This window comes from Neoarius graeffei, chromosome 25 (genome assembly GCF_027579695.1).
Source record: "Neoarius graeffei isolate fNeoGra1 chromosome 25, fNeoGra1.pri, whole genome shotgun sequence".
Classification (NCBI taxonomy): domain Eukaryota; kingdom Metazoa; phylum Chordata; class Actinopteri; order Siluriformes; family Ariidae; genus Neoarius; species Neoarius graeffei.
This window is the reverse complement of record NC_083593.1, coordinates 53102427-53174515: the sequence shown is the minus strand read 5'-3', so window position 1 is coordinate 53174515 and position 72089 is coordinate 53102427. Positions and strand designations below refer to the sequence as shown.

At 42.5% G+C, this 72089-nt stretch overlaps 2 protein-coding genes across 3 annotated transcripts; both read right to left on the bottom strand.

Moving 5' to 3' along the window:
- Positions 1-34413: 34413 nt before the first annotated feature.
- LOC132873851 (phospholipase A2, minor isoenzyme-like) lies at positions 34414-37420 on the bottom strand. Its single transcript, XM_060909660.1, has 4 exons — positions 37375-37420; positions 36822-36969; positions 34666-34799; positions 34414-34587 (listed from the first exon to the last, which is right to left on the bottom strand). Exons 1-4 carry the CDS (start codon positions 37418-37420, stop codon positions 34469-34471), a joined length of 447 nt encoding a protein of 148 aa, XP_060765643.1. The 3' UTR covers positions 34414-34468.
- A 3605-nt stretch (positions 37421-41025) lies between these two features.
- prkab1a (protein kinase, AMP-activated, beta 1 non-catalytic subunit, a) lies at positions 41026-69208 on the bottom strand. Of its 2 annotated transcripts, XM_060908522.1 has the most exons (9): positions 69062-69208; positions 66517-66671; positions 65050-65250; positions 63070-63236; positions 59094-59187; positions 58880-58994; positions 49310-49443; positions 46528-46596; positions 41026-42855 (listed from the first exon to the last, which is right to left on the bottom strand). In XM_060908522.1, the coding sequence occupies exons 3-9, from the start codon at positions 65197-65199 to the stop codon at positions 42778-42780; spliced, it is 807 nt and encodes a 268-aa protein (XP_060764505.1). In that variant the 5' UTR covers positions 65200-65250; positions 66517-66671; positions 69062-69208; the 3' UTR covers positions 41026-42777. The 2 variants fall into 2 exon arrangements, with proteins under 2 accessions (XP_060764505.1, XP_060764504.1); XM_060908521.1 differs by lacking the exon at positions 66517-66671.
- Positions 69209-72089: the final 2881 nt, after the last annotated feature.

The window sequence follows — 72089 nt, the reverse complement described above, 5'->3', positions numbered from 1 at the left end:
GACAGATGAGACCAAAATAGAACTTTTTGGTTTAAATGAGAAGCGTTATGTTTGGACAAATGAAAACACCACATTCCAGCATAATCTGTGAAACATGGTGGTGGTAGTATCATAGTTTGGGCCTGTTTTGCTGCATCTGAGCCAGGACGGCTTGCCATCATTGATGGAACAATGAATTCTGAATTATACCAGCAAATTCTAAAGGAAAATGTCAGGACATCTGTCCATAAACTGAATCTCAAGAGAAGGTGGGTCACACAGCAAGACAATGACCCTAAGCACACAAGCCATTCTACCAAAGAATGGTTAAAGAAGAATAAAGTTAATGTTCTGGAATGGCCAAGTCAAAGTCCTGACCTTAATCCAATCGAAATGTTGTGGAAGGACCTGAAGCGAGCAGTTCATGTGAGGAAACCCACCAACATCCCAGAGTTGAAGCTGTTCTGTACGGAGGAACGGGCTAAAATTCCTCCAAGCCGGTGTGCAGGACTGATCAACAGTTACCGCAAACGTTTAGTTGCAGTTATTGCTGCACAAGGGGGTCACACCAGATACTGAAAGCACAGGGTCACATACTTTTGCCACTCACAGATATGTAATATTGGATCATTTTCCTCAATAAATAAATGACCAAGTATAATATTTTTGTCTCATTTGTTTAACTGGATTCTCTTTATCTACTTTTAGGACTTGTGTGAAAATCTGATGATGTTTTAGGTCATATTTATGCAGAAATATAGAACATTCTAAAGGATTCACATACTTTCAAGCACCACTGTATATAGCTTTTCAGCTGCCTCACTCACTCACTCCCACACACATGCGCGCGCGCACACACATGCATTCTGGTCGGGAGTCAGCTCTTCTCTGCTTTCCCCCTCCTTTTATGCTCCATCCCTGTAACACACACACACACACATTAATTGACACCAGGTGTAATGACTTAGCCACTTACCTTCCCTGACCCCACCCTCCATTCACAAACTGCTGCTTGGCCATGCCCCCATTGCCACATACCCCCACCACCCGACTCAGGCTGGGGAGCCGTCCGGCCTGAAGCAGACCCCCCCCCCGGACGGGACAGGAAGTCCGCCACCATCTGCGCCTCCGGCCTGTGGACCACCTTGAACTTAAATGGCTGGAGGGCGAGATACCAAAGGGTGATCCGCGCATTGGCATCATTCATGCGGTGGAGCCACTGGAGGGGGGCATCGTCCGAACAGAGAGTGAAAGGGTGCCCCAGCAGGTAGTATCGGTGGGCGAGGACCGCCCACTTCATGGCAAGACACTCTTTCTCAATGGTGCTGTACTTGCTTTCATGCATTGTGAGTTTACAGCTGATGTACAGCACGGGGCGCTCCTCACCCTCCACCTTCTGGGACAAAACGGCCCCCAGCCCTCTGTCCGATGCGTCAGTCTGCAAAATAAAGGGGAGAGAGAAGTCAGGGGAGTGCAAAAGTGGCCCCCCACACAGTGCAGCTTTTACCTCAGAGAAAGCCTGTTGGCACTGCTCTGTCCACTGGACTGGATCTGGAGCCCCCTTTTTAGTAAGGTTGGTTAACGGGCTGGTGACATCCGAATAATTAGGTATAAACCTACGATAATAGCCAGCCAGCCCCAGAAACCGTCTCAGTCTTTTTGGTCTTGGGCCTCGGGCAGGCCACAATCGCTGCAGTCTTGTTAATTTGGGGACACACCTGCCCATGACCCAAGTGGAACCCCAGATACCGTACTTCCACCCACCCAATTGCACACTTTTTCGGGTTAGCTGTGAGGCCTGCATGCCTCAGTGACTTTAGAACGGCCCTCAGATGTTCCAGGTGCTGCAGCCAATCATGGCTGTAGATTATTATATCATCTACGTAGATATGCGGCTGCGTAGGCAGCGTGAGGGTGGAGAACCCTGTCCATAAGCCACTGGAACGTAGCGGGCGCCCCAAACAACCCAAAAGGGAGCGTGACAAATTGGCATAATCCAAATGGTGTGGAAAAGCCTGTTTTCTCTCAGGATAGCGGAGTCAAGGGGATCTGCCAATATCCCTTTGTTAGATCCAGTGTCGAATAAAAGCGAGCAGCGCCTAACCGATCAAGCAACTCATCAATGCGAGGCACTGGGTATGCGTCAAATTTAGACACCACATTGACCTTTCTATAGTCCACACAGAACCGCATTGTCTACCCTATTCACACACTGTAAGCTCCCAGATTGGCTCATGATGCTGTTTTCAAAGAGAGAGTACAGTACATCTCATTGTCTGAGAACATGGCAGGTTTTACTCTCTATACTCCTTGCCACAGATGGCTGTAGGTGGCATCATTTGAATTTGATTCAAACTGTTTTTATTTTATTTCATCCAGCCGTAGGTGAGGCCGGATGAGCTTATGTGATCACGTGTCATCTGTCCGTCGTCCGTCCACAATTTACAAAAATCGCTACTCATCCTATGGGAGTGATCAGATTTTGATCAAACTCACAATGTTCCCCAGGTGGGTGTGCATAAAAGTTGTCAAGATGGTGGTGCTAACTGTCATATTTACAATTTTATGAGTGTCTGAAATTTTTGGGTGAGTCGTCACATTAAACGCTACTCTTTATAAACTGCTGGGACGTTTTCACTGAAACTCACCCAGAAGACTCTAAAGACAGATTCCAACAAGAGTTGTTCACCAGGTGGCGCCATCTATCATGGATGAGGCTACAGAGGAGTCACGTGCAATTTCATGAAAATCGTTACTCCTCCTACAGGAGTGATCAGATTTTGATCAAACTTGTACGGAATGTTCCCCAGGTTGGTATGTATAAAAGATGTCAAGATAGTGGCACCATCTGCCATATTTAACATTTTATGGGTGTTTGAAATTTTTGAAAATTTGGGTGACTCGTCACACCAAACACTACTGTTCGTAAACTGCCAGGACGTTTTCACTGAAATTCACCCAGAAGTCTCTAAAGACATTCCAATAAGAATTATTCACCAGGTGGCACCACCTACCATGGATGAGGCGACACTGGGGTCATGTGCAATTTCACAAAAATCACTACTCCTCTCACAGGAGTGATCAGAGTTTGATTAAACTAATACGGAATGTTCCCCAGGTTGTTATATATAAAAGTTGTCAAGATGGTGGTGCCACTTGTCATATTTAAGATTTTATAGGCATTTGAAATTTTTGAAAGTTGGGGTGACTTGTCACACCAAACACTACTGTTCGTAAACTGCTGGGACGTTTTCACTTAAACTCACCCAGAAGACTCTAAAGACATAGTCCAACAAGAATTGTTTACCAGGTTGCACCACCTGCCATGGATGCGGCTACACAGGGGTCATATACAATTTCATGAAAATCTCTACAGGATTGATCGGCTTTCAAATTCACATACAACAACAGTGGCCAGTATCAGCTACAGAGTCATTGAGGATATTTTTACATTTATAATTTATGTTTTTGTGGTTTAGGAGTCATATTATCTGATGCTGGAGATTTCCAGTCCTGCAGAGTTGAGTCCCGCCGAAGCAGAGATTTTTTTAATGATGTATATCTCCAACCCTGCAGAGTATAGATGCACCATCCCTGCTCAAATATTCACAAGTGACTAATGAACTTGATTAAGTAGATTAGGAACAACAAAATGTGATTCATCTTGTCCTGCCCTGGGTAAAAACACCCTGGGCAAAATTCATATGTGGCTTGATGACTAATTGATGAACGTGTTCAACAGTGCAAAGCTATAAACTTTTGTAGTTTTCTATAACTGAAATTTTAGATTATAAAATCCTAAATGGCAAGAATAGCAATCAACTGACTGAAATGGTCTTCATCTTTATTTCGATCCATGATTGGTTCATCTTTTATGTGATATGGCACAGTTCTAAAGACCAGAGTTAATTCATATTGATTGATAACTTCTCGATGAGATCATTCCCAACCCTAGATCCTTCTTGGACTTCATGAAAGGGATCCAAACATCTGGTCCGATACAGATGAATTGACTGATGCTCATCCTTGTTCACCCTGAAATATTTAACAGTTATTCCACAAAATCGAGTCGTACATGAGTTGATAGCCAACGAGGCACGTAGCACTGAGGTGGCTATAAGCCATGTACGACTCGATTTCATGGAATAATTGTTTTATTCTATCCACATTCACTGGATTTTGAGAAACAGAGCATTTTTAATTTTTTTTTTTTTTTGCAAATTCAATAAATAAAAACTTGATACAAAACGCCTGACAAAATCATTTCCGCTTAGAATGTAAACGAACCGGAAAAATGATCGGAACAATTTGTGGAAAATGCGAAAATAGTAATTCTTGAAAAATAAAATAAAAAAAGATACGTTCTTACCAGCAAATGCTTTTATTCCATATTTTGTTGCTTTTTTTGTGTGTATTTTTTGGGGTTTTCTTCTTCTTTAGGGTTTTTTGGTGGTTGGCAAACCAACTTAAAGGTGCCACTGACTGGGCTGGAGTGTGGAACAGGAGATACTGGGGGGGAACTATATTCTTTTAGCTCTTTCTGTTTCTTTTAAATACTTGATAACAATTTTTGGGGTTTTGTTTTCGAGTAGAGTTTTTATTTCGTCCTCGGTTGGTTCAGTAACACGCTCCACCATTTTGTTTTTCTCTACTCATGGTATATAAGCTGATAGCATAGTAGTAGATTAGCCAACCAAAGCGCATGATTGCTCATATCCAGTGAATGTAGATCGAATAAAAGAAGTACAGAGCCAGGCCAATGCTCTGAGAAAACCAGCTTCCTTAAAGGTAGGTGTCTTGAGTAAATAATGTTACTTAGCTTTCTCAATGAGGTATATTTGAATGACTCTTGGATAGTGAAACACTTATAGATCTCTACATGAATCAAGAAACTTTTTTTTTTTCACCCAAGAGTGTAACTTGACGTACCTGGCTTTAGTATGTTTAGATCAGGAATTATTTGAATTGCACATTCAGGTGGTTTGATGGTTCAGGATTTTAGCTTTGTAAAGCAGTTCTACTTGGATGCTCTATTCTCGGTTTTTACAAAGAACCTTTTAGGAACCAGCCGAAGAATCTTTTTGGTGGCTAGCCTGTAGGGTTGGGTTGAAAAGTACAGTCATAAGCTCCTGAAGCAGGGTTGGGCACCAAATTTATAATCAACAAAAGAGTTAGATGATGTTATCTCTGAAACAAAAAAAAAAGTCTTTCGGTTTGTTCATTTTTAGAAGTTAGCAATACAACTGGTGTATCATGACTCCGTTCTCACAGCAGACATGTCCAGTCCTGTTCTACCTACCTTTTCATTTCAATTTCAACTGCTCTCAAGAACACCTGCTGTTATTTTTAGCATTTTATGCACGTGTACTCCTGCAAATTACAAACATGAGGGAATGTTGAGTTTATTTGCAAGTTTCTCTTTCAGGATAAGTTCTAAGTTAATGCAATGGACATGTTTATTTCTTTTTTCTCTCTTTTTTTAATCATCCCAGCACAAAGGCTATACAACAAAACAAGGAGAAGAAGCCTTTATTTATCACATGCACACTCAAGCACAGTGAAATTCATCCTCTGCATTTAACCCATCTGAAGCAGTGAACACACACAAGTGAGCAATGAGCACACACACACACATACCCAGAGCAGTGGGCAGCCGTGCTACAGCACCCGGGGAGCAGTTGGGGGTTAGGTGCCTTGCTCAAGGGCACTTCAAGTCATGGCTGCCTCATGTTGACCTAACCGCATGTCTTTGGGGGAAACCGGAGCAAACCCACACAGACACGGGGAGAACATGCAAACTCCACACAGAAAGGCCCCCGTCGGCCACTGGGTTCAAACCCAGAGCCTTCTTACTGTGAGGCGACAGCGCTAACCACTACACCACCGTGCAAAACAAAGACAATAGTGCATAGACAATGAATACAAGATGTGTAATGAACCAAGGGAAGAGGTAGCTTTTTAAACTGCAAATTAAATCCTTAAGTGATTTATACAGTATCAGTGATTTGTATTATATACGCCATGCCAGTCAAAAGTTTATACACCCCTACTCATTCATAGGTTTTTTGTTTGTTTGTTTGTTTGTTTGTTTGTTTGTTTTTGTATTACCATTTTCTGCACTGCAGAATAATACTGAAGACACCAAAACTTTGAAACAACATCTGGAACACACACAGAACTATGTCACATACAAAAAGCCCATCCATGATCCAGAACTGCTTATCTTGTGCAGGGTCATGGGTGAGCTGGAGCCTATCCCAGCTGACTATGGGCGAGAGGTGGGGTACACCCTGGACAAGTCACCAGGTCATCCCACGGCTGACACATAGAGACAAAGAATCATTCACATTCACACCTACGGTCAATTTAGAGCCACCAATTAACCTAACCTGCATGTCTTTCGACTGTGAGGGAGCACCCGGAGGAAACCCACGCAGACACAGGGAGAACATGCAAACTCCACACAGAAAGGCTCCTGTTGGCCACTGGGCTCGAACTCAGAACCTTCTTGCTGTGTGGTGACAGTGCTAACCACTACACACAAAAAGTATTAAATAATAATTATTATTATTTAGAATCTTCAAAATAGCCACTGTTTATTACCATCACAGGAAACCTATCTAACATTTGAAAGAAAATTCATTTTTCTCGAACACTATTTGGTCTCTGAAAATGACAGTTTGATTTTTGAAATCTGCAACTACTTTTACTTAAAATAAGTTTGAGAATAAATCCGCTGGAGGATCCCTTTAAGTGGTGCAGTAATTAGATATAAGAAAACAGAGAGGCAAAACAACTCCCCCAGACCACGACACTGCCATCTTGTTTTCTACTGGCTCAGAAAAATTGTGTGTGAATTCGCTTTAAATTCCATTGAAAATGTTGTAATCATGAGGTGAACACACATGAATGCCAACGTAATGTTGTAATGATGGCCGAAAGGTTTGAGAAGCAGCCTTGGACCCAGAGGGTCATGGGTTTGATTCCTGGGACTGGCAGGAAAAACTTGAGGGGAGTTGAGTGAATGAACAGCACTTTCCCTCCATCTGTATCATGGCTGAAGTGCTCTTGAGCAAGGCACTTAACCCCCAACTGCTCCCTAGGTGCTGTAGCATAGCTGCCTGCTGCTGTGTGTGTGTGTGTGTGTGTGTGTGTGTGTGTGTGTGTGTGTGTGTAGGTGCTTATTGCTTATTTGTGTGTGCATGTATGATGAGTTCAGTGCACAGGAGGAATTTTGCTGTATATGTGACATAAGGGCTGAATCAGCATTGTCTTCTTTAAATACTTCTTGGGAACTTGTTTTGGGGTGTTTTTCCCCATAAGTCCCGATTTTCCATGCTGGCGGAGTGTCAAGAACAAAAAGATATGGCGGCTACTGATCTGAATGTGAACCAAAAGATTGATAACAGAAATTAAAAAGAAATGACTCATCTGAATTATATTTTGGTGATGCAGCTGGATCAACCCAAACCCCAATTTACTGCGAAACACTTTCAGGGATTTGAATTTCACAACCGAGTCTTATAGGAATATTTACATCGATACATTTTGCAATAACTACAGTGCAGAGGAACTGGGGATCATCATCATTTCTGGGATCAAATTAAAGTATATCTATCTATCTATTAAAAAAAGGCATTCTCTATCTCACACACACAGACACACACACACACTAGGCTTGACATGCGAGTTCACATGATGTTACACATAGGCAAGTAATTGAGTACCATGGTAGCATGACTCTGTTTATATTGGGAGTGTCGTGTTGACTAAATCTCGTGAGTGGCAGCAAGCCAGAAAACATTCCGTTCTCACCGCCGTCTTAGCCGGATTAATCAGGATGAAAACATAATCCCAAAATGTTTTTGCATGTCTGTTTAGTCTTATTTCTTATCTCATCTCATCATCTCTAGCCGCTTTATCCTGTTCTACAGGGTCGCAGGCAAGCTGGAGCCTATCCCAGCTGACTACGGGTGAAAGGCGGGGTACACCCTGAACAAGTCGCCAGGTCATCACAGGGCTGACACATAGACACAGACAACCATTCACACTCACATTCACACCTACGCTCAATTTAGAGTCACCAGTTAACCTAACCTGCATGTCTTTGGACTGTGGGGGAAACCAGAGCACCCGGAGGAAACCCACGTGGACACGGGGAGAACATGCAAACTCCACACAGAAAGGCCCTCGCCGGCCACGGGGCTCGAACCCGGACCTTCTTGCTGTGAGGCGACAGCGCTAAACACTACACCACCGTACCGCCCTGTATTATTATTATTATGATGATCCTGGTTTTGTCTGTGCTCTGTCTGGTATTTCAGTACGGTATGTCCTTGGCTCGTTTTGTCTTTGTGTAATCATGTGTCCCGTGCCTGCTGCACATAACATTGCACGTGTATCTACCTTGCACATGTCTAATATTCTGACTAAACACAAAAATCAGGAAAATTTGAAATTAAAGTGACTTTTTAATATTCTTTATGCTGGTTTTATTTCTTTCTAATGTCACTTTTTAGGCTCCTGAATATCTGAATATTTAAATAATTGATGAAATAAGGCCGGGCAATATGACAATATAATATTAATATCCCCATCAGTCCTGTTAGCATACAATTTGCAAGGAACATGATATCTTTTTATATTATATAGACACGAGTGTTTTACTGTGAAATACACCACTCGTATTTTTCATCCGAGCTCCATCCGGGACATGGAGAACCAAAACCGTGACATAAATCTCTATGTGTCACTCGTGAGGAAATCGATTAATTGTTTTGATAAATTTGGGGACTTTTTGTTTGTGAATGTGTCGATATAATAAAAAAAAAAATCACATGTTGGCTTGATGATATGAAGTTTATCTTCTTGTGTTGAAAAACTAAATTTTTTTTATATGAAATACATCGCGGATCTGAGTGACATATTTAAATAATATTGGCTGGCATTGAGTGGTACAGTATATCAGATATATTCCATTCAGCTAGCATGATACTGAACGAGTCGAAGAAGAGTAGCTGAATGGAATATATCTGATATACCATGAAAAAAGCCATTATTATTATTATTATTATACATGCACATTCCTTTTGGGTGTTCAACGCATCTTTCTCTTTCAAAATTCTCTCAAAATCTTCCATATTTAATGAAGCAAACCTGGAGGCCATGTTTGTTTACAAATTGTCACAGTCGCTCACTAGTGTGGAAGTTTTACGTCTCTGACGTGTGACGTCATGTTGTCTTGACAACCATGCAATATCGTAAACCATATTCAACGCTCATTTTCCATTGGGTAGAGTGACGTAATACACGTAGGATATGTGATATGCTAACAATATTGCATGCTATCAAACCAAATGAATGAAACCCGCTAGAAGGGAATAGAACACGTTTTTATTCCATCGAAAAAGCGTCCTGTGTGTATAATAATTCCTGATATTTCACTCTGATGATGTCACTCCCAGTGTTTTCCCACTGACTAGACGTGCATTGTCAAAATGGCAAACTAGTTCAAAATTAAAATTCTTTTGATTAACTTCTCATCTCCTCCTCTTTCGATCACGTTCATTATGTCTTATATTAAATATAGTTAGTTTTTTGTTTCTTTTTTATCAGACATCTAGTTTTTAGGTTTGTTTACCTGACATGTTTCGACGTACGACTGTCGTCTTCCTCAGAGTGTCACCGGATGTTATTGGTGACGCATCTTTTATCAGCTGATGATTCCGAAGGCGTGGCCTTCCTGTCTGGATTGACAGGTCGGTCACGCCTTCTACTGTCAGTTCGTCCCCTGCAAGATGGCACTCCAGGTATGGGAGAGCATGTATGCTCCCTCATCTCGGTTGATGGTCCTCGGGCTTCGCTTACGGATCTCTATGGCCTCCCTGATCCAGCGCTGATGTTTATTATCTTCTGTGCGGATGACTCTGGCATTCCCCCAGTCCATAATATGATTTTCCCTTTTGCAATGATCTGTTATGGCTGACTTATAATTTTCCTGTTGTGCCTTTTCTTTTATTGTTCGGGTTTGTCTTATAGCTGTCTCCTTTTCGCACTCTTTCTTATGTTCATTTTTTCTTATGTTGAAAATCCTTCCTGTCTCCCCAGTGTAAGTTTTATTGCATAATTGACATGGAATCTTATATATGGTGTTGCATCTGTTGTCCGGATGTATTCTGTCTTTGGGATGAACCAGGATCTGATGGAGTGTTGTGTGTGGTTTGACAGGTGTGTTAATGTTGTGTTTCCTCATTGCTCTTTGAATGCGTTCAGTTGTTCCCCTAATGTATGGTAATGTAACTACTCCCCTGTGTTCTTGTTTGTTAGTTTGTTTTTTCTCTTTCTTCTGTGTTTTGTTGTTCTTAACCTGTTCCACCCCTTTGGATATTGCCCATTGTGGATATTGACATGCCTTCAGTGCGTGTTGTATATGTTGTTCCTCCTGTTCTTTGTCCTGTGGATCTGTAATTATTGCTGTGCGTTCATGTAATGTTCTGACTACTGATATTTTGTGCATTATGGGGTGTTCGGAAGTCCAGTTTAAATATTGGTCGGTGTGTGTGGGTTTTCTGTGTACTTTTATTTTGATGTCCCCATCTTCTGTGTGATGTATTTTTAAATCCAAAAATGCTATTGACTGCTCCGTTTCTTCTTCATGTGTGAATCATCAGCTGATAAAAGATGCGTCACCAGTAACATCCGGTGACACTCTGAGGAAGACGACAGTCGTACGTCGAAACATGTCAGGTAAACAAACCCAAAAACTAGATGTCTGATAAAAAAGAAACAAAAAACTAACTTCTCATCTCATCTCATTATCTCTAGCTGCTTTATCCTTCTACAGGGTCGCAGGCAAGCTGGAGCCTATCCCAGCTGACTACGGGCAAAAGGCGGGGTACACCCTGGACAAGTCACCAGGTCATCACAGGGCTTTTGATTAACTTGTTTTGTTTTTTTTGTGGATGTGTCCATCTATATCATAAACGTCAAACTTTGTTTGTCTTGAGCTAACATCACCATTTCTTGACGGATTTTCACCAAATTTGGCAAGTAGGTCCGGAGATGATCCGGAATTTGGCAGATATAAACAAAATTCATGTATGGGCCCAGGGAAGTTCCTGGGGGACACAACATCCACCCACACCCTCCCTCAATGCCTTTCACATTACATTTATCAACACAAACTCTCGACAGATCTTCACTAAACTTGACACATAGGTACAGGAGATTGCCACAATTTGGCAGAACTCAGAAATTCCATATTTGGGCCCCAGGGGGTCCCCAGTGGGCCCCTGGGTGGTGGATGTTTGGATTTTTGTTTATCTTGGGTTAACATTACCATTTCTCGATGGATCTTCACCAAATTTGACATGGAAGTCTGGAGGCAACCCAGAATTTTGCGAAACCTGGGCAACACCAGGTAACCTGCTAGTATCATATAAAGAACATTACACAGTGGTGTGAAGATATGAAGTTTATCTTCTTGTATTGAAAATGTTTTCAATCATTTGGTTCACTCACTCATGAAATATCCATTCATCACTCGAAAATAAACTTCATATCTTCACACCACCATGTAACATCCTTTATAAATAATGTTTCTTCTATTAATTACAAACTGAATGTAACTTAGATTTTTTTTCTTTTGAATCTTTCAAATATGACTTTGTCTATGAAACTTTATTCTTCTTTAACCATTCTTTGGTAGAACTACTTGTGTGCTTAGGGTCGTTGTCTTGCTGCATGACCCACCTTCTCTTGAGATTCAGTTCATGGACAGATATCCTGACATTTTCCTTTAGAATTCACTGGTATAATTCAGAATTCATTGTTCCATCAATGATGGCAAGCCGTCCTGGCCCAGATGCAGCAAAATAGGCCCAAACCATGATACTACCACCACCATGTTTCACAGATGGGATAAGGTTCTTATGCTGGAATGCAGTGTTTTCCTTTCTCCAAACATAACACTTCTCATTTAAACCAAAAAGTTCTATTTTGGTCTCATCCATCCACAAAACATTTTTTCCAATAGCCTTCTGGCTTGTCCATGTGATCTTTAGCAAACTGCAGATGAGCAGCAATGTTCTTTTTGGAGAGCAGTGGCTTTCTCCTTGCAACCCTGCCATGCACACCACTGTTGTTCAGTGTTCTCCTGATGGTGGATTCATGAACACTAACATTAGCCAATGTGAGAGAGGCCTTCAGTTGCTTAGAAGTTACCCTGGGGTCCTTTGTGACCTCGCCGACTATTACATGCCTTGCTCTTGGAATGATCTTTGTTGGTCGACCACTCCTGGGGAGGGTAACAATGATCTTGAATTTCCTCCATTTGTACACAATCTGTCTAACTATGGATTAGTGGAGTCCAAACTCTTTAGAGATGGTTTTGTAACCTTTTCCAGCCTGATGAGCATCAACAACGCTTTTTCTGAGGTCCTCAGAAATCTCCTTTGTTCGTGTCATGATACACTTCCTCAAACGTGTTGTGAAGATCAGACTTTGATAGATCCCTGTTCTTTAAATAAAACAGGATGCCCACTCACACCTGATTGTCATCCCATTGATTGAAAATACCTGACTCTAATTTCACCTTCAAATTAACTGCTAATCCTAGAGGTTCACATACTTTTGCCACTCACAGATATGTAATATTGGATCATTTTCCTCAATAAATAAATGACCAAGTATAATATTTTTGTCTCATCTGTTTCACTGGGTTCTCTTTATCTACTTTTACTGTAGGACTTGTGTTGATCTGATGATGTTTTCGGTCATATTTATGCAGAAATATAGAACGTTCTAAAGGGTTCACAAACTTTCAAGCACCATTTTTTTTCTTTTTTTTTTTGTCAAGGAACCAGATAATTTCACTTCACAAGGTCAGATCAGTGTCATCACACCACAAACACCACAGCTGACTGAGTTATAGGAAATGCTGTCTTTCCTCCTTGATCTTGTAATATTTAACAGTTATTCCATGAAATCGGTTCGTACATCCCCTCCTAGACCTGCCACCTTATTGTGGTGGAGGGGTTTGTGTGCTTGAATGATCCTAGGAGCTATGTTGTCGTGGGCATTACGCCCCTGTTAGGGTCTCCCAAGGCAGACAGGTCCTAGGTGACAGGCCAGACCATGAGCAGTTCACCAAAACCCCTTATGGATAACACTCAATCAAGGACCATGACGTCACCCAGTATGGCGCAGCTGGGGCCCCACCCTGGAGCCAGGCCTGGGGTTGGGGCTCGTATGCGAGCGCTTGGTGGCCGGGCCTTTGCCCACGGGGCCCGGCCGGGCTCAGCCTGAAGCAGTGACATGGGCCCGACATCCTGTGGGTTCACCACCCACAGAGGTATCCGTAGGGGGCTGGTGCAGTGTGGATTGGGTGGCAGTCTAAGGCAGGGGCCTCGACGACCTGATCCCCGAGCACAGTGGCTAACTGTTGGGACATGGAATGTCACTTCGCTGGGGGGAAAGAGCCTGAGCTTGTGCGGGAGGTTGAGAGGTACTGGCTAGAGATAGTCAGGCTCACCTCCACGCACAGCTTGGGCTCCGGAACCCAGCTCCTCGAGAGGGGCTGGACTCTCCACTTCTCTGGAGTCGCCCATGGTGAGAGGCGGCGGGCTGGTGTGGGCTTGCTTATAGCTCCCCAGCTCAGCCGCCATGTGTTGGAGTTTACCCCAGTGAACGAGAGGGTCTCTCTGCGCCTTCGGATCAGGGAGAGGGCTCTTGCTGTTGTTTGTGCCTACAGGCCGAATAGCAGTATAGAGTATCCGGCCTTCTTGGAGTACCTGGGAGGGGTACTGAGAGGTGCTCAGACTGGGGACTCCATTGTTCTACTGGGGGACTTCAACGCTCACGTGGGCGACGACAGTGACACCTGGAGGGGAGTGATTGGGAGGAACGGCCTCCCCGATCTGAACCTGAGTGGTGTTTTGTAATTGGACTTCTGTGCTGGTCATGGTTTGTCCATAACAAACACCATGTTCGAGCATAGGGGTGTCCATAAGTGCACGTGGCACCAGGACACCTTAGGTCGGAGGTCGATGATCGACTTTGTTGTCGTTTCATCGGACCTCCGGCCCTATGTCTTGGACACTCGGGTGAAGAGAGGGGCTGAGCTGTCAACTGATCACCACCTGGTGGTGAGTTGGATCCACTGGCGGAGGAGGAAGCCGGACAGACCTGGCAGGCCCAAACGTATGCTGAGGGTCTGCTGGGAATGTCTGGCCGAGCACTCTGTTGGGGAGGTCTTTAACTCCCACCTCTGGGAGAGCTTCTCCCAGCTTCCGAGGGAGGTGGGGGACATTGAGTCTGAGTGGACCATGTTCTTTGCTTCCATTGTCGACGCAGCTGTTCGGAGCTGTGGCCGCAAGGTCTCCGGTGCCTGTCGTGGCGACAATCCCCGAACCCGGTGGTGGACACCAGAAGTAAGGGATGCCATCAAGCTGAAGAAGGAGTCCTATCGGGTCATGTTGGCCTCCGAGACTCCTGAGGCAGCTAACAGGTATTGGCAGGCCAGGCGTGCTGCAGCTCGGGCAGTTGCGGAGGCAAAAACTCAGAACTGGGAGGAGTTCGGTGAGGCCATGGAGGAGGACTATTGGTCGGCCTCAAAGAAATTCTGGCAAACCGTCCGGCACCTCAGGAGGGGGAAACAGTACTCTGCCAACACTATTTACAGTGTGGGTAAGGAGCTGTTGACCTCGACTGGGGACATTTTCGGGCGGTGGAAGGAATACTTCAAGAATCTCCTCAATCCCACCGTCACGTCTTCCATTGAGGAAGCGGAGGCTGATGACTCAGGAGTGGACTCGTCCATTACCCAAGCTGAAGTCACTGAGGTGGTTAGCAAGCTCCTCGGTGGCAAGGCACCGGGGGTGGATGAGATCCGCCCTGAGTATCTCAAGTCTCTGGATGTTGTGGGGCTGTCTTGGCTGACACACCTCTGCAACATCGCATGGTGGTCAGGGACAGTGCCTCTGGAGTGGCAGACTGGGGTAGTGGTCCCTCTTTTTAAGAAAGGAGACCGGAGAGTGTGCTCCAATCACACTTCTCAGCCTCCCAGGGAAGGTTTACTCCAGGGTACTGGAGAGGAGAATTCGGCCAATAGTCGAACCTCGGATCCAGGAGGAACAATGCGGTTTTCGTCCTGGTCGCGGAACACTGGACCAGCTCTATACCCTTCATAGGGTGCTTGAGGGTTCATGGGAGTTTGCCCAACCAGTCCACATGTGCTTTGTGGATCTGGAGAAGGCATTCGACCGTGTCCCTCGTGGTATTCTGTGGGGGGTGCTTCGGGAGTATGGGGTTTGGGGCTCTTTGCTAAGGGCTGTCCGGTCCCTGTACGAACGGAGCAGGAGTCCAGTTCGCATTGCCGGCAGTAAGTCAGACATGTTCTCAGTGCATGTTGGACTCCAGCAGGGCTGCCTTTTGTCACCGGTTCTGTTCATAATTTTTATGGACAGAATTTCTAGGTGCAGCCAGGGGCCAGAAGGAATCCTGTTTGGGAACCACAGGATTTCATCTCTGCTTTTTGCAGATGATGTTGTCCTGTTGGCTTCTTCAAACCAGGACCTTCAGCATGCACTGGGGTGGTTTGCAGTCGAGTGTGAAGCGGCTGGGATGAGAATCAGCACCTCCAAGTCCGAGGCCATGGTTCTCGACCGGAAAAGGGTGGCTTGCCTTCTCCAGGTTGGTGGAGAAGTCCTGCCTCAAGTGGAGGAGTTTAAGTATCTCGGGATCTTGTTCACGAGTGAGGGAAGGATAGAGCATGAGATCGACAGGCGGATCGGTGCGGCTTCCGCAGTGATGCGGTCGCTTTACTGGTCCATTGTGGTGAAGAAGGAGCTGAGCCAAAAGGCGAAGCTCTCGATTTACTGGTCAATCTACAGTGGTGCTTGAAAGTTTGTGAACCCTTTAGAATTTTCTATATTTCTGCATAAATATGACCTGAAACATCATCAGATTTTCACACAAGTCCTAAAAGTAGATAAAGAGAACCCAGTTAAACAAATGAGACAAAAATATTATACTTGGTCATTTATTTATTGAGGAAAATGATCTTATGAAAATGATCAAGAAATATTACATGTCTGTGAGTGGCAAAAGTATGTGAACCTCTAGGATTAGCAGTTAATTTGAAGGTGAAATTCGAGTCAGGTGTTTTCAATCAATGGGATGACAATCAGGTGTGAGTGGGCACTCTGTTTTATTTAAACAACAGGGATCTATCAAAGTCTGATCTTCACAACACATGTTTGTGGAAGTGTATCATGGTACGAACAAAGGAGATTTCTGAGGACCTCAAAAAAAGCGTTGTTGATGCTCACCAAGCTGGAAAAGGTTACAAAACCATCTCTAAAGAGTTTGGACTCCATCAATCCACAGTCAGACAGATTGTGTACAAATGGAGGAAATTCAAGACCATTGTTACCCTCCCCAGGAGTGGTCGACCAACAAAGATCACTCCAAGAGCAAGGTGTGTAATAGTCGGCGAGGTCACAAAGGACCCCAGGGTAACTTCTAAGCAACTGAAGGCCTCTCTCACATTGGCTAATGTTAATGTTCATGAGTCCACCATCAGGAGAACACTGAACAACAATAGTGTGCATGGCAGGGTTGCAAGGAGAAAGCCACTGCTCTCCAAAAAGAACATTGCTGCTCGTCTGCAGTTTGCTGAAGATCATGTGGACAAGCCAGAAGGCTATTGGAAAAATGTTTTGTGGACAGATGAGACCAAAATAGAACTTTTGGGTTTAAATGAGAGGTGTTATGTTTGGAGAAAGGAAAACACTGCATTCCAGCATAAGAACCTTATCCCATCTGTGAAATGTGGTGGTAGTATCATGGTTTGGGCCTGTTTTGCTGCATCTGGGCCAGGATGGCTTGTCATCATTGATGGAACAATGAATTCTGAATTATACCAGCGAATTCTAAAGGAAAATGTCAGGACATCTGTCCATGAACTGAATCTCAAGAGAAGGTGAGTCATGCAGCAAGACAACGACCCTAAGCATACAAGTCGTTCAACCAAAGAATGGTTAAAGAAGAATAAAGTTAAGGTTTTGGAATGGCCAAGTCAAAGTCCTGACCTTAATCCAATCAAAATGCTGTGGAAGGACCTGAAGTGAGCAGTTCATGTGAGGAAACCCACCAACATCCCAGAGTTGAAGCTGTTCTGTACGGAGGAACGGGCTAAAATCCCTCCAAGCCGGTGTGCAGGACTGATCAACAGTTACCGGAAACATTTAGTTGCAGTTATTGCTGCACAAGGGGGTCACACCAGATACTGAAAGTAAAGGTTCACATACTTTTGCCACTCACAGTTATGTAATATTGGATAATTTTCCTCAATAAATAAATGACCAAGTGTAATATTTTTGTCTCATTTGTTTAACTGGATTCTCTTTATCTACTTTTAGGACTTGTGTGAAAACCTGATGATGTTTTAGGTCGTATTTATGCAGAAATATAGAAAATTCTAAAGGGTTCACAAACATTCAAACACCACTGTATGTTCCGACTCTCACCTATGGTCATGAGCTTTGGGTAATGACTGAAAGAACAAGATCGCGGATACAAGCAGCCGAAATGAGTTTCCTTCGCAGGGTGGCTGGGTGCTCCCTTAGAGATAGGGTGAGAAGCACAGTCACTCGGGAGGAGCTCGGAGTAGAGCCGCTGCTCCTCCACATCGAGAGGAATCAGCTGAGGTGGCTCGGGCATCTCTTCCAGATGCCTCCTGGATGCCTCCCTGGGGAGGTGTTCCAGGCATGTCACCCCGGGAGGAGGCCCCGGGGAAGACCCAGGACACGCTGGAGGGACTATGTCTCTTGGCTGGCCTGGGAACGCCTTGGTGTTCTTCCCAAGGAGCTGGCTGAGGTGTCTGGGGAAAGGGAAGTTTGGGCTTCCATGCTCAGACTGCTGCCTCTGCAACCCGGCCCCGGATAAGCAGAAGAAGACGAGACAAGATGAGATGATTTGTACATGAGCTGATAGCTGACAAGATGCATAACACTGAGTTTTGACAAGATTGAGAGGAATAACTGTTTCATTCTATCCACATTCACTGGATTTTGAGAAACAAAGCATTTTTATTGTTTATTTTTTGCAAATTCAATAAATAAAAACTTTATACAAAACGTCCAACAAAATCATGTCTCCCTCAGCTCCATATTGGGTGTTGTTGTTTTTTTTTTTACCAACAATGGTGGCACCATCATAATTGATAGTTTTACTCTAACGTAACTGCCAGCTGCACCCCATGCCTCCTTGCTTCACATCAGTGCCTGACGTCACTATTTCTCATGTAGCTGAATGAGCAAAATACAATGGAAAGCCATTCTCGTGGAAAGTCACTCTTGTGGAAAGTCATTCACAGAAGAGTGGAGGTTACTGCAACAGCAACGGTGGACTAAATCTGGTTTGGGATGAAGAAAAAGCACATATGGGTGTGATGTTCAGATATACACAATCCTAGTATATAGGTTTAGGCACATAGCATTGCCACCACACAAAATATTTATAATGAGTGTTGTTAAATGTAACATATTGCTTAGTTAAACTCACTGCTCCATTGCTAGAACTCTAATCTTATACCGTAGGTACCATCACAGCAACAAGGAAAGATACAGTTTACTGTCCTTTTTTTGTTCATATTTTTCTCATCTCATCTCCTCTAGCCGCTTTATCCTGTTCTACAGGGTTGCAGGCAAGCTGAAGCCTGTCCCAGCTGACTATGGGCGAAAGGCGGGGTACACCCTGGACAAGTCGCCAGGTCATCACAGGGCCGACACATAGACACAGACAACCAGTCTGTCTTAGAATCACCAGTTAACCTAACCTACATGCCTTTGGACTGTGGGGGAAACCGGAGCACCCAGAGGAAACCCACGCAGACAACATGCAAACTCTGCACAGAAAGGCCCTCGCCAGCCACGGGGCTCGAACCCGGACCTCCTTGCTGTGAGGCAACAGCGCTAACCAGTACACCACCATGCCGCCCCCTGAAAAGTGATCAGTGTTGTGTAATTTTTTTTCAAGGAAAAGGACAAATCTAATTTCCCCATATATATAAAAGCACTTCATGAGAACCATTCTGTTTTTTATGCAAGTCTGTGCTTGGTATGCAAACTTGTTTTTGGTGCATTGCTTTGTTTTACTTATCTCATGAATGATGCACAGCAAGCTTGCTTTATCTCATCATCAGGTCTTGGCAATCTTCACTTTTGCCATAACAGCCTCAGAACACCAGATTTTTACCTATAACCCTAAATCAGACAAAAGTTGGGATGGTAGGGAAAATACAAATTAAAAAAATAGAGCAGTGATTTCTAAACTTGTTTTGACTTGTAATTCAATGCAGACTGAATGAATGAACCCAAGATATTTCATGTTTTGTCTGGTTAACTTCGTTTCATTTGTTAAAATATGTTGATTCCTGTGTTTCAGGCCTGCAACACATTCCAAAAAAGTTGGGACGGGGGCAGTTTAGGGCTAGTAATGAGGTATAATAATTAAATAATGATGTGATTTGAAACAGGTGATGTTAGCAGGTGATTATAATCATGATTTGGTACAAAGCCAGTATCCAGGAAAGGCCTAGTCTTTGAGGAGCAAAGATGGGCAGAGGAGCTCCAGTTTGTCAAGAAACATGTGAGGAAATTATTGAAATGTTTAAAAATAATGTTTCTCAAAGAAAGATACAAAGGGATTTTGATATTTCACCCTTTATAATGCATAATATCATGAACCAATTCAAGGAATCTGGAGGAATTTTGGTGCGTAAAGGGCAAAGGGCACCTGTGATCTCCAATCCCTCAGACGGCACTGTGTCAAGAACCATCATTCATCTAAAGCTGATAGAACCACATGGGCTCAGGATTCTCACCTGACATCAGTACTTGACCTCAGTAATGCTCTTGTGGCTGAATGGGAAATCTCTTCAGCCGTGTTTGAAAATCTAATGGAAAGCCTTCTCAGAAGACTGGAGGTCTTAATCACAGCAAACGTTGTTCAACAAACACATATGGGAGTGATATCGCCTATCTTGGCTTTTAATTTGTTTTTCTAGCATGTGCAGTACAGTGAAGTCTACCATGTGATGAATGTTGAAATATTATCTCCTGTGTTATAGCACCATCCACTGTTTTGTCTTCTGTAGTAGTAGGGTTTTTTTTTTCCTGATTGCTGTATGTACAGTATGCACCATTTTGATGTCTCTATATATTTCTATAATCATATCTAAGTACTGTAAGACCACACCCACAACATGTAGAATTCAGACATATACTCAGAAGTGATTATTATTATTATTATTATTATTATTATTATTATTATCAGTGAGTGCAGATTAATGTTTATCCTTATGGAGCCCTTAACATAAATTCCTCAACAGGTTTATGATTATGAATCTATACTACTAAAGGAAGGCTGTCTCTCTGTCTTTTCACCTCTGCAATTTGACATGGCTGGATGCACATACTCCATACTTTGCACATGGATTGGTCACACCCCAGAGGGGCCCAAGACAACATTTTCAATTTTCCAAAACATGGGATTAGCGCTCATCCAACACACTATTCATTTCCCATAGGTTACATTCTCCCACTAACATACTGTGCTAATCCAAGACACTATAATTTCCCATAGGCTACATGCTCATGCTAACACACTGCATGCAGCCTCGGCGGGGAATCCCCTCCCTGACTCACCTGAGAGTTTCGATTGTACGGGGCCTCGCTATCAGCGCTCCTTGCTGGAGACTTCCACTAGGGCCGAGTCTATGTCACTGAGGAGACGCGGGGCACGATTGACATCATTTTGACAGAACACAGTGAAAACATATATCACGTGTCCACTCAACTCTCCACTGGGCCATTCAGATGAAATCAGGTTTACAGGCAATAACTACTAGTCACAATAATGGAAAGGAACCAGACACAAAAGAGAACCCAGATGATAGTGGGATTCATTCACTCCTGCCAGCTTGTCCCACTTATGTACAGTGGTGCTTGAAAGTTTGTGAACCCTTTAGAATGTTCTATATTTCTGCATAAATATGACCTAAAACATCATCAGATTTTCACACAAGTCCTAATAGTAGATAAAGAGAACCCAGTTAAACAAATGAGACAAAAATATTATACTTGGTCATTTATTTATTGAGGAAAATGATCCAATATTACATATCTGTGAGTGGCAAAAGTATGTGAACCTTTGCTTTCAGTATCTGGTGTGACCCCCCCCCCCGTGCAGCAATAACTGCAACTAAACATTTCCGGTAACTGTTGATCAGTCCTGCACACCGGCTTGGAGGAATTTTAGCCCATTCCTCCGTACAGAACAGCTTCAACTCTGGGATGTTGGTGGGTTTCCTCACATGAACTGCTCACTTCAGGTCCTTCCACAGCATTTTGATTGGATTAAGGTCAGGACTTTGACTTGGCCATTCCAAAACATTAACTTTATTCTTCTTTAACCATTCTTTGGTAGAATGACTTGTGTGCTTAGGGTCGTTGTCTTGCTGCATGACCCACCTTCTCTTGAGATTCAGTTCATGGACAGATGTCCTGACATTTTCCTTTAGAATTCACTGGTATAATTCAGAATTCATTGTTCCATCAATGATGGCAAGCCATCCTGGCACAGATGCAGCAAAACAGGCCCAAACCATGATACTATCACCACCATGTTTCACATTTGGGATAAGGTTCTTATGCCGGAATGCAGTGTTTTCCTTTCTCTAAAAATAACGCTTCTCATTTAAACTGCAAAGTTCTATTTTGGTCTCATCTGTCCACAAAACATTTTTTCCAATAGCCTTCTGGCTTGTCCATGTGATCTTTAGCAAACTGCAGACGAGCAGCAATGTTCTTTTTGGAGAGCAGTGGCTTTCTCCTTGCAACCCTGCCATGCACACCATTGTTGTTCAGTGTTCTCCTGATGGTGGACTCATGAACATTAACATTAGCCAATGTGAGAGAGGCCTTCAGTTGCTTAGAAGTTACCCTGGGGTCCTTTGTGACCTCGCCGGCTATTACATGCCTTGTTCTTGGAGTGATCTTTGTTGGTCGACCACTCCTGGGGAGGGTAACAATGGTCTTGAATTTCCTCCATTTGTACACAATCTGTGGACTGTGGACTGGTGGAGTCCAAACTCTTTAGAGATGGTTTTGTAACCTTTTCCAGCCTGATGAGCATCAACAACGCTTTTTCCGAGGTCCTCAGAAATCTCCTTTGTTCGTGCCATGATACACTTCCACAAACATGTGTTGTGAAGATCAGACTTTGATAGATCCCTGTTCTTTAAATAAAACAGGGTGCCCACTCACACCTGATTGTCATCCCATTGATTGAAAACACCTGACTCTAATTTCACCTTCAAATTAACTGCTAATCCTAGAGGTTCACATACTTTTGCCACTCACAGATTTGTAATGTTGGATCATTTTCCTCAATAAATAAATGACCAAGTATAATATTTTTGTCTCATTTGTTTAACTGGGTTCTCTTTATCTACTTTTAGGACTTGTGTGAAAATCTGATGATGTTTTAGGTCATATTTATGCAGAAATATAGAAAATTCTAAAGGGTTCACAAACTTTCAAGCACCACTGTATGTGGGGTCACTGATACCCTATTGGTCCACATGTCATATTAATCCTGCTACAACCCTCCCATTTCTGGGTTTGGGAAACAACCATTCACACCTATGGATAATTTAGAGTAGCCATTTCACCTAACTGCATGTCCTTAGACTGTGGTGGAAACCAGAGTAGCAGACATGGGGAGAACATGCAAACTTCACACAGAAAGGCCTCTACCAGCCACTGGGCTTGAACCCAGAACCTTCTTGCTGTAAAGCAACAGTGCTAACAACTACACCACCATTGCACAGCTTTCTGCTTTCTATTCTCAGAGCAAGCCACCATATAATTAACTCCAGTATGTACATAACTACAACCTTCAACAAAAACCCAACCATGAACCATTTTTTTATGGTTAAAAAATCACCTCTAAGCAGGTAGGCAGATATCCGAGCACAGAACAAGAGCATTTCATTCTGCTGTCACGACAAACAAGATCACTGGATTTCATCCTGTATTATTCTCTTTAACATCGAAATATGGATTGGGATGATGCAGATGCACATAATGTCAAACTTTGCCACAGCTTTGGGAGGGAATCTGATGAGAGTGATGAGTGGCTTTTCAGTTGATTTTCTTCATTAATTTTAATGACAATTTGGAGACAGGTCTGGCATTTCACAACCAGTAATAAGCCAAATAATGCCACGTCTTACATGCATACATTCATAACAATGATGTTGCAATACACTGCATTTCCAAATATGACAGCAGCAAAGACAACAATTACGAGGGAATTTCACACCACTCCAGGTTTTCCAAATGTTATTGCAGCAATAGCTTGCCCACACATAGTCATCAAATCACCCAGTTTTGAGAAACTCACATATGTGGACAGAAAAGAACATCACCTAGGATTAATGTACAGGTAATTTGTGACATCCAGTTGAGCTTTTTAAATGTCATCACCGATGGGCCAAGTGGAACACATGATTCTTTCATTGTATAGCACTGTACAGTGGGAATTCGAATTCAGTAAGCAGTTATTGGAAATAGCTGGCTTATTGACAAGGATATAAATTGTAGTGGGCGGCACAGTAGTGTAGTGGTTAGTGCTGTTGCCTCACAGCAAGAAGGTCCGGGTTCGAGCCCCGTGGCCAACGAGGGCCTTTCTGTGTGGAGTTTGCATGTTCTCCTCATGTCCGCGTGGGTTTCCTCCGGGTGCTCTAGTTTCCCCCACAGTCCAAAGACATGCAGGTTAGGTTAACTGGTGACTCTAAATTGACCGTAGGTGTGAATGTGAGTGTGAATGGTTGTCTGTGTCTATGGTGTCTATGGTTGTCTGTGTCTGTGGTGTAGTGGCTAGTGCTGTCGCCTCACAGCAAGAAGGTCCGGGTTCGAGCCCCGTGGCCAACGAGGGCCTTTCTGTGTGGAGTTTGCATGTTCTCCTCGTGTCTGCGTGGGTTTCCTCCGGGTGCTCTAGTTTCCCCCACAGTCCAAAGACATGCAGGTTAGGTTAACTGGTGACTCTAAATTGACCGTAGGTGTGAATGTGAGTGTGAATGGTTGTCTGTGTCTATGTGTCAGCCCTGTGATGACCTGGCGACTTGTCCAGGGTGTACCCCGCCTTTTGCCTGTAGTCAGCTGGGATAGGCTACAGCTTGCCTGCGACCCTGTAGAACAGGATAAAGCGGCTAGAGATAATGAGATGAGATAAATTGTAGTCTCACTGAAGGAGACTGAGATTGTGCTCTGAAGTCCTGGCTTATGGCAAATCCTATAACATAACAGGTGTGGACTGTGCAATAAGTGCACTGAAAGTCCACTGGCTATGTTTGTCTCGTAGAGGAGGCACAGTGCAGTCGAAACATGAGAAGGTATGACATGTTTTATTAGGTTAATTAGGCAACTTATAATACTATCATTTGTAACACTAGGGTTACAATTTGCTGTAGGTTTGCTATATTGTGAAGGCATGGAGTGTACTATACAAAACTGCCATAAAGAATGGTGTATGTGCCTTTAGACGCTTATGATAGAAAGGTGTTAGAACACAGCACATCAGAGCTTGCTTTGTATGGGCTGAGTAGCAGGGCGCTCATGCTGACTCCAGTCCACCAGGAAAGTGCCTACAGTAGTCATATGAGCATCAGAACTGGACCATGGAGCAATGGAAAAGGGTGGCCTGGACTGGGTTGTGAGCAGGCATCAATGATCCAGAAATGATATTGATTAAAGTCAGACAGCATAAAAGGGGAGGAGTTGGGGTGGAGGTGGGTTGCAAAATGGCTTGCAGAGGAAGCAGCAAAAGTAGGCAGGTTAAAGCAGATTAAATAAGGTGCTCTGTGAGAGATATGCCAATAGAATGCATAGAAGGGAATCAGCTGAGCTGAGATCAACTGCAGTCAGGTGATGTAGCTGGGGTTGAAGGCTGAGATTGACTTTGTGGCCTGCCAGAACTTATGCTATGCTCAATTTCTGCCAGCATTAGAGTGGAAGAGGTGATGGCAAATAATATACTCATCTGTAGAGATTCGGTATCAACACTGTCAAGTATTAAAACAGGAACAGCCAGAAGCCATCGAGACTTGTGAATGTGAACTGTTATTCACTAACTCAAGGCTAGCTAGCCAGGGGGAAAATGTAATGTTCAGGTGGGTTCCAACACACTCTGGAATTCCTGGGAATTAAAACGTGTATAAGCTAGCAAAGGAGGCAGTTAGAAAGAGACATGTGGAAATTAGCATTGAACTTTCAAAATCAGAGGGGAAAGTATTGTTTGGAGGGAAATCATGGGAAATAATCAATTAATGGCAGCAGTACTGGGACAGTGCGACTAAAAGAAGACAAATACACAGAATACAGAATAAAGTAGGATGGGCAAGAATTGGAGGAACCAACAGAAGGGAGCAAGTACTCATGAGTAGACTAAGAGTTGGGCACAGCAACTTAACTAGCAGACTTTTTATCATGGGAAAACATCCAACTGGTCATTGCAACTATTGTCATGCAGTGGAGTCTGTGGATCATGTCCTGATGTCATCAAAGAGGAGAGAAGGGAAATGATTACAGAGCTACAGAGATTAGGACAAGAAGTTTCCAGTACTACAGATGTGCTGTAGTGTGGGAACATGATGGAGGAGAGAAAGTGCTTATATTTAGGTTTCCACAAAGAACCAGGCTAATCACAAGAATCTAATGGAGAAAAAAAAAAAACAGAAGAGGGCAGTAATGCAAGGAAAGGATGCCAACTGATATAAAATCCAAACAAGAAGAAGAACCAAGCTTGTTTAGGACCCTGGAGAGACTTGACTATTAGCTGTTAGGTGACATGTGGCCAGGTGAAATTAATTATATAAGCAGCATGGTTGTAGTATTTGGAAACTGTGTAGCTTCTATGTTTGTAGTGAGTGCCTTTGTTAATTGTTTGAGAAATGGCAAGGGTAATGAAGTATGTATTTAGTGTTTGTCTTTTTTCATGTTCTCCTCCACCCCAAATGTGCACAATTTATATGTCTGTTATTGTTCCCCCCTCCCTCAGGCTCCATCTAATTTTTGTTGCTTTGGTTCTTTGGGGACATACAAATGGATTCACTGGTAAGCTTTTAAAATGAAGTTCTAAACGTATAGTATGTGCATCTGTAGCTATGACTCTATAATCTAAGACTATCTTTATATCTGTAGTGTGGAATAGAACCTCTGTTGCTGATTGGCAAGCTGGATATCCTAATGTCCTAGAGAACCAGAACTTTCACCTTACTACACCTGCTCAATCTTTTGAGCTACCAACCAGAGAGAATATAAATGGACTTATTGGAGGAGGAAATTCAGGCCAGTCTGATTTTACCCTTCAGGGCAGCTATGGAGTGGACTTTCACCGACCTAAGTGGTACACCATTTTATATGGTCGCAACATTCCATCTCCTTTGCAAGGTTCTCTACTCCAGTCCCAGTTATCATACCAGCCTAGCTCAACACAGGCTATGGCAGGCCAGTCTGCTTCTAGTTCTCATACTCCATCCTGGAATCCCTCAACACTGTATCAGGGCCTAACCTCTAGCAAGTATTTGACGACAACTTCTCTGGGTCAGGATAGTTTATCTTCTGCCCAATCTGTGGCCACTATAAAACAAATCTCTGCATCCAAGTCTAGCACCCCAATGCAGGTGTCTGTAAGCCAATCTGCTTCAACCCCTCAGGGTAGCTATGGAACTGAATTTTCACAACCTGCTAAGTGGTACACCCTTCTATATGGTGAGAGAATTCCATCTTCACGAGGTTCTGGAATCCAGTCCCAGTTGTCATACCAGCCTAGCACCACAGTGCAGGTGTCTGAAAGCCAGTCTGCTTCAACCCCTCAGGCTCAGGGCAGCTATGGAGCTGGAGTTTCACAACCTGCTAAGTGGTACACCCTCTTGTATGGTGAGAAACTTCCATCCCCTTTGCAAGCTTCAGGAATCCAGTCCCAGTTATCATACCAGCCTAGATCTGTAACACAGGTTTTGACAGGCCAGTCTGCTTCCTCCCAGGGTCTGTCCTTGGGAGCGTCCACTCTGTTTCCAAGTAAAGGTTCTGGCAGATATACTACTTTACAGGGTCTGAATCCACCTTCATCTCAGTCTGGAGTTGCCACAAACAAAGTCTTTGGATCCCAGAGCCAACTATCATCCCAGCCTAGCACCGCAATGCAGGAGTCTGCAAGCCAGTCTGCTTATAATGCTCCGGCACAGGGCAGGTATGGTGCTGAATCTTCAAGACCTGCTAAGTGGTATTCTATCTTGTATAGTCGGAATGTTCCATCCCTTACACAAGCTTCAGGAATCCAGTCCCAAACATCATACCGGTCTAGTTCCATAACGCAGGATTTGGTAGGCCAGTCTGCTTCGAGTGCTCAGGCTCACGCTTTTGATGTTTCAGCATTACATCAAGGTCTAACCTCTGGCAGGTATAACTTTCTATAAGTTTTCATTAGGCTTCCACTATCTCAAGGTGCTGCAAACAAATGTTTGATGCCTGTGTGTACACAACCAGTGAACCAAGAAGTCATGGTGTACACCTTTCAAAAAGCAAACAATGACTCCTTGGTGTTCCAAGCTGGGTCATCCTTCAATTCAAATGACTAGTGTTTTGTCAATGAGCACTGAAAGTCTGACTGTTTGTGGTACTCTGTTGGTTGCCTGAATATTTCATTTAATAAATGAAATGTGTATTTTGACTTGGTTTCTTTCTCTCAAATGAAGTGCTTCTTGAAGTGAAATGTACAAGGTTTTGTTAGTATTTGGTGTACTTTCAATCTGTAGGATGTCTCACTGGGAAGTCAGAAATCTCATTTTCGTAATGAAGGAATAAAAATTACCAACAGTACATGTAGAACTTGCCAGTGTTTACTTTGGGCAGTCCCTGTTCAAAATTTGAGCATTAGTGGAAAGTGTAACTACTTTTTAAACACCATTTAACTGCATGATGGTAAATGATTGGAAACTGAGTTACTTCTCAGGATTCAAGTAACTTTTGCTTAGACTGGAAAGGCTCAGGTTTCATTTCTAGAATGAAGTGAGAACTGGCGAGTTCCTAAGATTATTTCTAAGTAGTCAATTTTTTTTTTTTAAATTGGCAGTAACTGACTTAAAATGAATCAAGTACTGAATTTTGACTGTCAGTTTAAAGGTACTAATTAAATTGTTCCCTATTTGTTCAGGACTCTTCACCTGTTGGTTTCATGCTAAATGATTCTTGGTGCAGTAAACTATCAGCTACAGATTTTATTAGAAGTTATTTGACCAAAGCTCAATTAAAATCCCTCCAAAAAGAACTAGTATTCATCTGCAATAAATGGTTTTCTGCATATAATGCTTCATTAACTCTAAATTACTGACAATTATCTGGCATTAGCCTTCATCATTGTGCCTTTATCCATGTATAGATTCTATTTCCAAAGTTGTTCCTCTAGATATGGATAACTATCCAAGATGTTACTCACTAGGTAACAAACAGTAGATGTGGCTCTTCACAAAACTTCCTATGTCTGCTCACATTTTATGTAGGTTACAGAAAATAATACGAGGGTGATCATGCGTCTAAACTGCCTTCTTGCTGTAAGGTGATGGTGTTAACCACTACACCACCGTGCTGCCACCTGGCGATTTAAGCTATGGAAATCAGACCTACTGCTTACTAACTCAGTGATGTATTGAAAATACACTCACCAGCCACTTTATTAGGAATACCCACTGGTTTATGCAGTTCTCTAATCAGCTAATCCCTTGATAGCAGCACAATGCATCAAATCATGCAGATACAAATCAAGAGCTTCAGTTAATATTCACTTCAAACATCTCATCTCATTATCTCTAGCCGCTTTATCCTTCTACAGGGTTGCAGGCAAGCTGGAGCCTATCCCAGCTGACTACGGGCGAAAGGCGGGGTACACCCTGGACAAGTCGCCAGGTCATCACAGGGCTGACACATAGACACAGACAACCATTCACACTCACATTCACACCTACGCTCAATTTAGAGTCACCAGTTAACCTAACCTGCATGTCTTTGGACTGTGGGGGAAACCGGAGCACCCGGAGGAAACCCACGCGGACACGGGGAGAACATGCAAACTCCACACAGAAAGGCCCTCGCCGGCCCCGGGGCTCGAACCCAGGACCTTCTTGCTGTGAGGCGACAGCGCTAACCACTACACCACCGTGCCGCCCACTTCAAACATCAGAATGGGAAATTGTGATCTCAAAGTGAGACTTTTTCACTGTGGCATGGGTGTTGGTTTGAGTATTTCTGATGCTGCTGATGATCTGGGGTTTTCTCACACAATCTCTAGAGTTTACACAGACTGGTGTGAAAAACTGACTGGGTGGAAACAAACGCCTTGTTGATAAGAGGTCAGAGGAAAATGGCCAGATTGAGCAGTTCAAGCTGCCAGGAAGGATATAGTAACTCATATAATCACTCTTACAACCGTGGTAAGCGGAAAAGCATCTCAGCAACAGCAGAACACCACATTGGGTTCCACTCCTGCAGCCAAGAACAAAAATCTTAGAATCATGGAGCTTTCATATTCTGCATGTTTCTAAATCTGAAACAAAAAAAGACATTTTGTCATGCTGCACCTTTTTTTTTTTTTTAACTGAATAGCATATGTCCTTAAGGTTATTGTAGTGTCCATGTGTTCCATAATTCCAAGAGCTGTGAAACATGTTAAAGACTGGATAGATTAGAACGCACGCTCCTTCATACTGTTGCAAAAATAATTTATTTGGTTCATTTGCACCAACAAAAGAATTCAAACATTGTTGTAAATTAGCCAAATTTATATTTAACAAAAAACTGGTAACAAAAACTTGTTAAACAGGTATAAGAAGCATGGTCAAAACAGTGTGTTCTATGGGGTGCCAAGTGTCACCGGGCCCGTTTCGTGGACGAAATGCATTTCATCCATCACAGAATGCATTTCGTCCATCACCGGGCCCATTTTGTGGACGAAATGCATTTTGTCCATCACAGAATGCATTTTGTCATCATGAAATGCATTTCGTGATGGACGAAATGCATTTCGTGATGGACAAAATGCATTTCGTCCACGAAATGGGCCCGGTGACATTTAGCACCCCATATGTTTCTCCCAGCTACCATTTTCTATCAGCCTAACTAAAAATCTAAGGCCTACGTCATATATACCCTTTGCCCCCTCACATCACAACAAAGATGGCAAACTGCAAATACATTAAGCAGAAAAAAAAACATAAATGCAATTCAAATCCATTATCCAGTAATCCAAAATCATACTTTAAAACAATATTAACTTTGTATACAAAACCAAGAAATGGCTTAAATTGTTATGTTAAATAACTGTGGATATTGATACATGCAAATATTTAGCTGCTCCATTATTGTAACTATGGAGTCATGTCTTTGCTATATAACACATGGCGACTCATCATCTTGGTCGCACTTTGAGAAGGTTAGCATAAAATGGGTCAAAATTGAATTTAATTGAACATTGAGCATATAAATAAATTGTAAAACTGTAAAATTCATGCAAGCTCTCCAAGTGAGCATTGCCTCTTGGCAAGGTGGCACCTCGCTCAATCAACTATCAGGGCCTTCATGAAACTGCATCAAGAAAACACAACACCAAAGATAGCCAAGCTTGTTTAGGACCCTGGAGAGACTTGATTATTATCTGATAGAGGACATGTGACCAGGTGGAACTAATTATATAAGGAGCATGTTTAGTGCAACTTTGGTATTAGTATTTAAGCATTGTGTAGTGTTTGTGTTGGGAGTATCTTTTGTTAATTGTTTGGGAAATGTTGAGAGTAATGAAGAGGTATGTATCCAATATTTGTTGGTTTTGGTTTATTTTAACTTTCCATGTAACATCATATACACACTTTGTGCCTTCCCCCCCTCCCAGGCTTCATCTAACTTTCCTTACTTTGGTTCTTTGGAGATATACAAATGGATTCAGTGGTAAGTTTGTAAAATAAAGTTTTAAATATATGGTATGTGCAGTTGTAACCATATAATCTAAAACTATATTTATCCTTGTAGTGCAGAACACAATCTCTGTTATTGATTGGCAAGCTGGAGGGTATCCTAATGTTATGCGGAACCAGAACTTTCATCTTGCTACACCTGCTGAACCTTTTGAGGAACCATCCAGAGAGGCTATAAATGGAAGTATTGGAGGAGGAAATTCAAGCAGTGTTCTGCTGACTTCTGAAGTCTCGACTACTCAACGTGACACTAGTTTTGGTCAGTTGTCTGGTGATGCTGTTTCTTATGGTAAACCTATACTAAATGCACAGAGTCAAGCTACTTCTGTCCTACAACGCCAGGACAATTTCACATCTCCATTATCAAGACTCTCTTGGTATAAGCCTGGTGCATGTGGCACTTTGCGCTTTCCATCACAGACTGGATTCCAGAGATCATCCTCTTCACAGTCTGCAGCCAGTCCAAACCAGAGTTCTAGAGCCCACAACCAGCCCTCTTACCAGCCTAGCTCCCCAACACTGGCTTTGGCAGGCCAGTCTACTTCTACCAGTCAGGGTCAGCCCTTGAATGCTTCGAGGTTGTATGAAGGTCTAACATCTGTGAGGTCTCAGTCTTCTCTGGGTCATGGTATTTCAACCTCATCCCACTCTGTGGTTGCCACGAATCCGATATCTGGATCCCAGACCCAATCATCTCAGCCTAGCTCTACACAGGTTTTTGCAAGCCAACCTGCTTCTATCCCTCAGGCCCAGGGTAACTATGGTGCTGAGACTTCAGGACCTGTTCAGTGGTACACTGCTACACCTGGTCAGAACATGTCATCCCCTTTGCAAGTTTCTGGACTCCAGCCCCAGTTGTCATACCAGCCTGGCTCCACAACACCGGTATTGATGGGCCAGTCCACTTCTATTACTCAGGCTTCTGGCACGTCCGCTTTGTATCCAAGTTTGGTCTCTGGCAGGAACCCTGTGTTGCAGGGTCAGAGTCCATCCTCTTCCCAAGTGTCTGGATTCCACACCCAGTCACTTTACCGACCTAGCTCCGCAACACGGGTTTTGACAGGCCAGTCTGCTTCTACTGCTCAAGGCAGCTATGGTGCAGTGTCTTCAGGACCTGCTCAGTGGTATACTGCTTCATCTGGTCAGAACATGCCATCCCCTTTGCAAGCTTCTGGACTCCAGCCCCAGTTGTCATACCAGCCTGGCTCCACAACACCGGTATTGGTGGGCCAGTCCACTTCTATTACTCAGGCTTCTGGCACATCTGCTTTGTATCCAAGTTTTGTCTCTGGCAGGAACCCTGTGTTGCAGGGTCAGAGTCCATCCTCTTCCCAAGTGTCTGGATTCCACACCCAGTCACTTTACCGACCTAGCTCCATAACACGGGTTTTGGCAGGCCAGTCTGCTTCCACTGCTCAAGGCAGCTATGGTGCTGAATCTTCAGGACCTGCTCAGTGGTACACCAGTTCATCTGGTCAGAACATGCCATCCTCTCTGCAAGTTTCTGGACTCCAGTCCCAGTTGTCATACCAGCCTAGCTCTGCAACACTGGTTTCTACAGGACAGTCGGCTTCTACTTCTCAAGGTCAGTCCTTGGGTGCTTCAGCATTGTTTCCAGGTGTTGCCTCTGGAAGGTATACTCTTCCATCAGGCTTCTATCCTTCTCAATGAGCTGCAAGCAAACTTGTTCAAAGCCACAGTGTGCTTGCAACCTGTGAACCAAGAAATTTTTTTTTTTAAAAAGCAAACCAATAACTCCAATGCTCCAAACTGGGTCATCCTTCCTCAATTCAAATGGTTAGTGTACATCTGCTCATTTTGTGGTACTTTATTGGTCACCTGACTTTACAATAAATGATGATGAAATGCAGATTTTTGACTGTTTCTTTCTCTCAAGTGAAGTGCTTCTTGAAGTCAAATGTACAAGATTTTGTATCTAACTTCAAATTGTAGGATCTGTCTACTTGGTCAATAAGCTTGCTTTCTCCAGCTACCTCCCCAGGAAGGAACAAGTTAATGGTACAGGTCATGGTTTGTGGATGTTTACTCTAGTAAAGTCCCTGTTCAAATTTTAAGCATTAGTAGAAAGTCTAACTAGTTTTCAGCACTGTTTAAATGACTGGAAACAGATCATTTAAAAACAATCTACTTTTCAGGACTCTTAACTTGTCACCAAGTTGCTTTGATCAAAAGCCTCCCTGAAATTAAGTGAACTTGCTTTCTCCTGGGATTAAGAATATTTCTAAGTGGTGTAAGATTTAGTTTCAAACTAGCAATGTTCAAATGAATAAACTGCCAAAAGTTCTAAAGGTACAGAGTTTTGTTTTTTCAATGGAAATGAACTACTGTTGAGGTTATGTTAATGACTTGACTCAGTAAATTGTCTTGTAGGCTAGATTGACTAAAGAACTCCATCTGTAATAAACTGCTTTCTGTAATACTTTAAATCCAAATCATGAATTTGCGTTCTGTTCATATTTTAATGAAATATTAATAGGGTTGGTTTTTATTCTAGTCAGTTCCCTTTTACTGCATACCTTGTTAACATTGCTGTATGAACTTTCTGTATTTTTACAGAAATGCTTCTACACAAGTTTATCAGGGGTTGCCACCAAAATGGTTATTGCAAACTAGGGATATGCAACTTTTTAAATAGAAATGCCCTTCCTGTTCCAACACTTTCAGAGTATTCACAGTACTTTAGCTTGAATTCACCATTTCAGAAACTCAGTGGGTCATTTTTTTTTTTTAAATACGTGTGGAAGATTCCAGAAATTGACTTGCTGATATTTAGAAACGTCCATTTTAGTACCTTCATTAGGTGTTCATCGGCATGACACCTGTTGCTGTATTAAAGGGCCTACCTTTTGAGGTAGTGCCTTTTTTGCCCTTTATAACCTGAGAATCTCCAAACAGCTCAGCTTAAGTAAGCCATCTCTTTGTGCAGTGCAACAAAACACAAGTACTACAATGAAAATAGGTTGTTAAACCAAGCTGCAAAGATCCTTGCAGGCCATACACTCCAGGACTGTGTCCTAAGAACCATCTATACACCTTGTTAAATAGTTGATTAGTACCTGTACTGTGAAATAGATAGGTGTAATGGTATTTCCTATGCATTACCAAAAGCAAAGACTGTTATTATAACTAAGAGGAAGTGCTCTAACTGAATGAGAAATCCCAGCCAACTGCTAGTTATCATGGCTGTTTATTCATTATTGCTTGGGTAAGAGTACTTCATTAGATGAAGTAAAACGGGTGAGAATTTCAGATGTGCATAAAATAATTGCTGAGACAGTCTGAACTTCCTTCTATGTCATACATGGGTGATAAAATGGCTAATTGTCTTGTGCAAATACTGACTAGCTCTACTGCTTGGTATGGTAAGTTGTCTAGAAATCATTTGCAGCGATCACTAGGCAGGTTCTTGTTTTCCTCATGATAGCTGGACACAGCAAAGCACTCAGCAGCTTTACGGTCACATTCACAGATGAACATCTCGCACTCGTTGTTCTTGCCTGAGAAAGAAAGGAAATGCAACATTAAAGAATAGTAAAACATTGTTCACTGATTGGAAAGGTTTTTAGATCACTTACTATTGCAGGTTATTGTCTTAGTGGCTTTGTCACAATTATAGGCATAGATCTCGGTGTAAGGGTTGTCCAGGATTGCCCAGCATGCTTCATGTTGCATGGCGTCACTGTAACAGTGGTCATGTACCTGACAGCATCTGCAGTTGGAAAGAACCATGTAATTCAGTCATCCCTGGTAGAAGGCCCCCTGAGAAGTTTGTCAGTGGCCAGTATTCCCAATGCTACACAGATTAAATGCATTGTGTTGGCAGCATGGTGACCCTGCAGGTAAATTTGCCACTTCACAGATCCAAGGTACCTGGTTTGACCCTGATTGGAGTTTCACAGTTGTCCACATGGGTTTCATTGGGGTTCACTAGTTTTTCAACTTTGAAAACATGCTAGTAGGTGGTTTGAGTTAAATCAGATAAATTGCCCCTATGCGTGTATGTTAGTGCATGGTGCAATGTGATGGACTGGCACCCGATTATTTGGGGTGGTAATAGTAACACCAGTAATTCCTTACTGAAGGAATAGGACTGAGTCAGAAATGGTGTGGATTTTATCAGTAAACCCCTGCCTGAATCAGCGATTGACCAATCAACTTGCATCGGGACATCTGGCAAGCTTTCAGAATTCCATTTACATGTGACATTGTGCACCTGGAATTCAGGAAAAGTAATATAATGTATCTAATTCTCCAAAATTAACCTAAACCACATACATGGAAGAGATAAGGAATCATGATGGAAAAGTTTGGAAAATCACATTACAAGTTAAAACCTGTACTACATAGACCTATGGTCCATAGTGGTGGTGTAGTGGTTAGCACTGTTGCCTCACAGCAAGAAGGTTCTGGGTTCAAACCCAGTGTCCGACAGGGGCTTTTCTGTGTGGAGTTTGCATGTTCTCCTTGTGTCTGCGTGGGTTTCCTCCGGGTGCTCTGGTTTCCCCCAGAGACTTGCAGGTTAGGCAAATTGGTGGCTCTAAACACTCCATAGGTGTGAGTGTGAATTTTTGTTTGTCTCTATGTGTCAGCCTTGTGATGACCTGGCAACTTGTCCAGGGTGTACCTCGCCTCTCGCCCATAGTCAGCTGGGATAGGCTCCAGCTTGCCTGCAACCCTGTACAGGATAAGCGGCTACAGATAATCGATGGATGATTACAAACTTTCACTAAACAAAAGAATGAGCTTAATTTACATTATAGCCATAATCAAAAGAAATGGGAATGTAGCAAATAATGAATGACCATTTAGGCTATGGTCACACTACAGCTCACGATGCTTTGCGATGGATTAACGATGAAAATGTTTTGGTGGCATTGTGTACTTCGTACAGGCGAGCTAAAAGTTGTGGTCACACAGCAGGTGAACACTTGGCCCTTTTCTTTTGAGGAGACCTGGCATTTTTCTTAGGCATGCTTGAGGGTTTTATATGTATCAGCGTCTGGCAGGAGAATGATCGTTGATGCCTTACTCAATAGATTTCAACAATGAATGTGTGACATCAGCGCCAATCACAAATGCATCGTTTAACCATCGGCAAACATTTGCCGAATATTCATGAACCCTTCGCCCAACACATTATGAACCTCAACGAAGGATCCCTGAATGTAAATGTACTTTTCAAGTCTCCACGAAGTTAGGCTACACCTCACCACTGTGTCACCAAGGTGCCCATAAGCATCAGGGATATGGATTCGAGACAAATACATCTCAAGAGGTTTGGCAAAGGTTCCCCGAGCTTCAGGAAGTGTTTCCAAACCCATCTGCAAGTATTCGCCGCTTAGTTTGCTGACGAAAACATTGCCACCAAATTTCAGTGCATGCACTCAAAGCGGGGACGCACCAAAAAATCAACTTACGAAGCTTAGTTGTTGCATTCACTGTGCATTGCACAGTTGGTGGCGATGCTTCCAATTTTTCATTGCCAAGTTTTTGCAAACCCATCTTGAGCTGTTGTGTGACCAGGGCCTTACCTACCCTACAGTTCAGACCTGTAAAACAACCTGTAATGTTTTGCAAGGGCTACTTTTACATTCTTAGAAAGCTAGTTTCCAGCTAGCACCCTAGACTGTTCTTGTCAGACACAGCAATCAAGCAAGGCAGAATATCAAATGTCATACAAACATCCAATTAATCATGGCCTATGCAAAGCATAAAATGTATTTTTTTAAACCTGTCCAGCTCATCAACAGGAGTTCCTGAGCCACCCAAACCGCAGTAGCAGCCGTAGTCAGCGTAGTCTATGGCGGGCCAGCTATCGGGCTGGACACAGATGATCATAGACCTGAACTGCCACAATGCCTTGTAGTCAAAAGCCTGAGCTGAATCACAAAAATATAAATAAAGTTAAGCCTTCGTTAAACCCAAATTAAATTCACAAAGGTTCCAGATCTAGCCTCGGCAGGGTAGAAGCCCATGTTCACACATTAAAGACACAAATGTTCATCTCAGAGCAGGTTCTCAGCATATCCATGCCACTATTTCTCTAAATTCAAGATTGCTCCAGGACTTGTTGCCTTTGCAGCCAATATAATAACAATAATAATAATGTAATCCAAATTTACAGTTTAAGAACCAGGAATATACACAATTATAAATTCCTAGAAATCTGGTTCTGTCAACGTTGGATATTCTATAACCAAAAGAAAAAAAAACCCTTGTTTTTCCTGCTTCGTGGATTTTTTTTTTTTTGATCCACTAAGTTTTAAATAAAAACTTGTACTTGCCAAAAGTCATAAATACGAGCAGGAGAATAGTGTGGAGCGTCTTCATGGTGTCCTATTGAAACATTAAAAGTCATGCTTCAGCAATTTCTCCTTTTGTAGTCACAACACAGCCTTGAAAGGTTTACCCGGGTGAGATAACAGAGTGTCGCAGGTATATTAATGGTGAGAAATTCTCACAACCTGACAAACCCTGCCTTATTTCACAACAGGGCATGCTGGCATTATTGGCATTCATGAGCAATATGCGAACAGAAAACAAAAACACATTATTTAGTATTTATTCATTCATCTATCGATCCATCCTGAAATGTCTCTGGTTTCCTCTTTAGGATTTAGGGTTGTGCTTTAGAGTTCTGTTTCAAAGTAAAACTGATCCCTCAATTGTAACATCTGAATCATAAAAATATTTCATTGTCCATTAATATGGCAGCAGACATTAACCCCAAGTGGCAGTGGCAAGGGCAAATGATCATAGTCTTGTAAAGTACTGGAATTCAGGGCTTTTCAGAACCTTTTCTTGCTGTGACGGAACTAATCAGGACCTAACCAGTTAACAGACTTTTTCTGAGCAAACATGGGCATGTTAATGCATGGAAAGCACTAAACTACTCCATGCAAGGACCCCAGGACCAAGGTTTGGAAGATGCCAATAAATGGCTTTCCACTCACCAATGGGTAACAACTTCATAGGAACCTTCCAGAACAACAAGAGATGTAACATGCAAAGTGGAGGATAAATCCCTCTCAGGAAGGAAAATAAATCCTTCCTGCTTGAAGGCACCAGTGGTTTGAGGGTGAGGTTTGACCCAGAGGTGGGTAGTACTGTAACACGTTAAGTTTTCTTTGTTACATGAACTTACGGTAACTTTTTCCAATAAATTGTCGTTTGAGGAGTAGTTTTAATACATAATACTTTTCACTCGTACTTGAATGCATTTACAATTTAAAAAATTTACTTATACTCTGGTACATTAGACTATACATTTCTCACTATGGAGGGAGGAGGGGTTAACAGGAGGACAAAGGACAGGAAGGAGCAGTAGCCTAGCCTAACAATAAGCAATACTGGACAATGTGCAATATAAAGTGCAATATCTCTCCTGCTGCCCCCTCCTCCTCTCTTCCCCATATCTTATTCTTTTTATATTTGTATATGTAAATACTTAATTTATCTAGAAGCTTTTTCTCTATTTTCTATTCTCTGTTCATCTTGTAATGATGCTGCTGGAATCTTAATTTCCCTGAGGGAACCCTCCCAAAGGGATCAATAAAGTTCAATCTAATCTAATCTAATCTATTATTTAATGTATTAAATTAGTTTTAGTCACACATGCACAGCTTCTATGACATTGACTACTGAGATAAATTACAAGTAAACATCAGGACTTGGGCGGCATGGTGGTGTAGTGGTTAGCGCTGTCGCCTCACAGCAAGAAGGTCCGGGTTCGAGCCCCGTGGCCGGCGAAGGCCTTTCTGTGCGGAGTTTGCATGTTCTCCCCGTGTCCGCGTGGGTTTCCTCCGGGTGCTCCGGTTTCCCCCACAGTCCAAAGACATGCAGGTTAGGTTAACTGGTGACTCTAAATTGAGCGTAGGTGTGAATGTGAGTGTGAATGGTTGTCTGTGTCTATGTGTCAGCCCTGTGATGACCTGGCGACTTGTCCAGGGTGTACCCCGCCTTTCGCCCGTAGTCAGCTGGGATAGGCTCCAGCTCACCTGCGACCCTGTAGAACAGGATAAAGCGGCTAGAGATAATGAGATGAGATGAGATGATCCCTTTGTTTATAAAAAAAAGGTGTGCTTTATTTTCATTCACTTTTTAACAATTTTAATTTATTACACACAATTTTTCCACCAGCTATCATGATAGAGCTCATGGTTTAAACTTCAATTCTGAATAAATGTTCTAATTTATGGTCTTAAATGTACAGTTATGGTCAGAAGTTTACATACACAGACATGGATGTCATGGCAGTATTGGGCTTTCACTGATTTTCTTCTTTGAATTGTTCTTTTTCTGTGGCAGAATGATTGCACAACATGGATCTTTAATAGAAAAATATATATTTTGGGTTTTCTGAAATCAACACGGGGTCAAAAATTTCCTCCAGCGTACCCAAGATTTGGGTAAAAGTTTCACCTTGACCAGATTCTGGTAGCCATCAACAAGCTTGTGACATAAATCTGATTTGATATTCAACCATGGCTACTTTTCTATCAGAATTGGTAGATTTGTGCTTCCTGGCACAGTCCATATATTTTTGATAAGGTTGAGGTCAGGACTTGTTGTAAACTTCATGTTAGCCTGCTTTGATGTTTATTAGGGGTCATTGTCCTGTTGGAACACCCAAATCTGTTCCAATTTCTGATAGTTTCAGGTTATCCTGAAGAATTTTGATGTAGTCCTCCTCCTCTTCCATTATTCCATCCACTTTGTGCAATGTACCAGTTCCACTGGCAGCAAAATAGCCCCAGAGGATGATACTACCACTACCTTGGTTAACAATTGGCACAGTGTTCTTCTGTACAGCTGAAACTTGTTGATTTTGGAGCACAGGCTTCTTTCATGGATGGAGGCCTCTCAGTCCATGGTGATATAAAACTCACAAGTGTAGACAGCATTCCAGCTAACAGTTCATGGCATGCCTGTGCCTTGGTGGTTTCTGGGTTGTTCCTGACTGTCTGAACCAAATTCCTCTCTGCTGTGGGTTTGGGTCTTCATTTAGCAAAGTGGCTCCACCTCCCAGTAACTTGTCCTTAAGTACAATTGTTTGAACTGATGATCTTGGAATCTGCAGTTGTTTCTTAGAAATGGCTCCAAGAGATGTTCCTGAGTACATAAATGTTTGATCTTCTTTCTCAGATCTGCACTGAGCTCCTTGGACTTTCCCATTGTTGGTCAATCCAGTGAGTGCTGTCAAACAAAACCTTTTTATTTTGGCACGGAGAAGCTACCAGCTGTAGTCAATCACTATCAGGAAGTTAAAGGGCCTTGGCAAATAAATGTGTGTTTGTTTTACCCTGTATGAATGCACCAAATTCTTGGGTGTTTTTTTCTATTAAAGATGTGTGTTATACATTCATTCTGCCACAGAAAAAGAACAGATCAAAGACATCACCGAAAGCCCGATATTGCCATGACGTTCATGTCCATGTATGTAAACTTCTGACCGCAACTGCACTTTAAATGCCTCTTACATAATTTGAATTACAGATAATCACACGCTATGCTTGCTCTCATGATCACCTTCACTGAGGATGATGAGTAGGTTTGATTTTCTTTGTTGACTGAACAGTTTATATTCAAGTCTCACCCTTGCCTCAGTAGATAATCTCATCTGAATAATGTCGGAGCTCCTGCTGTAATCTTAATGACTGTCCTGTGCTCATCCTAGGACTCATATTCCCACAATTTGTTCATAATAAAACATTCAAAATATAGTACTGTCCATCTTTCCTCTTCCACACATTTATATCCCCACTATCTGGTGTCACCCAGAAAATGATGGATTCCCTTTCGAACCTGGTTCCTCTCAAGAAGTCTTCCTTATAAGAGCTTTTCCTCACTGCTGTCACTTCTGGCTTGCTCATTACAAATCTAGATTTAGTCCACGGTCACTTGTCATTTGTTACTCACAGAATAAAACACAAATCTCAGGATGTTAAAGGTTTATTGGCAACTGGTTTCAATTCTCTTCGTATACACAAAATAAATCAGATTTTACTGCACGTAACTAATCAGATATTTCAAGATAAGTGTATAAAAAAAATAAAAATTCAATCATGCCTTGTACCAGGAAGAGAAAGGACAGATATTGTGTGTATTCCGAACAATATAAACCACAAAATGCTTTTACAATACGAGTGCTGAAATTAAATGTACAAATTAAATTATTTACCTACAAGTTGGTCCATTTTTTTGGCACGCACAACCTTTACTCAGTGATTTCAGTCATATACTCTTGCAGAAAATATCTTTATTTAAAAAAAAAAGGTAGCAAGTCTCACATTTCAAACTCTTTATCTTCCCTTTCTTTTTCCCCCTCATTTTGCAAAAAGTCTCAAAAAAAAAAAAAAAGCTCCCCTGAGCACTGACTCGGTCTACTTTATCCCATAGTGATATTTTACATGATTCAATCAACATTTCACTGGATATGAACAATCGTGCGCTCTGATTGGCTACTCCAGTACTAGGATATCAGCTCATATACTGTGAGTAGAGAAAAACAAAAATGGCAGAGCGTGTTGCTGAACCAACGGAGGACAAAATAATAACTCTACTCAAAAACAAAACCCCAAGAAATAAAGGAATGAAAGTATTTGATGGTCAGGACATCTCTCTCTCTCTCTCTCTCCCCCATGAATAATCATCGCATTTTTCACAAATTGCTACGGTCATTTTGCTTACATTCTAAGCGGAAATTTTGTTGGACGTTTCATATAAAAAAAGTTATTTATCGAATTTGCAAAAAAACAAAAATGCTCTGTTTCTCAAAATCCAGTGAATGTGGATAGAATAAAACAGTTATTCCACTCAATCTCATCGTATATGGCTTATAGCCAACTCAGTGCTACGCACCTCATCAGCCATCCGCTCATGTACAACTTGAATTCATGGAATAACTGGTAATGATACCACAGTGCTGCTGAATTATGGATTAATCAGAAGGTGTTGATGAATTTTCTATAACAGCAGCTCTGACAGTGGTGCAGCTGCAAATCGCAAGTTGATATCCACATCCTGTACTCATTCGAATAATGAATGCTCCAAATAAATTAATTAAAAATTGTTTATATGGTCAAGATTTCTGTGAAGCTACCATTTATGAAAAGAGTATCCGGTGTCAGCGCTTTGCAAGTCAGAAGTAACGTTGTGACCTTTTTCAGGATTGAAGAGTTTACGTTTTCTCCAACACGTGCCACAACACTGAAAGTAACTATAAACGGATAAAAAGTACGAGGTGTCATTCTTGAATAATAAAAAGTCGTAATCGTTTGCAAATTGTTATTTGATAATAGGAATTAAACACTTCATTCAAAACATGCCATTATTGGAGAATAAATAAACAACTTCGGGCTGGTAACCAGTAACTCCGTGACCTCACATGGCCCACACAAGTGTTTAACCCTTCCTTATGATATTACATGAAATATCTAAATCTACATACATTTTAGTCTCACCCATGTTAAACATGTACATTATTGGTCTTTTGATACCAAGCTGGATGGTTTAATTTAGAATGTATTCCCTTGGAAGCATCCGAATGGTTAGCACTTGGCAACCCGTTCCACGTTAATTTAATAAAAAAAAAAAAAAAAGACAGGAGAAGAGATCTACACTAAACACTCAGTCTCAGTAGTGGAGTGGATCGAAACATGGCAAGTTTGGTCGAGTTGCTGCTTGTGTCAGATGGGTTTATACAGCAGGGTCGTGACGTACTTCTTCTTATAGCGATGTGTGGCACTAAGAACCATCACTCCATCCTAGGAATAATGAAATAAACACCACAGCATTAGTCTAGACTTGTACACATCCTACAGACTGCAATATAATGTGTGATTAGATAATAGCAGAGCAGAGCGCCACACTTAAGAGAATATGGTAATGCATCGACCTGATTCGTTGATTGCTTTCGACCGTATGACGTCCATACCCACGTACGAACGATGAACATGGACCTCCACAGGGAACCCAATCACAAGTGCGAATCAGCATTTTTCAAAACCACTTGACCACCAGACAACGAAATGGGTTTTTATCCAGCCTTATTTTTAATCAGGGTCTCTGCACATTTCTGACCAGCAAAAATAATACTTTTTAAGACCATTTTAAGACCACTGAGTATAAAAAATAAGACCACTACCGCGGAACAAATACGTACAGTAAAAAAAAAAAAAAAGCACACTCTAGGTTAAGTTCAAAGCATTTTTTTTTAATAAATAAGTGCATCTTCAGTTTACAAAACAGAACATTAGCTGCCTTCTCGATATTTTAATAGTAGGGTACTGCTGTAAACATAAACAGTGAGGAAACAAACTGATCTTCAGTTAACAAAACAGAACATTAACTGCTTTCTCGATATTTTAATAGTAGGGTACTGCCATGAACATAAACAGTGAGGAAACAAGGAAGTTTGACTACTGATCGAACTGCCTCTGGGGACTGTTGTTGCCCGACTAGCAGCATAGCGCATATGCTTTTCCCCTTTCGAGTGAGCGTCAAGGGCTTTACAGCCCATTGTTGTTAACTTGATGTCTTTCCGACATACCTTACATCTCGCTTCATATTCTGAAGTTGCTGTTGTTAGCCAACTTTTGTATTTTGGCTCCTCAAGCCACTTGTTACTAAACTTACACTTCCCCATCTCCGCTCATGTTCAAGTTCAACCACTTCTTCCTCGTCTGCTCTACTCTCAATGGTTCTACTACATGGATAAAAGAACACATTGCCCCCTGTGGTGTGGTTCCTGCACTATTAGAACTAGTGCTAGACACACAACGGCTCTTGTGCTACTTGTTCAGCGTCTTGATAACAAACGACGCTGGTTGAATAAATAACGTTAGCGCGGAAAAAAAATCCAGACATATGTTTTTTTTTTTTCATTTACCGTAGGCTACCCGGATGAAATTTAATACCTCCCATGTGAAATTTAATACCATAGCTCAAAAAATAGCGAAATATAATGCTTTTTAAGACCTTAAAAAACACATATTAAAAATAAGACTTTTTAAGGATCCGCGGAGACCCTGTTAATGTGCTTGTTATTTTTTTAACATGGGATTATTTACTAACACATTTTAGGGAAAATATTCACGACCGTTTCATATAAAACTAGTTTTATTAGTCCACTCGCTTGTTGGACAGTTAACAGTTTGTCACATAAGGGGGATAGACGGACGGGAGTACAGGAAGAGTTTTATTGAAAACACACTAGCAAAGGGATCAAACTCGGAGGCAAAGGCAGAGTCAGAAAACAGGCAGTGGTGGAGTGAGGCACAGACAGGATATCAGAGGGAATACAGTATTCAAAGTTCAAAAACACAAACAGGGTCAAAACCAGAAAAGCAACACAAAATACAAGGCTTTCGCAAAGTCTGCGTATTACTCAGAGTCCTTATATGCATGTGCTGTGATTGAGCTCTAATCAGGAACAGGTGCATGGGAATTAGTCATAATGGTTCTGCACTCCGAGCTCCAACACACATCAACGTGACAGATATAACCAGATAACTGTTTGACATATCGCGTGAGATATTGGATGGTAACACTGGAGTAATGATGTAAAGTGAAAGTGCTGGCTCACTGCTGTCCACCAGGCACTCAGCAGAGTCGTATCATAATAAATGTCATGGTGTTGTTTCTGGCGCATGGCATGCGGTATCAAAGAAAGGAATAAATATGTATTGTAACTGTGATGCGCATATCATTATTGGCCTCACAAAAAGGTCACAAGACAATGCAGCGATTTATTGAGGTGAAAAACACATGGCAATTCGATGGTTCATTCATGGTGCCATAATATTATTACTCTTATTCAGGCTGATTTGGTGCCCTTGCAAATATTTTGCCCATAAATTCAAGGGCTCTGCTTTTAGGCAGTGACTAAATATCTATATTATGATATTTTTGCTTTTTTTGACACTAATACAGCTGCAAATGACAGGTTTATATTAAAGCACTTGCTAATACGCATCATTTCTACACTAACTGCTGATTCAGAGGACAGTCACAAACACTTCAGACATTTCTTCTCTGGCCTCCATTTTTTTTTTTTTTATTACTGAGCTGTTCTCCAATTGGTCAGATGATTTAAAAAAAAAAAAGTTACATAATTCCTTTTTATTTACTTCTGGAAGTGTTATTCTATGTTCATGGATGCAAACGGCGCGCCTTTTGGCGGATGCCGCCTTTTTCACGGCTGTCTGGGGGACTTGTGTGAATCGTGCAGATCTGATGAGGGTTTTTTTTTTTTTTTTGGGGGGGGGGGAGGGGCGTTGGAGTGTCTGATTATAATTTCATCAAAGTAAATTCTGTATTAAAATTACTAAATAAGCAAATTTCGTTATAGTCCATGAAACATAGGAAGTATAAGTACGAGAAGAAAACAGTAAATCAGAAAGCTGCGCATGTAAAGCCAATTACGTAACTTACGTTGGACTGATGGAAATCCTTGCGCGTGCAGTGAAGTGCAGCCAGCAGCAGATAATGGCGCGCAGCCAATTGGCTTTACGTGCGCAAAAACGTCCGCCAAAAGGCGCGCCGTTTGCATCCATGTATGTTGATATAAAAAAAAAAAAACAGCAGCAGCACTGTTTTGAAAAAGTGGTCATATAGTGTGTATAGTTTAAAGGCAGGGTATATAATTTATTTTAGAAACATTTGTCTCATCTCATCTCATTATCTCTAGCCGCTTTATCCTTCTACAGGGTCGCAGGCGAGCTGGAGCCTATCCCAGCTGACTACGGGCGAAAGGCGGGGTACACCCTGGACAAGTCGCCAGGTCATCACAGGGCTGACACATAGACACAGACAACCATTCACACTCACATTCACACCTACGCTCAATTTAGAGTCACCAGTTAACCTAACCTGCATGTCTTTGGACTGTGGGGGAAACCGGAGCACCCGGAGGAAACCCACGCGGACACGGGGAGAACATGCAAACTCCGCACAGAAAGGCCCTCGCCGGCCCCGGGGCTCGAACCCAGGACCTTCTTGCTGTGAGGCGACAGCGCTAACCACTACACCACCGTGCCGCCCACAATTAAAAAATATATATGATAATTAAACATCTCAGAGCTGCAGGGCTGTTAAAAGCTCATCCAATCAAAAAGCCCACAGCCTCCCCGTAACACGCGCTCTTCCCCCCACAGACTTGTCCCCCAGCAGCAGTCAGGCGGTGCGTGTTCATGTGTTTTGGAGGACTGGCTTTGGAGGGAGAACCGAAAGTAGGGGATGGATTTTTTATTTTTTAAGTTGGATGCTTTCAAAACCTAGCATACTCTTGCTGGTTTGTCCAAAATGACCTACTCTGCCTTTAATAGTCATCTTTGTGAGACGAAGCTCTTGAAGATGCGTTCGATAAGCGATCATTAAAAAAAAGCTTTTCTACTAGATGTTTCAATGTTCCTATTTTTGTTTCCTGTGACTCTTACCTTGATGGACAGAGCGTAGAGGTGGTTCAGCATCACATGATTGGGCTCAGGAAGTAATGCAGGGTCACACTGGTAAGAGGGAAAAAAAAAACAAAACTGGATTTTTTCCCCCCTTTTGAATTTTTAAGGGGAATGAAATTTAAATAAATAAATAAATCCTACACATGCCATAGTGCAGGATGCATTTGAAATAAATAAATAAATAAATAAATAGAACATTTTGGTTAAAGCATTGTCCCCCAGCAGTAGTCAGGCGGTGCGTGTTCATGTATTTGTTTTGATGTTCATTTAAAGGGGTACCAAACATAATATATACAGTTGCTGATGTGACAAAGTAATGTATTCTTAAGTATTCTATCAAATTTATATACTAGAAAACAACGAAATATCTTGGTAATTGTAAATATAATACTTTATACGCTAAACCGCACAAGAGTCGCCATTTTTAAAAGACCGTGACGTCAGCGCTACCCACTGCACTAGCGGAACTCTCCGAAATAGAGGAGAGAAGCATGTAATCATGGCGTCGGGCGCATCAAGTGAAAGCGACAGCTCTGTCGAATCATACGAAGAGATCCCGCAAGACACACTGCAAGCAGGCTATGGCTTAGAAGGGTACCAGTTTGAACCTAGGAGAGGTACTCTCAACTCCGGTGATGAAATAAGAGAAGAAAGCTCGGATGACGGCGAGGATGAGACTGATGCTGACCATGGGCATGGCGAGCGTGGGGCAGAGCGTCTGCGTGCAGGTGACACGGCGTGGTGCTCGTGCGGAAAATGTAACGTGGAGTTGCTCACGAGTCCAGCAGAATTTATTTGCTGCAATGAGATAGGCACCACCCGTGGACTTGCGAAATTGTCGCAAGAGGCAGAAACAGGTATTTTACACGTGCTATTCCCAACCTCAATGAGCCAACACAACTGGGCACATACATACGTCATGAGTGTTACGCAGAGAAAATGAACGTGCATTCTGATTGGATAAAATTAATATCATGGCGGGCTGTTCAAACTGCGGAAATAGTTTGCTCGAGCTACTTTCAAAACGCTATAACTTTCCAACCTTAGAACAAAAAACTTTTGTAAGTCTTGAATAAGGTTCGTTAATGTGTGTTTTATTGTTATATTTACTCTATATATTGCCCTCTGTTCCGCTTATAAAAAAAAAGAAATAAAATAAAATTCTGGTTTACTTGGCTATAAAAAGCACACAAAATTCAGCCTGGTAAACAGACGACTGCCTGAAGTGTCCACCTTCCCATGCTCCTGCCATGGGGAGCAACTTCATTAATTCAGTGAAAGACAACATTTATAAGTGTGGGATAATTTAAATCAGCTTGCAAGGCAAATGTCAAGGCAAACCGTCTAATTAAATGTGACAATGTGTTTAAGCTGTTAAACACGCCAGGCTGTGCTGTGCGTTTTGTGAATTAGATACAACAGCACAATGTACTGTGATCATTAAAGGTACACGAGATGTTCAATAAATCAGGATACAAGATAGAGGCAAGCTGGCTAATCATGAGGGACTAAACAAAACTCCACCCACATTTTTATAGAGCTCTTGCAGTCACGTGACCGGAAAGTACACAACCGCCATCTTGTTGGTCAAAAACACCGCTGAATACTGCTGCGCTCGTGTACAGAATGGATCAATTTCAACCGACGGACTACACGGCTCATTTTTCTAATGAACAGATAACTAGATATATGTCTAAAATAAACGATCTACAGATTTGTGACCCTTATGGCTTACCGGATGGAGTTTACACGACCGGATTTTGAACTTCCAGAGGTGGAATACCCAGACGTGTATAATTACCTCATTAACTTTCCCTCGCTGTTCAGTGGTGAAGCACTGCGTGCTTATAAATCTCTGGACAGTTATCTTTACAGAAATTCAGGATTTGTCAGCGACTCAGATGTGGCATCTTGTAAACAAGAATCCTCATTGGATGGGTAAGTCACTTAAGTATTGAGTATAGCACTGACCAGCCGATTATAGAATAGAATAAGGTAATTCCAGCTCTAATTCCAAATCGAGATTTGAGTGGCTGTTTTCTGAGCTTAGTCAACAGGCCGGCTCTGCCTGTAGCCTCGCTTTTGCTTCCGCTCCCGACGCCACCTCCTTCGCTTTGCTTCCGATAACAATCCACGGAGACCCCCGCTGGTCTCGTTATCTCGTCCGGAATGTTGTGCATGCGATGGAAATCGCTACAAACCGTCATTTTCTGCTGGAAACCAATGTCCAGTAAGTCCATACGGTTGTAGTGGATATTGAAGTCCGGTACAGACGAACAACACGCAAAAATACACACAAAAAACATAAAAAACGTGCACAGGTAGGGAGAGCTTGTAGCCACAGCCGTTGTAGTAGAATTGTATATAGTAGGGTTTTCCAGAAGAAAAGGTAGAAGTAAAAGCAGAAGTAGAAGTAGAAGGCGGAATATGGCGTTTGACCGACAAGATGGCGTCTGTCACAATCTGGATCGGCTGTGACGTCACATGCAAGTGCTCCATAGGTCCAGTTTTCATGATAATCAGTAAAAGATCATAATACTTTGTTATATTTGGAAAACATGCTCTCTTAAATGTATATACAAAGAACACTTCTATCGCAGATTTTTATTAATAAATAGTTATAAAATATTGTACATGCCGATATGTGCGATATAAATGGAAATACTGCATGCTTTAAAAAAAAAAAAAAAAGGCACTTGTCATTAGGCTACTGAATTAAACAACCCCTTCAGATCTTGAAGCGGGATGGAGAGACACATACCGAGATGCCCGTGTCCTTGTTGAGGATGACCTGCAGCAGGTGAGGAGGGAGGATAGGTGGAGATTTGAACTTCTCATCCTGTTTGGGTATGTAAGCATCTTGATGGTATGGCCCAGGAGGAGAGCTTGAGAGGTCTTAAAAATAAATTACAAAAGAAAGTCCAATATTAACTAACCTCAGTGACAACTGGAGCTGCTTAACAGACCTGTATATGGCTTAAATAAGGAATAACACACAATGAAATATGCTGTTATAGGAAATTAATCAGTGACGGGGTGGTGTGATGAGTTGATCATTTCCCAATAAGTGTTTTAACCTACAGTGGTTTGCTAACAAATTTTTTTTTTTTTTTTAAACAAAAAGACATCATACATTTCATCCCATTATTGTGGAAGTCTGTAACTCAAAAGTCGCCAAAAATATACTTACACTACCGTTCAAAAGTTTGGGGTCACCCAGACAATTTTGTGTTTTCCATGAAAAGTCACACTTTTATTTCCCACCATAAGTTGTAAAATGAATAGAAAATATAGTCAAGACATTTTTTCTGGCCATTTTGAGCATTTAATCGACCCCACAAATGTGATGCTCCAGAAACTCAATCTGCTCAAAGGAAGGTCAGTTTTATAGCTTCTCTAAAGAGCTCAACTGTTTTCAGCTGTGCTAACATGATTGTACAAGGGTTTTCTAATCATCCATTAGCCTTCTGAGGCAATGAGCAAACACATTGTACCATTAGAACACTGGAGTGAGAGTTGCTGGAAATGGGCCTCTATACACCTATGGAGATATTGCACCAAAAACCAGACATTTGCAGCTAGAATAGTCATTTACCACATTAGCAATGTATAGAGTGGATTTCTGATTAGTTTAAAGTGATCTTCATTGAAAAGAACAGTGCTTTTCTTTCAAAAATAAGGACATTTCAAAGGGACCCCAAACTTTTGAACGGTAGTGTATACAAAAGAAATTGCTTTAAAAACACTTTTACTGTACAGAACCAATACAAGCACGAGTGAAATCCCGGGAGAACACAGAGGTTTGAATTCCTTCCACTAGTTTTTAAGTTGGGTCCCTTTTTGGAAGACCCACCCTAGGACCACCACAGGACCACCCCAAACCAAAATGGGTTCTATGAAAGGACTTTGTTTCAAACAGACTTCTGATTGATTAAAACATTTCTTTTGAACAATAGCAGGAAAAGACATACTAGGGTCTTTGTTAAAAACGCTGATGTCCATAATTATAATAAGTGTAAAGAACAATATTCATCTCATTATCTCTAGACGCTTTATCCTTCTACAGGGTCGCAGGCAAGCTGGAGCCTATCCCAGCTGACTACGGGCGAAAGGCGGGGTACACCCTGGACAAGTCGCCAGGTCATCACAGGGCTGACACATAGACACAGACAACCATTCACACTCACATTCACACCTACGCTCAATTTAGAGTCACCAGTTAACCTAACCTGCATGTCTTTGGACTGTGGGGGAAACCGGAGCACCCGGAGGAAACCCACGCGGACACGGGGAGAACATGCAAACTCCACACAGAAAGGCCCTCGCCGGCCACGGGGCTCGAACCCGGACCTTCTTGCTGTGAGGCGACAGCGCTAACCACTACACCACCGTGCCGCCCTAACAATATTCATATCGTAAAAATATGCTCAAACTCAGGACGTTTTGCCTTTCCAGCTGCCATGTTATAGAATTCTGTGTCCAACCATGTTAAGAACTCAGACTACTAAGAAATTTAGAATTAACTATTGGAAACACTTTTCTGGTATTTAGATAATTTTTATTCATTATTAATCATAATGTTTGTCTCACAGTTGTATATTACTTCTACATTTTAGTAATTTAATAATGTAGATCGATTATTAGCACAAGTTTTATTTATTTAGCTTTTGCCATAGGAATATATATATATATATATATATACATATACATACACACACACACACACACATACCATGGGAAACTACAACAGCTTGCGCCAATTACAGTGGCCCCATTGTACCGAATCTGCATGTCTAAACTGTGGGGGAAACCGGAGCACCCGGAGGAAACCTACGCGGACACGGGGAGAACATGCAAACTTCGCACAGAAAGGCCCTCGCCGGCCCCGGGGCTCGAACCCGGACCTTCTTGCTGTGAGGCGACAGCGCTAACCACTACACCACCGAGCCACCCACGGTTTATACACCTCTCCAATGGAAACCAGCATCAGCGGAGTGGATCTTGTGTTTAATAAAGCTATCCATCTATGCATCTATCTAGCATTTGCCACATGGCCTAAGGCCTTTACTACTTCATGAGGAGTCTGTACTTGTCACGCAAAATGTCTTTACAGTGAATCAGTGGGGGACAATACAAGATAAATCACATATACATGAGGTCCGGTAAACATTTAAACTCCGTGTATTTAGGCTCAACTTAAGGAGCTTGATGTTAAAATTGTTGGGAGTTGGTCTTTGGATCCCAGGGTTGCAGGTTCAAATCCCACCCTTACCTCTCCCTACATCTCCATCCATGGCTGAAGTGCCCTTGAGCAAGGCACCTAACCCAACATTGCTAGAATCTGATGATTTATTACTTTTACACCACACAATTCCTAATTTGTGTTTAAGCAGTCGTTCTGTCTCTTCCACAGAAATACATGAAAATAAGAATTAAAAACTTTAAGCATTTTTAGCATTATATATTGTTTTTTTTTATCTGTATTAGGGATGTCCCGATCCGATCACGTGATCGGAAATCGGGCCCGATCACATGGTTTCAGACTCGATCGGAATCGGGCATTGCCTCCCGATCAGAGATCGGATATATATCTATATAATATATTCTCATTTTTAACACATCAATAGCTATGCGTTGGCACAGAGTGAGACCAGACCTCTTGTCTCAACACAGCAACATCAACGCGTGCGGCATGACATCACTTTGTAGTGGAGACGCTATTGGTTATTGGCTGCCTGTTGCCGGCAAAGTTGAACACGGAAGCAGTTCGAAGCGGAAAGCAAAGCATGAGATCATTTTTTTGTTGTTGTTGGATGACAAAAGAAACGGGCTCAAACCTGAAAGGGTAGAAATGCTTGTTTTCATCAAGAAAAACGTTCATTTCCTTAATTGAAATTACTGTACACCACTGAGAGATGCGTTCTTAAAAGCAAATTACCGGCACTGTGGCACTTTTTTTTTTTTTTGTTTACATTCCTGCCAGGTATTTTAAGGTTATTTTTTAAAATTTGTTATTTATTGTTCAAACTGCCTCACGTAAGTGCTCTGTTTGCTAACGGAGTTGTTGGATGTTAAAATAAGGTGTTAAATAAAAAATGAGGAACATCCTGGATCCGTTTCTTTCCTCGTCTTTATTATTTTTTATGGATTATAAGAAGTATCGGATCGGGACTCGGTATCGGCAGATACTCAAAATCAAATGATCGGTATCGGATCGGAGGGCAAAAAAACCTGATCGGGACATCCCTAATCTGTATTGTTTGACATGGGGGGGGGGTCTCAATTCACTGACTGCCTTATTGAGACACTCATAAATAGGTGCTACTGGTGGCATTTTCTATTCTGTAATTAAGCTCAAATTTAGTTAAAATGATATTTGGATATATAATTTAGTGATTGCCTATTACAGCATGATTATGATTACATTAGTAGTATACCCCCATTTTTTTTGTCTTTTTGTTGCCCCTCCATTTTCCACATTGTCTTTTTGTTGCCCGTTTCTGTGTTCGTAACGTGCGTTATGATTTTCACTGCAGATGTGCTTGTGACTTTTTATGTTCATGCTGCAGTTACCAATATTTGTCTGTAGGTGGCAGTAAAGAACCATGGATTTGTTGTATCTAGCCTTGCCTAGTAGTAGTAGAAGAAAGAGGTCTCTGTAAAACGGTGAACGTAGCAGACTCAGCTGTCACACTGTTGATTCTGAAATGCAAGTCGCACATCTGCATGGCCATGCAGTAGCCTACATCTGACTACTTACATTCTGTAAAACCATTAGGTCTATAAATTCAACATTCATTCATCGAGGATATTACCTAACACCAAGTTACATTGCTCCAGCATTCCTTTTCTCTGCAGCTATGCAGTAGCCTAGCTCTGATGCGTCCAGTCACGTTGCTAAACCTGCCTAAGGAGCCGCAGCAATACTTTTATGAAGGGTTTCCATACAGCAAAAGGATTTTGTTGAGTTTTTAAAGCTCGACGGAAACCCTGCACTTACATTCTTGACTTTGAAGAAGAATGAACGAATGTCTTGTTTCTTGGGAGGGGGGCTGTCATCCATGATACTCAAGTCAGCATGCGAGTCGTAGGGCAAGCATGCATTAGCCTGGGCCCGCCCATCCTAAGTGTGACGCAACACGAGGGCCTGTTGCGAGCTTAGTCTGGCAAGGCAAGCTATCTCCAACTCTTCCAAGCTCCCGAAAAATCGGGAGCCAATCAACTTTGAGCATCTCCAACGGCCCTGGGTAGAGGCGTGTTCAAGGCAGTGACGTAGTAGAACTGCGACCGGAAGCCATAGATTGTTTACAGAATCTATGCCGGAAGCGCTTCATTCACTAGAAACATTACGAACATGGAGCAGCGGCAAGCCTTTGACACAGCGGTAGATGCTGTATTGAAAGCATTCAACGGGAAGTTCTCATTGAAAACAGAGCAAAGAGCAGCCCTGGAGGTATTTATCTTCTTCCTGTTACTCAAGCAGTTTCCGTCGCGTCACATACGTCAGAGGAAAGAGTGATGTGATTGGTTTAAGCTTCATCACAGCCTTTTCTGGCTTCGACCAGTAGCAAACTGAGGCATTTTAGGGAGGCGGGTCAACCACGCGCTTTGGGAAATGGTTGGGCTTAATATCTTTGCCAGACCAAATGCTCGCAGAGCTTTGAAGTCGCGTTAGCCAGACTAAGCATGCATGGACATCGAAGTCCAGCTCAATTTGTAGGCTGACGGAGAGTGGGGGGTGCGTGGGGTAGGTCAGGTGTGTACGTGTGAGATACGGGGGGTTGATGGGCGGGTAGTCACGGCTGCTGTGGGAAGTGTGCTGCTTTTACAGCAGATGGAGTGACAGCTGGGATAGCCAACCATGCAAGTTAGCGAGAAACAGGTAGCTAATCAGAGAATGATATCTACGTTAGAGAGGGGATTATTAGCAGGGTCATACATTTAACCCTTTCTGTGCCATATAATCATTGCTCAGGTTAGGACATCAGTTTTATCGATCGTGATTACACAGTAGCGGCTGAATATTGGTAGGGACACGTCCCTACCCAAAATTACGCCCTAGTTAGGTATTACCTAATAGCGGAGCTTCCATTCAAATGAAAAACATGCAACAGATGATGGACTTTGATGTGTTTCAATTTTATCACGAGCAGATAAATTCCTCCAAACTCACATGTATATTACATTGCTACAGTGTGCTTTAGGGATTTACAGCAAAATGTGTTTGAAAACAAAAAGATACACGATTCATGAAAACACTGAGTGGATTCAGGTCAACTTGTCAGATCCCGAAGGATTTCGCAGTGATTTCAAAATCAACATCACTATTTAGAATTAAATTCCTACAGCTCATCATTAATTCTTTTTAAAAAAAAAAAAAAACACGTTTTCTCTCTCTTTCAGCTTGTTGCTTTTCTTGTGAAAGATTTCTTAACCTTTCTCTAGCTCCTTCACGTCTTCTTTCCTTTTCTTCCTCTGTCAAAACTCTCTTTCTCTTCCCGGTTTTGACTTCATCTTTCTCTCCTTGGTTAACTTGTTCTGGCATCTTTTTAAAGGTCCCATGGCCTGGTGGTTTATTGATGCTTTAAACGGGCTCGTGGAGGTTTCCGGATGTTATATCCGCAGCCTTTCTCGAAATGAACCCTCGGCACGTAGATATAGCCTCCTGGGAGAAAGCCCCATTTCAGCGCTTTTCCCAGTGCGTCGTTTTGCTAATGAGAAGCAGGAGGCGGGGAAGGGTAGAGGGTGGGGGCGGGTCTTATCATTAATATTCATGACATGTAAACGTGTTACCTCTGATTGGCTAACAGCACTGTGACGCTACCTCCAGTGGGTCAGAACAAGCGGATGTGGGTGTCTTACTATGGCGAGAGAGAAGGAACAAACTGCGAAGGGAAAAATACCGCGCGCTGACGTCATTAAGGTGCGACGCGAGGAAATAAAATAAATTCAACAAATGTTTGGGTTTTTACTGAACAAACAAACAAATAATGAATGAGTGACTTAAAAAAAAAAAAGAATGTGGGTGTCTTTGTAAAAACTGTTCTGATTGGCTATTATAACAGAGCATGCTGCATGCTTTTTGGTTTTGTAGCGCAGAGTACCTGGCTAACTGCAGGAAGCGGTTAGCTGCACAGCTAATGTAGCCATTGCAAGGCTAACGTGGTACCGATTTTAAAACACGGCAAAACGACTTAACAGTTATACACTTACTTGTTCGGTGTTTGTTGCTGATGCGGCAGGGATGCTTGGTACGGACCCAGGCTTCAGTGACAGTTGATGTGCAAAACCTGCCCTGTACTGTCCCAAGTTGTGGAAACATTCATCAGGAAAATGCTTCCGACAAACATACACCGTCTTAGGTAGACTCGACGGCATATTATTGGAGTAAATAAAATTAAGCCACTGCGTCTTCAGGGGCTCTCCCGTCGGCAGTAAAAACAGACTCTTTTCTGTGTTGTCACATCCATGTACAGCGCAATTTCCATGTTTCGCTCGCTTAGGTGATGCCATGTTGTTGTGTCCTCTATGGTCTCCTCACTACAACTGGGCGGGGCAATCCATACAGTGGGTGGGAATCCAGAGGGGGGGCGTGGGGATCATCTCCCTTGCTGACGTAGTAAAGGGAAGAGTTTATCAACACGCCGTTTTGACGCGCCATTCTCAAATGTTGGGCATAGTTTGGTTTACGCATTATGAAATTTCTAGCCACTGGGGTGACTTAAGAAGGTCAGAGGAACTCATTTTAACGTTAAAAAACCTCAGAAAGTGAAAATTTCATGCCATGGGACCTTTAAAAAGTTTGTATTAAAAGTTTGTAAAAATGATTATTCTGTTGCGCTGTTTGAGTTGTTCTCGGTGGAAAAACCCGATAAATATGAAATTATATGTAGACAAAAATAAGTTATGTAGGCACGCTCCGAGTTCCCGCCAAAATCAAACAGCCAATCAGAATCGTGAGGGGCTGGGACGGACGGACGTACACGGCTGGGATCCCTGTGTGTCCATGAAAAATCAACTCGATGGGTTACCAGATTTTCTTAAGTATGGAGCTCCGCTATAATAATTTCACCATGCCGTCAAGAAAAATCGTAGCAAGCTAAAACGGTTTGTGTGTGTGTGTCTAGTGTGCGACTGGAGGTGTGAGGCCCATAAACGATTGAAGTGGGAAAGCAATCTTTCTAACCTAGTCAACAATGGATCAAAGAGATAACTGTGGATAGAGACAGAGATCTTCACACCCTTTGGTGCCTCCAGAGACAGTCTATGGAAATTTCTCCCCCCCCCAAACACATTCTGAACTCTAAACCAAAACTTAGAACAAAATTCTCACACCATTAATAGTTACAGTGGTGCTTGAAAGTTTGTGAACCCTTTAGAATAGTCTACATTTCTGCATAAATATGATCTAAAACATCAGATTTTCACACAAGTCCTAAAAGTAGATAAAGAGAACCCAGTTAAACAAATGAGACAAAAAATATTATACTTGGTTATTTATTTATTGAGGAAAATGATCCAATATTACACATCTGTGAGTGGCAAAAGTATGTGAACCTCTAGGATTAGCAGGTAATTTGAAGGTGAAATTAGAGTCAGGTATTTTCAATCAATGGGATGACAATCAGGTGTGAGTGGGCACCCTGTTTTATTTAAAGAACAGGGATCTATCAAAGTCTGATCTTCACAACACATGTTTGTGGAAGTGTATCATGGCACGAACAAAGGAGATTTCTGAGGACCTCAGAAAAAGCGTTGTTGATGCTCATCAGGCTGGAAAAGGTTACAAAACCATCTCTAAAGAGTTTGGACTCCACCAATCCACAGTCAGACAGATTGTGTACAAATGGAGGAAATTCAAGACCATTGTTACCCTCCCCAGGAGTGGTCGACCAACAAAGATCACTCCAAGAGTAAGGTGTGTAATAGTCGGCGAGGTCACAAAGGACCCCAGGGTAAGTATTTTTAAGTTCGTTTCTTAGACAAGGATTTTAAGATCATTACCTTGTTAACAGTTTCAGCGTGAATCTTCTGCCTTCCTCAGAACTGTGACAGTTCTGAGGAAGGCGGAAGAGTCACGCTGAAACTGTTAACAAGGTAACGATCTTAAAATCCTTGTCTAAGAAACGAACTTAAAAATACTCAAATAATCAGACATAATGAACTTCCACTACAGACCCCAGGGTAACTTCTAAGCAACTGAAGGCCTCTCTCACATTGGCTAATGTTAATGTTCATGAGTCCACCATCAGGAGAACACTGAACAACAATGGTGTGCATGGCAGGGTTGCAAGGAGAAAGCCACTGCTCTCCAAAAAGAACATTGCTGCTCGTCTGCAGTTTGCTAAAGATCACATGGACAAGCCAGAAGGCTATTGGAAAAATGTTTTGTGGACGGATGAGACCAAAATAGAACTTTGTAGCTTAAATGAGAAGCGTTACGTTTGGAGAAAGGAAAACACTGCATTCCACCTTATCCCATCTGTGAAACATGGTGGTGGTAGTATCATGGTTTGGGCCTGTTTTGCTGCATCTGGGCCAGGACGGCTTGCCATCATTGATAGAACAATGAATTCTGAATTATACCAGCAAATTCTAAAGGAAAATGTCAGGACATCTGTCCATGAAGTGAATCTCAAGAGAAGGTGGGTCATGCAGCAAGACAACGACCCTAAGCACACAAGTCGTTCTACCAAAGAATGGTTAAAGAAGAATAAAGTTAATGTTCTGGAATGGCCAAGTCAAAGTCCTGACCTTAATCCAATCAAAATGTTGTGGAAGGACCTGAAGCGAGCAGTTCATGTGAGGAAACCCACCAACATCCCAGAGTTGAAGCTGTTCTGTACGGAGGAACGGGCTAAAATTCCTCCAAGCCGGTGTGCAGGATGGATCAACAGTTACCAGAAACATTTAGTTACAGTTATTGCTGCACAAGGGGGTCACACCAGATACTGAAAGCACAGGGTCACATACTTTTGCCACTCACAGATGTGTAATATTGGATCATTTTCCTCAATAAATAAATGACCAAGTATAATATTTTTGTCACATTTGTTTAACTGGGTTCTCTTTATCTACTTTTAGGACTTGTGTGAAAATCTGGTGACGTTTTAGGTCATATTTATGCAGAAATATAGAAAATTCTAAAGGGTTCACAAACTTTCAAGCACCACTGTATCGTTCATGTTGTGCAATGTCATGAAACAAGTTAGCTCCTTTTATCACTTACTTTATAGCAGCTATAAATGGTCATTCCCTCAGCATTTCTTTACATGTACCGAAGACTTTTCCACAGTACGGTTATGTTACTATAATCATATTGTAAACTGACCTGACATATCCGAACATTTCTGAGAGTCCACCATGAGAGCATCGAACACCTCAAAGTCAGTTTTCTTCACCTGGATGATGTTGTTGATCGTACCCAGCTGATTGGTCACTACAGGCTGATATATATACACACACAAACACACACCGAGTTAGTGTGTGTGGATGAGGAGAAATCAATTAGCGAAAATGTATATATTCATGTGTGTGCTGGTCACCTCAGATGGGTCGTGGGTCCACTGTCCATCCACGTAGAACTTATACTGATGTTCTCCTTCAGGCAGGTCCACAATCGCAACAAAATTGTTCTGACTGGACGAAAGAAAAGAGCAAGATAATAAATACGGTACATAAATATGAAATAATTTAAAAAAAAAAGTTATAGGAATGAAATATCAACGAAAGGTGGATTATTTTCCTTCAACGTCAAATCCTGAAATGTTTTACTCCTTTTACCACAGCAATTTGCCAACATTACAGGTTTCCTTAGTAACATCATAATTTTTTCATCCGTTTACAGTTACATTTAAAAGTTGAAGAATATGTGGGAAACAATTACTTCCTAATAGGGGGAAAGGAGCAGGATTTGGGTTTTATGATCACACCTAGACGCTCGCGTCGAATCCCAGGCAGAGTCATCACAGATCTGGACTTCGCGGATGACGTAGCCTTACTGTCCAGTGATTTCAATCAGGCACAGAGTCTCCTAGCACATGTTGAGGAAGAGTGCCTGCATGTTGGTCTCCATCTAAACACCAAGAAGACTAAGGTACTGTCCTGCAACATGTCATCGATGCCTCTTATTAAAAAGAGCGGGAATGACCTTGACGAAGTAGATGACTATACGGAAAGTATCTTGGCTGCTGGGTAAACTCGACAGAGCACGATATTAGATTCCGCAAGCTCTTAACATGAGCAAAGTCTGGAAGGCTAGTGTCTCCCAAGAGCTGAAACGTAGGCTTTTCATTGCCACTGTCGAATCTGCTGCTGTACGGTTGCGAGTGCTGGTCGCTTACTTCCACTCTTGAACGATCAATCGATGGGTCCTACACCCGGATGCTTCAGACAGCCCTAGATGTCCACTGGCAGGACCTGGTACCAAATGGTACCTATAACTTTTTTTTTTTTTGGTTTCCGTTTGAGAGTACGTCGTGCGCATTCTGGCTGCCGCTTCTCACCAGAGCTTTTTTTTTTTTTTAATTTTCTCTCTTTTTCAATTTTCATTTTATTTATTTATTTTTTCTGTGTGTTTGTGTAGTTTGGTGTTTGTTTGAGTGTTTTGTCCGCCGGTTGTGGTGTAGCTCCAGACCCAGTTTTGGGCGTTGGTTTCCCTCCAGGCCTTGGTTCGCTGTGGGTGATGCCTGCGCTCCCAGCTGTGGACTGCAGTGAGCTCGCTGCTCATTTAACATTCGTGGTTGTCCAGTGCTCTGCGCTTTAATGCTTGGCGTGATGTTCTGAGCGATGTTGCTCGGTGGCGTCGCGGCGGCTGTGCAGGCGGTTTGGGACACACCAGCGCTCTGCGTGGTGGAGCTTCTGTGCTCGCTTTGTGGATCCACAGCGTGGTGTTTGAGCGATGTGGCTGATGGCGTCACGGCGGCTGTGCTGGAGATGTGGGACTCGTTTTCATGCGCCTTTTGGTGGGACTGTGGCTGCTACACCACTGGAATTACATCCTGACCCCTACTTGGTGGACTTTTTATTTTTTATTTATTTATTATTTTTTATTGTTATTATTTTTTTCTTTGTCTATAATTGTAAAGCGTCCTTGGGTTTCTTGAAAGGCGCTATACAAGTTGAACTTATTATTATTATTATTAAATGAGATCTTGTACGTCGATCTCCCAAGAGTTTCAGACAAAATTGCCTGGAGGCGTTTGGGATTAGCAGGCCACTGCCACAGATACGGCAACCTGGCTGGGGAGCTCGTCCTGTGGGAGCCCCGACATGGGCGGAGAGGCAGGGGTAGACCGCCCTCTACCTTCGTTGACACCCTTAAGAGGGATGTTGGTGCGGTCTCTCCCACAGAGCTCGCCGACTGCATGGCTGACAGGCTGGATTGGCGCACCAGGTGTGAGACTCTGCTGCGGCCGCCATGATGATGATAATGAATTACTTCCTGTTATAAATTACATTGCATCATTTCGAAACAGTCATTCCCTTATCGGTGTCTCTTTTTCCTCCAATGTAAAAAAAAAAAAATCCATCTGGTCATGTTACAAAGAATCTGCAAACCGTAATCTTAAACTCCTCTGTCCTGAAGATGTCGGAAAATTTAAAGTTACAGCTTTACAGAAAGAGCTCCACCGTGGTTTTCGGCTGAGGCTCACTATTGCTCTGATCTTAATCTGAACTTGTATTTATCAGCCTCACTTCCCCCAACTGCTCAGAATCATCCTGTCATCTCATGTCTTAAAGAAGTCTGGAGGAAAGTTGCAAAAATTCTTGATTTTAATCCTTTTTTAAACAGTTCATCTAGTGTGTGGTACAATCCATGTTTGCGGATAGGGAAATCCTCACTCTATTGGAAAGAATGGGTACAGAATGGTATTCTAACAATAGGCCATCTTTATGAGGGGCAAGTTCTCAAATCTTTTGCTGACCTACAGACTGAATTTCATTTACACAAACGTAACCACTGGAGATGCTTGCAAATACACAGTCTCTTAAAGAACACATTTAAGACCTCATCAGTTCCCTTTAGTGCAGACACCCCCTCTCAGATTATGAAACGATATGGAATGGGGCATGAAGCATCTGTATACTACTCAATGCTGTTAGAAAAACAGCACTCTATGCTTGCATTGAAGGCAGTATGGGAAAGGGATCTAGATGTAACTTTTTCAGATGATGAGTGGAAAGATGTAATACACAATTTAAAGAATTTGGCACGTGACCTACGCACAAGACTTGTTCAGTTTAAAATAATCAATCGGATCAAGCCGACCCAACGTGTTGGAAATGTACAGAGGATGGGACGTTAATTCACATGTTATGGGGTTGCCCCAAAATCCAGCAGTTCTGGACAGCTATTCATGAATGTATAGAGAAAATTATTGGCAAAGAAGTGCCGTTTTGTATGCGTTTATTTGTACTAGGCGACCCATCCGTTGTAGAAGATTGTCTTCCCGCTGTCTGTGCAGAGTGGGTCCAGACAGCCATTATGCTTGGTAAAAAAATCATAATGCAGCAGTGGAAATCTGTACATGCACCTTCAATCATAGACTGGCACACTGCCCTTGCCATGGTGGCGGCATATGAAAAAGTGTCTTTTGACCAATTGAACAGGCCAGACTGGTATTACTACAAATGGCGTGGATTCTTACAATATATAAATAACACGGATGGTTGAGAATGCTACAGACCCTACTGCCACCCCTCCCCTTTGCTGTGGCAAACGTACGACACTCATGTAACTCTCATGCGGCCTCCCTCCTTTTTTTTTTAGGTTATCAATGTGTTATTTTATTTATTTTATTTTTTATGTCATTGTTTTCTTTTTTCTGTGTTAGAGTGAGTGTTGTTTTGTGTAATTGTGTACTTTGTATGTTTTGAATTTTTGAAATCAATAAAAATGTTAATCATAAAAAGTTACAGCTTTACAAAGTGCTGACACTGGAGACTCCTTCCCTAAATATTTAAAAAAAAAAAAAAGTCTCTACAGAAAACTTGACGGGCGGCACGGTGGTGTAGTGGTTAGCGCTGTCGCCTCACAGCAAGAAGGTCCTGGGTTCGAGCCCCGGGGCCGGCGAGGGCCTTTCTGTGTGGAGTTTGCATGTTCTCCCCGTGTCCGCGTGGGTTTCCTCCGGGTGCTCCGGTTTCCCCCACAGTCCAAAGACATGCAGGTTAGGTTAACTGGTGACTCTAAATTGACCGTAGGTGTGAATGTGAGTGTGAATGGTTGTCTGTGTCTATGTGTCAGCCCTGTGATGACCTGGCGACTTGTCCAGGGTGAACCCCGCCTTTCGCCCGTAGTCAGCTGGGATAGGCTCCAGCTTGCCTGCGACCCTGTAGAAGGATAAAGCGGCTAGAGATAATGAGATGAGATGAGAAAACTTGACATTAACGATGAGAAAAGCACAGTGAGACTTTAACTGGACTCCCAGGAACACTGCATTAGTTTTATTCATCCTTTATTTATGTACATGTACCCTGTTGAGATTAAAACCCTTCATACAGGGTTTTGTACTTGTTTACCTCCTGGTCAGGGGAATCTTATTTGCCCAGTTGTCGAAGGATCCAGAGAGAAAGACCTCTTTTCCAGCACCTGTCCAGCGAAACACTGTGGGTCGTGCCAAGAGCTCCTTATCACCGGATTCAAGGTCCTGCCTCCAGGCTAAAAACTCCCCTTTCTCTAATGGAGCCTGAGGGGAAGAGCAGGACAAACGCACCACACACACCTTTTTAAATGGGTTTGCAACTTTTCTCCGTGAGTGACAGACCAAAAACACCACCAACGACGACGACGACCAATGTTAAGTGTGTAAGCTTTTAGTAAGGTTTTGAGTCACCTCAAGCCTCCAAGTTCCCTTCTCATATATTCCATGAGCATGTGGAACTGTGCTACTGGAGGAATGAACACCTTCCGTCCAAAACATGAATAAGAAATACAGATACGAAATGTGAATTTTCTTCAAACGTGGAATGTGGTCATGTAAAACTATAACCTATAAAGGTGTGCTGGTGTTTGTACTCCAGAGCTATCAGGTTTCACAAGATCAGATCTCACAGGCTCTCCATGAAAAAAAAAAATCTGATCACATGACCAGCGTGCTGTGTATTTGAACTCTGTGGGTTGTGCCATGGACTAAATCGGTTGTGCAGTTTGGGACCTCTGGTGGTCAGACAGTGTAACTGCATCATGTGGAATTTATAGAGGACTTTCCAGAAGGCACACTGTTACAGTTTCGCATCACAATAAATCATGTGACTACATATCGTTACACCTTTATAAAATCAAATCAAATACACAGACGTAGAGAGAGAGACAGACAGAGACGTTGACGGACGATAGAGAGACACAGACCGAAAATAGAGACACCGACAGAGACACACAGACAGACACCGAGCGAGGGGGAGAGAGAGACAGACAGACACCGAGCGAGGGGGAGAGAGAGACAGACAGACACCGAGCGAGGGGGAGAGAGAGACAGACAGACACCGAGCGAGGGGGAGAGAGAGACAGACAGACACCGAGCGAGGGGGAGAGAGAGACAGACAGACACCGAGCGAGGGGGAGAGAGAGACAGACAGACACCGAGCGAGGGGGAGAGAGAGACAGACAGACACCGAGCGAGGGGGAGAGAGAGACAGACAGACACCGAGCGAGGGGGAGAGAGAGACAGACAGACACCGAGCGAGGGGGAGAGAGAGACAGACAGACACCGAGCGAGGGGGAGAGAGAGACAGACAGACACCGAGCGAGGGGGAGAGAGAGACAGACAGACACCGAGAGAGGGGGAGAGAGAGAGACAGACAGACACCGAGAGAGGGGGAGAGAGAGAGACACACAGACACCGAGAGAGAGAGAGAGAGACACACACCGAGAGAGAGAGAGAGAGACACACAGACACCGAGAGAGAGAGAGAGACACACAGACACCGAGAGAGGGGGAGAGAGAGAGACACACACCGAGAGAGAGGGAGAGAGAGAGACACACACCGAGAGAGAGAGAGAGAGAGAGAGAGAGAGAGAGAGAGACAGACACCAAGAGAGGGGGAGAGAGAGACAGACAGACACCGAGAGAGGGGGAGAGAGAGACAGACAGACACCGAGAGAGGGGGAGAGAGAGAGAGAGAGAGAGACAGACAGAGAGAGAGACAGACACCAAGAGAGGGGGAGAGAGAGAAAGACAGAGAGAGACAGACAGACACCGAGAGAGAGAGAGAGAGAGAGAGAGAGAGAGACAGACAGACAGACAGACAGACAGACAGAGAGAGAGACAGACAGAGAGAGAGGGGGAGAGAGACAGACATCGAGAGAGGGGGAGAGAGAGAGACAGACACCGAGAGGGGAATGCGTTGAACTGTGGTGTGAACTGGAAGAACCCTTTTAAAAACCTGAGCGTGTGAGATCTGCAGTGTGGACTGATGGTGTAGGTTGAGTAGATGGAGATTCCCATTTTTACACTGCATTGTTTTGTCCATTTAATTGCTATGAAAAACACGCACTGCATACCTTAATATCCTCCCCCTGGAAAATATCTGCATCCTCAGGGCTGTCCATGAGGATTTTGGGCCGGTCCCCTTCTTTAGCCCCACGGCTGTCCCTGCGGTTGGCTTTCTCGCCCTGCCCCACTCCCGACCTCTCGCTGCTCGTGTTTCCCATCGTGCCTTTACACGTTGAGCCTTGTGCTCAGCAGATAAGAGCTCAATTACACTGTGGGTGGAAAAATAAAACAACAGAAAAGACCTCCGTTAGAGCATGGGACAGGGAGATAAATCACCAATTACTGCCGTGCACAACTGTTCACCTGACGCCACGGACGAAAATTCATTTTAAACTATTACCTTGATTTTTATTTTGGTAAACATGTAGTACCTGACCATGATCAGTTGAATTATGTCGTTATCACGTAAATGTGTGTGTGGGAAAAATTAACTGATTCATCAATTAATAAAATCAATTTCTCACAAAGACCTTAAATATGACAATTAAAATTTATTTAGGAAAATTAATTAATTATATTTGAATTATATCAGGATAAAAATTACTTGATTATGCAAAATGTATTTATGAAATTTAAATAGTTAACACTTTACATAGCACAGAAATTACATTTGAATTTTTCTATTTCAATTCAATTTCAAAATATATTTCAATGTTAATATTTTTTTTATTAATTTGTTTAATAAACCTGTAGCACCTGGCCTTAATCAGCAAATTGATGCATATTTTAAAAATGTGTTAAAATCAAAATCAACGCATGCATGCACGAACGAACACGAGGTGCAAACATGAGTCGCAAAAATAAGTTTTTTGCCTTTGAATATGTAACCGATGATAAATATTTGAGTGCTATTTCACTCCAGTGACATTCCGGTCATGTTCTCATATCCTTATTAAAACAAAACTACAGAAACGCACCAATATTTGCAGCCATACCATGCCTGTCACAATAAAATCAAAATAAAAATTTAACACAGATGCATTAGATAAGAGCTGCAAAATACTCATTTGCATTTAAATGACACAAACATATGACATCACAAGATGAAAGAACCAATCAGATGATGCATTGGCATTAGGGTGCATCAGTTGCCGTCACTTTCATAAAATCTGATGCGTTTTTGTTTGGGCGTTCCTTTTCACCAATAAAGACATCCTGTACAATTTTTTGACCATATTCAAAAGTCTAATGGTGGCACCATGAGATTCTTTTTTTTTTTTTTTGCCAAAAAATGCTTATTTTATGTTTTTGCGTAAGGTTTGAATCACAATGTTGGACTCCATTTATTGATTTCTTGTGACGAGGGGCGTATTTAGCCTATTTTTGGGGGTGCTCAAGCACCCCCAAAAACGAGCTCAGCACCCCCTAGCTCAGCACCCTCAAAAACACTGCTTTTGGACGTAATTTTCAGAAATAAGTGCCCTTGCGCACTGAGCAATGAATGTGTGCGCGGGCGTGTGTGTTCTTGAATTCACCTGTTACGTGATCGTTCTATGAGCAGTAAAATCCCTCTCCTCCTTGCGTCCCCTTCAATTGGGTTTCCTGTCTGCGCGAGTGCTTGCTACGACATGGTGTTTTTTTTAACTGGATTCCATGCCGATGAGGAACTCGAAGTAGCACCTGAGTGTTACTGGCATAGCGAGATGTGAAGGTACGGACTGGAGTTACAATTGTTAAACACAACACAATAATATGCATAATGCAATATTGATGTTCCCTGGTCTATGAACAGAATGATAAAAACGACATTTATCATCCATATCGAGATACTTTTGTGCAGAGCTGTACAAGTGCTACGGTGCTAGACCACCATGTGCTAGTCAATTTTATTTAATGTAACATAGCGTTTACTAATGTAAAATCATAATAATACACACTATTATTACACAATAACACATTAATTAACAATTACCACTGTTCAAAATGAATAGCTCCAACATTACAAATGCAGTAGTAGGTCTTGTTTAGTTAAAAATATAACGTGAATATTTGTGTCAGTGGTTGTAAATGTGTAGATATCAGTTTATTGGGTCAGCTTCTGTTAAAACATTGCATAAGTCTAGTCTTGTCTAGTCTAGTCTTCTTGTCTAGTTAAGGTGGGGTTTACATTAGACCGTATCAGCGGATCATCAGATTAACGTTTTTAAAACGATTCGCGTGCACACAGCAACGCCAATACACGGATACGCTCGGCTCCGCAGGCATCCTGCGCTCCAAATCACTCCGCCCTGAACAGCGAGTGCCCTCTGGAGGGTGCGCACTCTGGCCCTGCGCAGCTCACAGAGCGCGCGAGTGAAGCACACAAGCAGTGATTCGGGACTGAGCCGCTGTGTGTGAGATCTCAGTGCATATCGGGCATGCGCGTCACTTACCACTTGCAAGTGGAAGGATGGCAAGCCTAAAGACAATCATAACTACACAATGGGCAGTATTTGCATCAGTATTTTCATACTTTTATACTCTTTAATGAAAGGTGATACAAGGCGGAAGTCCGTGCCGTTTTTCAGCAGCCGTGTCACATGACCAACGCCAGCGAATCAGGAAGGTGGATGTCACAGTGACGTTTTCCAATGACGACACCAGCTAGAGCTCAGCACAGCGTATCCGCGTATTCTCAATGTTTACACAGCACCGGACCAGACACGATCTGGATTGAATACGTGGACCCTGGCGGATTCCCGTTTCCCGGCGTTTTAATGTAAACGGACAGTGCATCCGCTAAGAAAATGAGACAGATACGGTCTAATGTAAACTTGGCCTAAGTCTAGTCTAAATGCGGAATAAACGTGGAAACACTGTCGTTCAGGCGGCACGGTGGTGTAGTGGTTAGCGCTGTCGCCTCACAGCAAGAAGGTCCGGGTTCGAGCCCCGGGGCTGGCGAGGGCCTTTCTGTGTGGAGTTTGCATGTTCTCCACGTGTCCGCGTGGGTTTCCTCCGGGTGCTCCGGTTTCCCCCACAGTGCAAAGACATGCAGGTTAGGTTAACTGGTGACTCTAAATTGACCGTAGGTGTGAATGTGAATGGTTGTCTGTGTCTATGTGTCAGCCCTGTGATGACCTGGCGACTTGTCCAGGGTGTACCCCGCCTTTCGCCCGTAGTCAGCTGGGATAGGCTCCAGCTTGCCTGCAACCCTGTAGAAGGATAAAGCGGCTAGAGATAATGAGATGAGATGTACTAAAAATGTGTATCTAAGATATTTGGTATACTCTATAAGGTGCCATAATGTTTCATAAAAAGTGATCGAAATTTTGTCATAAAATAGCAGCTTTTTCCAGAACTTTGAGCTCCTGGTGCCACCATTAAACTTTTGAATTTTGTCAAAATATTTCACCCAGTGTGCTTTCTTACCAAAAGGCACATAATGCATCATGATCGGAGGAACTTTTCATTTTTAGGGGGCAACTGATGCTCCCTAATTGGCATGATGATGATGTTGTGCACAGCTCAGTTTAATCCCTCACTGCTCAGGAAAGAACAGCACAAGGTCATTCAAACAACATCAGGGGCGCGTCCCAAATCCCAAAGCGCTCCCTAGTGCACAGAAAATGCACTACGTAGTAGGTGTGAACAGACTCATATCACTTTTTATTTGCACGTTTAAACTGCACTACAGAGGGTGAGAGTGCACAAGTATAAACTGCACTACAGAGGGTGAGAGTGCACAAGTCATTATTTCGTACCCTAATTACTCGTGCACTTCAGTCGCACGAGCCATTGTAGTGTACACTATGTAGGGCGCATAGAGGAATTTAGAATACGGCCAAGGAGTCAAACAGGCACAGAGGAATATAATACTACATGGTTTATATATTAAAAATAAAAAAAAGTTTATTTTAACCTAGAAATTAATCTCCAGGATGTATTTAAAGCTAAAAACGTAGCTGTTAGCTTTATAAATAAACATTAATGTTGCTAAGCAATAATGCTAACTAGACTAGTTAGCTAGCATAACGTCCTAGCATCGTTTTCGATATACAACAATTTCTGGGTCAAATACATTCATTTAAATTCATTTCTTACCTCTATACTGTAAAAATCGTTGGTTTTAACACATACCCGACTTCATTTCATTTCATTTTTAATTTTATTTATATTTTTAAATCCTCGTCGTTTTCACTACGAGACATGAACACGGCCCCGCCCCCTGCAGCGATATTTCGGGTTGCCAGATTCGCTCTACAGAAATCCCTCCACAGTGTCTCTAAACCTTTTAAAGACAAAAAGCATCAAATTCAAGGTCAAAAAGTCACCTTATTACGTCATAAACTCATTTGCATAAAAATTTAAATGTTCGTTAGGATCATTTGCACCCATGAAGTAGAAAGATGTTTTGAGGACATTTAATACAATACAATACAATAGAGTTTTATCGCAGTGTAAAATAAGTAAGTTATATATAGATGCATAGATCATACATGTGGCAGATCACAGAATCCAGGGACACATGTCGGCCCGGGGGCATTTTGAGTTATTGACAGATTCAGAAAGTACAGTTTCTAAGCTTTCCAATGATGCCTTCCATGTGGAGATCTGACAATATTTGAAGAATGTGTGGCCTTTTGAAAGTGTATACTTCTTAAAACAGAAAAGGGAGAAAATCGCCCTCAAAGTTTTCCATCTCAGCTACTCTGGGTGCAGGGCGGGCACATAATGCTGCTCATTTGCATGACATTAAGGAAAGCCCCACCCCCTACGAGCTAGCACGATGCTACTTTCATGTAAACAAAGATCACCACCTCAATTTTCCTTCCATGCAAAGTATGCCCAACACAATTATGAAGTACAAAAATAAGTCCTAAAGTATACTTTAACGTTTTGTGGTTGAAAAATTACTCACACCGTAAGAAAGAAAGATAGCACGATGATGACACAACTAACACAACACTAGTTTCATGTAAAGCTTCGGTCACAACTGACCGTATGTGCTCCTACAGCCGGTCTACACGCAAAAAACGCAAGAAACGCATGGAGAGCACGCGTGAAACGCACGAAAGCGCGCGTGTGAAAAGCACGAGAGCGCGCATGTGACGTGCTGATTTTCGAGCCGCAGACCGGCCGCAGAGGCTCTTTGTCATGTCAAACAAACTCTACGGGCGCTTACGTTTTTTTCAGGTTGCAAGACAAACTTACGGCCAACGCGCGTCTTTCTCCGTGAACAAAAAAACCCGCAGCGATTTGGGAAACGCCAAAAATCACACGGCCAAAAAATCGTACGTCCAGTTGTGACCTAGGCTTAACCAAACCACAACACTCTCCGTTACATGCAAAAATAACCACACAGCCTTAGATTAATAAACTCACCCCATCAGAAAGAGAAACGGCGCCTTGCACACACCAGTGCCTCCGATGGAATGTAATCCTAGAACGGTCCGTGTATCATCCGATCATTCAAGTATTCCATTCAATCTGGAAAACGAGGTTGCGTTTTTTTTGCTAGAAATGGTGATCTCCGATGTAAATACCGTGTGTCTGTTTGCTTCGCGGTGTGTCAGCTCCTCTGCGCTCTGTTTAGTAACTCATTCCATAGTGAAATCACACGCCTGTATGCAGGTTAACTAGCCATGCGCTCAACTCGGATCATACAGCTGATTCGCAGAAAAAAAAACCCCAAAAGACTTAAATCATCATGTGAATGGCCCATATGGTAATTTACCCACACCCCCCAGCAGGCTACAGTCCTGACAAAAACGAGACAATTTGCAACAAAAAATGTATGCTTTTCCAACAAAACAATCTATTATCTGAAATACTGATTGCATTCTTCAAGATCTCAACTTGCACATGATGGAAAAAAACAAAAATCACAAATTTCGAAAAAAAAAATGCTTCTTTTGCGATTATCTCGGATTCGTTTCGGCCAACATGTGTCCCTGGATTCGGTGAGGGGTCACAAATATATAAACAGATACACTCACTGGCTTGATCTTGATTCTAAGGGGAAAGTCACACTAGAGCCAGAATGAAAATTCTTCATATATTCCGGGATATTCGAAGTGCATTCTAAAAATTCTGACTGCATTCTGAGTGCATTCCAAACATTCGGGCCCATTCTTGTGGCCGGCCCGAATGTTTTGCTCATGCTCAAAACATTCAAGGTGCATTCGAAGAGGAGAAATATCGAACGGCATTCCAAGTGTATTCTAATTGCATTCTGACTGCATTCTAAATATTCTTACGGCATCCCAACAGCATTCGAAACATTCTGATCGTGTTTGAGGGAAAAATCGAAATGGTAAGCCACTTCAGATCCTGCCAGAATGTCCCGAATGTGCCTCGAATGAGCCGGAATGCCGTCGGAATGAAAATTCTTCGTATATTCCGGGATATTCGAAGTATTCGAGCTGCATTCTCTTTGAATTCTTAGACATTCGAAACATATTCGGCGACTATTCCGGGAGCGTTCTGACTGCATTTGAGGTGAATTCGTACAGCATTCGAGGCACCTTCCGACCAGACTTCAAGTGGTATTCAGGCAGCAATCGAACCCCACTCATATTGCATTCGAAGTGCATTCTTAATATTCTTACTGCATTCTAACAGGTATTCCCAAGGACGCGTTATCCTAATGGGCTTCACGGGCAGCTGCCCAGGGCCTCGGCCACTAGGGAGCCTCGGAGGTAGCGAGATTGGAAAATATGAAACGATATTTTCAGAAGTTTTGATCATATTGATAACATTTTTGATGCATTTCGCCACCCGTAAGGAAGCCCACCTTGTCCCGTCGCATAAATCACACGTCATTGTCAATATGATCACTGTCCACCATGTCTTCACACGCTACGCCAGCTTGAGTTCAATGATTTAATTAATGACTTTGCTTTCCAGAAAAGTAGGAAAGTGCCCTTGTAAGTTGACCCATGGGTGTCAAACTGAATGCGCAAAGCTGTGTGCCACTGCTGTTTGGGACATTCCGTGTGTGAAAGGATGAAATGTTTCACATAGCCTAACGTTTTGAGATTTATTTCTGAGAAGCAAGATATTTTTCTTTCTTTGTTATCGCTCTTTGTTTTCACAAGTTAAAAGTCGCCTGGATTCCAAAATGAAAACG

Bases quoted from the DNA above. Each gene is read 5' to 3' on its own strand.
- prkab1a (XM_060908522.1), bottom strand. From the start codon at position 65,199: ATGGGAAACACGAGCAGCGAGAGGTCGGGAGTGGGGCAGGGCGAGAAA. The intron at 49,444-58,879 runs GTCAGTTTACAA...TTTATTTTTAAG, and splicing joins GAAATGTTCGGATATGTCAG to ACCTCTCAAGCTCTCCTCCT. The intron at 46,597-49,309 runs GTATGTGTCTCT...CCCTCTTACCAG, and splicing joins ACAAGGACACGGGCATCTCG to TGTGACCCTGCATTACTTCC.
- LOC132873851 (XM_060909660.1), bottom strand. From the start codon at position 37,420: ATGAAGACGCTCCACACTATTCTCCTGCTCGTATTTATGACTTTTG. The intron at 36,970-37,374 runs GCAAGTACAAGT...TTTGTGATTCAG, and splicing joins GCTCGTATTTATGACTTTTG to CTCAGGCTTTTGACTACAAG. The intron at 34,800-36,821 runs GTTTAAAAAAAT...TTCCAACTGCAG, and splicing joins CCTGTTGATGAGCTGGACAG to ATGCTGTCAGGTACATGACC.